Below are 72089 nucleotides of genomic sequence, written 5' to 3'. Positions count from 1 at the left end.
GTCAAATTATTTAAACATTTTACAAAGGAAGCCAAACGGAATTTTGTTTTTCTTCAACAGTAAAATGCCACTTGGTGCCACAACGTTATTTAGAAATGTCCCATATTTAAAATATAATTAAATACACATATAAAGGCAGTTTTTCTGCCCAATGGTTACTTTTTGTACTCTAAGTACATTTAGCTGATAATGCTTTTGTACTTTTACTTAAGTATGATTTTGAGTTCATGACTTTAATTGTAATGAAGTATTTTGAGAATAATGTATTTACTCAAGTAAAGCATCTGAATAATTCTTCCACCTCTGCCTCTGTTTACTGTGACAGTTTATACAACATGAAGGTTGAATGAAAATAATATGCATGGTATGGCTGTTGAGATATTTCAGTCTCGACTAAACGGATGGACTGATCAACATCCCTTGAGTAGAGATCTACTTTCAAATGTTGCGTTGATTTTCATCTAATTTGACTTCTCTGCAAGCCACTGTGTTTCCCTTCTCCCGACAATTTTCCTTCCACCAGCCCTACCGACAACCTCTGGAATACATATAAATAAATATATGAATCATTTACATAATTCACACGGCAAGACCGGGGATGCTATACGTTTAAATAAAACAACCCTAATTGAATGAAAGTAAAAGTGAGACTGCAAAGAGTTTGAAACCATGTTATTTTTGTGGAAGTTAGATGGAAATACCCCTTATCCCAACATGTACTAATTTGGAAACTGGTCGAATTGGACCCGAGGACAACAGGAAGGTTCATTTGTGGGGTGATGAAGGAAAGAACTGAAACAGTGTCTTTAATTTGATGTATTATGTCAACAGATGTCACCGAACTGTATTAGGTTAGATGAAAACAATAACATCAAGTTGAACTTAATGTTTTTTATTTAAACGTAATATTATTGCTTTCAACTAAACTAATAGTTATGTGAAATCTGTTGACATAATACATTTAATAAAAGTCAACGTTGCTGTTTTTTCAGTGCAGAAAGTTCTTCTAGACAGGAGGTCTGTCGGCTTATCACTCCTGTCAAAAACCATCTTTCCTACCTCTCTTCAGCCTGTCGTCTCTCTGCCTGCTGTCAGTCACCAGGGGTCCTGGGGGCCTCAGGCACTTCTCGCTGAACACCTTGTAGCCTCTCCCGGTGATCAGGAAGAAGACGACCACCACCACCAGCAGCACACAGCTCGAAACGCCAAGCAGCCACCACCACATCGCAGAGGGGAGCGGTGTGTTCACTACACAGCAAGATGGAAAAGAGAGGAACGAAGAAGAACACTGGGGTAGAATACCGGATTCCAAATTAGAGGTAGGAGAGCAAAGACTAAGAAAGGATATCCTCCAACAAGCTTTCCCCAGAAAGAGCTCCTAAATTCAGGGGAGGAGATGAGTTACAGTCAGGGGTGGAGAGAAGGAGGATGGGGGAAGACGCTTATTAAAGTTCAGGGATATGTAACACATGACATTTTGGAAATTTCTACGGCACAAAGAGCACAGCAGATAACACATTCGCCACACCAAGGACATGAGACTCAGAGATAAGAGAGGGCTGGTTGTTTATCACTGCAGACTGGAGCACACCCTTGCCACCAATTTGCTGCCCCTCCTAAACTGCCTTAGGATGGTTATTTTTACAAAATCCTCACTGTATATCTGAAATCAGACCGGTTCCACTGCATGATTGGGAACAAAGATGCTTTCAGAGATGCAATGCTGTGAGGAGGAGGTTTGGACCACTTGGCTTTCTTTTTTATCACATACATTAAAATGTTTACGGCTTTTTCTGTTGGGCCTTCCAGAAGTAATTTAAGGGAAACAGATATATATCATTTTGTTGGTTTGATCACTTTCCAAGATTGAGAGCAGTGAAATGCAGCGTGGCATACACTTAGAATATTTAATAGACTTGAGGTAATAATAAGAACAATTTAGACAAATTTGACAATGTGTTTTTGTACTACTTCCAGCATTTCACTATTGACATTTTGACGCTGAAATCTGTCAGAGACCAGAGGAGGAACCAGAACCAGCAGAGCCTCCATCCTGATCCAGCTTGGTCCATTACATTTTAGCAGCGACGTTTCTCCGAACCTGCAATACCTTTGAGTGTGTGTTGGTCATGATGTGGGGAAAAAACAGGAAGTCAAATAATTGTTTTGTTTGTGGTCAAACTAAATTTGTCAAACAAAAAACTAGTTTGTTTTTATTTGTCTACATTTCTTCAACCACTCACATGCACGCACACACACACTCGTCTTACTCTACAAATCAGGGGTCTTCATCGTCATTCAGAACCCCTTTTCAGGAAGCGAGTGTTCACTATCAAGGAACATATAAATATACAAGATTTGATTATTTCTTATCCTTTAAATCTATCAACTGTGTAATAGCAAATACGTTAAATACTTTAACCCTTAATTTACACATGTGGAATGGATTTCACAAAGATTGACAAAATAATCATTGAATAAGCAGTCCCAAAGGATTCTCTGAAATGTAAACATTTTAGATATTTACATTAAATGACATTACATTTGGCTGACACTTTTATCCAAAGCGATTTACGATAAGTGCAAACACCATAAAGATTCAAACTCAGAACAACAACTGGAATTAGTTACAAGGCCTAAATTCATTTTTATTTTATTGCTTAATGGTGGGTTATGTAATTTTGGAGAAACCAGCTCGAGTGCGCTAGAATTTGAAAATACACAGCCGGAACAAATCTGCCACTTCCTTACAGAGCCCTTCCTCCAACACACACGAACGCGCACATGACCAACGAGGGCACGAGATAAGTTTGTGCACAGATTGAAGGCTGACAGGCAGGTAGGCCATCCAGTTATTTTAGCTGGGCCGGCTAAAATGATTGGTCGTGCTTTTCACAGTACTACGGCTTCCACAGATGAATTTTTTTTATGGATTTTTTATCAAAGCACTTAACATATTCATTGCTATCGGGATGTTAAGAGCATTCCATGGAATATAACAAAAAGTGTATCTCGAGCCGGTTTCTCAAACTTACCTACCCCACCTTTAAGTGCTTTTATTTTTTTATTTATTTTCTCAAGGATTTAGTTTCTGCTGTACTGGTGTACTTGATGTTAAAATGTATTATTAAATGTATTAAACATATATTGGTACTCTATCAGGATTACAGTATGTTTGGTTTGCTTCAGATATATTTGTTGAGATATTAGATGTATAAAAGTAGTAAAGATAGGTTCATATAAACACTAACTTTAATGTACATAGAGGCCGGCGTGGACAGTAACTAAGTATTCTATTACTACACTTAAGTATACTTTGAGTTACTTGTACTAAAGTATTTCCTTTTCCTGCTACTTTAAGCTTTTATTGCAGTAAATCTCTGAGCAAATATTGGAACTTTTAACGGCACTACTGTTCTGAAATCACTTTGATGATTCAAATGATTAAAATAAAATAAACTAGGGAAATAGTTTCTTGATGTATAACTTTGGTGACGTTCACAAGCTACACCCAAGTTAAGATAAAGTTCACCTTGAGGTGCTGCGAAATTAAATAGATGAATACATTAATCCATTATTAATTCAAATACAATAAATATGTTATTCGAAAATAGGCAGCCAAATGTACCTTAAGTACATTTTTAGAGTATTTACACTGTAGAGATACTGTTTATATAACCAACCACAAATGACAATGTCTATATTCAAGTCAAGTGTTAACATTTTCCTTACAAGAAATAATACAAAGAAAAAAATACTGAATGCACATGTAATAGATGTTACGACTGAATAAACGGGTTTGAACTGAAATGCATGACTCACACAGGTTTTAACAAAAAAGGGTTTATTCAAACCAATGCTCAACTACAAATGGTAAATGGTAAATGGACTGTACTTATATAGCGCTTTATCCAGTCTTTAAGACCCCTCAAAGCGCGTTACATACTACATGTCATTCACCCATTCACACCCATTCATACAGAGCAGTGTACCTTACTCTAGGACCTAACATTCACACACATTCACACACCGTTGGCCATGCCATCGGGAGCAACTCAGGGTTAAGTATCTTGCCCAAGGATACATCGACATGTTGACTGCATGGGCTGGGATCGAACCCACAACCTTCTGGTTGAAAGACGACCACACTCCCTCGCAGCCACAGTCGCCCCTACTACAATGGTACAAAAAACTAAATCACTCTGGATCTGCCCCGCCAGGTGGTTGATCTGGTTGGTTATGGATGACTCGAACTCCCTCTGGCTGTCCGTCACGTGCGATACTCCCTGCTGGATGGCCGTTAACTGATCCTCCTGTTGAGCGAGGCAGACTCCCTGAGAGCGAATCACTGCTTTCAGCTGTTCAGAGTCGGCTGGGTTCATGTTTAGTCCAGTTCGTACTGTTACGACTGAATAAACGTTAGCTTTTTGAACAGCGGGTCCAGGTCGCTCTGGTAAGCTGAGAGGAGTGTCTCTATGGAGTTGCAGGTTTGATTCCCTCCCAATCTCACCAGGTGAATCAGCATCTGGATGTGGAATGCCGCCCCGTTCAACCCAGGCCTTCAGAGCCTCAGGCGACATGTGCTCCTCGCTCACCATGGAGTTCTTCAGCCTGGTGAGGGCGGCGCTCATCTGGCCTTCACTATGATTAATTTTGCCCCTCAGATCGTCTTTTTCCTTAGCGACAAGAATGCAATACGATCAAATTGGACATCTCCAGCTCCTCAGCAAACACACAACGCAGAGCTTCCTTTGTGCTGTCTTCTGGTGGACTGGAGTAACAGTTGTCGATGTACAGGGCAATGCCCAGCGCTCCAAGGCCTGTCACTTCAGGACCTGACCTCACTTTGACCACCACACTCAGCATGCCGCTGACGTACCATCCCCCATCGTCTGCTTGCATTTTCCGCTTTTCGTAGAGTTGTCTCAGGTGGTCTGAGGAAGTGAGACTAAATAACCTTGCAATGGTCTTTGAGGGTTTCACAAACTGGTTCATTTGTTCTTTCTCCCGCAAGTCTGCTGTGCTCAAGCAACTGGCCATGTTTTAGTTTTTTAGGGTCAGATCAAAGATGGGAGTTGGAGATTTCTTTGTAACTCTGCAACACAAATATTTTAAAATCTTCTTCAGTCAAACAAATCTTGTACTCCATCTTTTTTGTATCCACAAATAGATAATAAAGACAGTTTTTTTTACAGCGAATTACAACAAGCGAGGGATGTCGGGAAACCAGAAAGTATTAAATATCACAATTCTTGAAACCAACTCAATAGCACAGTGTTAAACAAAACCCCACATATACTTCCACCAGACGTGGAGTACTCGAGTTGGACTTAAGTGCCGATTTGCAGGACTCGTGACTTAACTCGGACTCGCGCACTGATGGACTTGGACTCGGACTCGCACATTGACGATTGGACTTGCAAGTTTTAAGTCCGGATGTACCCTTCTCCAGGTGTGAGCAGCTGTGAGGCGAGTTCCCGTATCGCGTGCCGCCGCCATTCTCAGTCTAAGGATTGTTCAGAGACACACACCCTCCGCATCGTGCTGTGTGCTTTTACAGAAAGAGCAGACAAAAGGACGATTCAGGAAAAGGCTGGGACAACTTGGAATTTCATGAGAAAAAAAATACACTGTTTCAACATTGAAATTGCACTATGCCGCTCCACTGTTAAAAAAATTTCAATTACGTTCTCAACAACAATGCATATAAGGAAATGAAACAACCACATTATAAAAGTTGACTTTGATCCCCAATAATTATTTATTTATGTTTATGGCCCATCCCTGATTGAATTGAATTGATTGATTTAAAACATGGGACAGTGTACATTAATCAACATATTAAAAACATGTAAATGTACTCGAATTAGCCGAAAGGCTAGTTTTCCCCGATAGTCCCTTTGCCAGATGGTGATAGGCATCCTAAAAGCAAGAATAAAAATACCACTACATTGTTATACAAAAGAAATGTACATCTTTACAATAGACGACATCACGGAATACAGGTAAGGAGCAAGTCACAATAATAAAGAAAACATTCACAATACGCACTCACACACACACCTACACCCACACATCAGTGCTAACACTGTTGGTTATCAATGAGCCACCTTTTAACACTGTGCTTGAATGAGTAGTAGGATGAAGACTCTCTTATATATTGTGGTATTGAATTCCATTGATGGGATGCGTTGAATGACAGTCTGGCTAAATGCACATGTTTTCCTTCTTGTGTCTTGTCTGATCCTACTCCCTAGCCTCATCTCAATACCCCTCCTCGACTCCTCTCTTCCCCTCCTCCGGGACTTGACCCGGAAATCGATCAAGACACGCCCTTTTGAAGGACGTCCCAATAGCTGAAATGCACACGGAGGAGTCGAGGAGGGGTGAGGGAGGAGGGGTGCGGGGTGCGGGAGGATAGACGAGAGCAGACTATACGGAAGTGTTTTCATTACTTGCGTATAAAAGCCCCGCCCCTACCTTCACAGCTGGTCGATTTCAACAGAGGAAAACCGACAACTGGAAGATGAGTAGAAAAGCGTCACATAAATGTATAAGTGCTCCCAGCTCTGTTGGAATCAGGCCCGGTTCTACGGGGGTGCATAAGGGTGCATTGCACCCTCAGTTGATTCGTTATGCACCCTCATTTGAAAAATGAAAAGTACAAAAAAAGTGAAAAAAAAATCTAAAGTGAAAAATATTACATATTAACAATAATAATAATTGTAGGAATAATAATAATAAGAAGAAGAATATAGTCAATGATGGACATCAGAAAATGGTTAAAACAACCAGCCCTTATCACCAGCAGTAACACTGCATCTACTGCAGGTAATAACAGTTCAGATCATGGGGACATGACGTGGTCACTGTCGTGGACACTAACGTCCTCCCGCCCGACTCGCCGGCTTTGCCCGCCTCGCCGGCTTTGCCTGCCTCGCCCACGGAGGCGGAGCAGCCGTAGCCGTCTTCTTTGCCCCAAACACCGCCAACCCTTGGTAGCCCGCAAGTGCCAGAGGACCTCGGCAAAACAGAGCCTGCCCAGGTATATTTCAAAAAGTACCCAACTCGCCTGGACAGTGGGGTAAGGCGCTCATTTTGCAGCTCATGGTTTAAAAACAGAGATTGGCTAGAATATTCATGTAAAAAAGATGCCATCTTCTGCTATGCATTTCGGTTCAAGTACGTCAGATGCCTTCACCACGACTGTACCAGAGTACCAACCGCTGTCTCCTGGTACTCATCTGAGTAACTCACTCACTAAAAACGAAATACTATATGACAGTAAAACAAGAATAAAGTTTAAAAGGGTGATTTGTAAAATATCCATAAAGAAAAAGTAAATCTGCTTACAGTTCTGTTTCATATGGATGTTGAGAGGTGTATCCATAGATCTCTTCATTTTGCTCTCAAAGTTCACCAGATTGATGCTTTTAACTTCAATATTTTTAAAAATAATCTTCCCGGGGGAGCATGCCCCCGGACCCCCCTAGAGGAGGTGAGGATCCCCCTAGAGGAGGTTAGGTCCAATCCCCACTTATAAAAATAGCACTTTACCACTGCACCCTCTCTAATCTCAGATGCACCCTGAGTGATTTTGTTCTGGAACCGGGCCTGGTGGGAATTATTATGTGCAATTCATTTCTTAAGGTTATACTAACAATTTAAGTCATGTTTAATGATCTTGAACGTCACTAAAACATAGCTATTAAGAAAGCTATTTCATAAATGGCTAGATCTTGATAAATAACAATTATTTGTATTGTTTTGTGTGTTTTAAGATATTCAGGAGTTAAATTATTTAAAATTCATAGTCCTGAATGTGGGTTTGGGGTGAATGTGGGGATCTACAGGACACACATTTTCAGAGTAAAGGTTTTCACATTACTATCATTATATTTTAATTTAAATGTAGGCTACATTTTACACCAAAACGGAACACAAAAGCAGGACCAACCATCATACATTGAATTCCTTGATTAACAAGAGAAAGATTAATTCATTAAAATAAATATTTTACAACAAACGGGCTGGTTCTAAGGGGTTATTCAGTTAAGCCCGATGAGAGGGGATACAGTTGTGCACATTTCATCATTAACAGATGTCGTTTAAAAATGACGTTTGAGTGAACGAGAACATCCCAATTAATACCTGAGGACTCCTCTGTCCTCGCGTCACCTCCTCGTGTCTCTCGCTCGCATCTTACGGAGGCGGAGCTAAGACGCAAAGAAGGGACGCGAGTGAGGGAAAGGAGTAGTCGAGGAGGGGTATTGAGATGAGGCTGCTGTGTTTGCCTTCCTGTCGTTAGTTTCCCTGGTGTGTCTGATTGTGCCTCATTGTGTTCACCTGTTGCCCTTGTGTTTCAACACACTCTCACTCCCTAAACGTCCAGGAGCGACGCTTGGTCAGGGTGACCGTGGCGTGCAGTTGGGACGCGCTGAGGCTCCTTCAGCTTCATAAACGGACGCAAAGAGCTTTCAACTGATTGCAATGTATTCCCATCGGCGGCGGTATTTGACGCTCATGGAAGCACCGCACCCGTTTATGTCGACAGCTCTTAAAGGCAATGTGAGGGTCCATTCCCATTGGATAACGGAGAATTGTACACCCGGAAGTAAGTATTCTCCTTACTGTCGATTGATTTGACAGGGATATCTCCACTACTCAAAAACACCAGATTACCTTTGTTAATTAAACGACATTGACAGGTTTAAATTGTGTACAATGCTTTTGTGTTTTTCCCCTTCAATTCTGAGAAACAACTTGTTTTCTCTGAAATGTGGAGCGCCAAAGAGACTACACTACCCACAATCCCCAGCTATTGTTGTGACGACGCCTGTCCGCTTTGCGACAAACCCTGTGATTAATTTTCAAGCTCTGGGATTGGATGTTGGAGTGGCAGTGCGCCAAGTTACGCCGAGCGTCAAAGCTCTTTGAAATGGAACAAAACCATTGCAGACTATTCAAAACTGTACTTGAACGCCCCCCAAGAACTACACATGCTGGCTATTGTGTTTCGCAACATGTTCTCTATTTTTTTCGTTTTGCCCAAAATTAGAAGTTGACAGTATTAAACTGTGTACAGCCCTGGAGGTTTAGGCGATAGGAAACACATTGGTGTGTACAAATTTAAAACATGTAATTACTAAATGGGTGAAAATCGCTTAATGGGCAGCATTAATATATACCCACATGACAGCTCATTGTTACTTTGTAATTCTACTCCACTACAATTCAGAGGTTAACCTGGTATGTTTACTCCACTACATTTATTTGAGTTACTTTGCAGATTCTGATTAATGATGTGAAATATAAACAACCCTTAAAGTAGACTTCAGTTACACCTGAGTAAAATTCAAGGAAAGGTGATTGTCAAGTGCCAACAATCAGGAGAGATATTTGATTGTTGGTGCTTGAGAAGACTAAGCATTTATCTGCAGATCTCTATAAAGTCATCCCTTTCATGCATGAATTATGAAAACCTCAGTCAGGATTTTTTTTACCAAGTGTTTTTATTGCTCTTGGGGCATGAAAAACAAGATTTGAAGTTTAGTTTTTTTTAATCTAGTTTTTTCAAATAGATTTGTATCTGTCCACTCAGGTGGACAGTATGCGTTCAGGGTTTGAACTGAAGGGATGTACATTTTGAAAAAATTATGAATAAAGATGTGCAAACTTAAAATTACATTATAATAACATAAGTATGTTGATTTACGGCCCAAAAAGATATTGCAGATGAAGTATTTTCAAGAATAACCAGGGCCAGGGGCCAATTTGAGGCTCCACGCACAGTTATTTGATGAGTGCTACTGGAGCCTCGCAGCGGCGAAACCGTGCCGCACCACCCTAATTAAGCCATCCTAATTAAGCACATAAGCACATAGGTGCGCTTCAGATTAGGCCCCCCTCCGCGAGGTGTGGCCCCCTCCACAAGGTGAGGCCCCACACAGTCTGCATGATCTGCCTGTAGGGAGGGACGGCCCTGGGAACAACAGCAGCAGTACCAGTATGAATTGTAGTTTAAATATAGCCAGTGATGCATGACGTCCACTGTAGTGGACAGGTGGTTAACCATGATTTCGTGCAAACATAAAATCAAAACTTTGATCATTTATGAATTATATGATTCCTTAGTTTTTAATTGATGTCACCACATTTTTTATACCTGCAGGGGACGCTTTCCATAAAAGGATTGGCAAGATATAGATGGGTGACTTGGTCCATGTGGCTTTATGTCGTCCATCTTGGTTTAGAGACATGTATCATGCACTTGCAATGACTTGGCACTGAATAGCAGTGTATGCAGTGGCGGCCGGCCCATAGGGGCGCTAGGGGCGCCTCCCCCCCTCTTCCCACATGTTTGATTGTCATTAAAAATTAAAAATTAATTTAAAAATTAATTTAAAAAAGAAAATGTTTTTATTTTTTATTTTTTATGAACAAGGTAAATATTATATAGTTGGTATCAGTAAAATGTATAATCTACAATAAAATCTCGTTTAAAATTGTTTTCACGATGTCTAAAGTTACTGATAAGTCACATGTTTCCTGCCTGGCCGCAGCGTGTATCATTACCCTCTCTCTTCTGGGCGTTAAGAAAGAGCCCTCAGCCAGAGCAGCAGCAGCCAACAAGCTGACTGTTGCTATCTGTAAACTATGCCGCCGAAACATAATTTCAGCCAATCAGCGTCGTGAGATCTGATGCTCAAAGGGCGCCCTGTCAGCGCCCTTGCCTGTGTGTCTGTGAGTTGTTTAGACTCGTATCCAAGGTGATCCTCTAGTAGTTGTTGAGGATGGCTGCGTCTGCAGGTGGAGACTCCGGTGCTAGTGGATCGCCGGAGCCGTAGATTAATTTACATGCTTATTGTAGTTGTAAGGGCAATGCCTGTGGCACCATGGAGCAAGCATATGTGTGGGCTGGACCTGTATTTAACAGGAAAGGGGTGAGCAGAGGGTCGAGTTGTCGATTCTTGTTCAATTTTTATCTTCCTCACCCTCTCAGACTTTGAGTTGCGCACACTGCTAAAGAGACGCGCTACCATGAAAACCAAACAATGGTGTAGCTGTATTAAAGTCCGAGTGGAAACAGTCATGAGGAAATCTGATTTTGTCAGAAATCGGGAGAAATGCGGGAGTATGTGTGTCCCCCCCCTCCCTCTAACATCACCAGAAGTCATAATTTAAGGGGTAATTTCTCAAAAATGTCTTCCGGGGGACGATCCCCCGGACCGCCCTAGTATAGTTTGGTCACCATTTCTATAGCCCAACCAAAAATATTTTCCACCAGCCGCCACTGAGTGTATGGGATGATGCAATAGGGTCCTATCTAGTGGCTGATTGTGCAACTATGCAACAAAAAAACAATGCATATACAAGAAAACACATTTTGAATAGCTGTCCACTGTAGTGACCTCTATGCATGAAAGGGATCATTACTCGTTATTCTCTATTGCTAGTTAATTAAAAACTGTATATAATTGCTATTTTGCACATCCCTTTCAAGATTTCAAGATTTATTGACATATCATATACACAACTACGGTGTATTTATGCAATCAATGAAACACTTGGGTCACAGGTTCCTCAACAGTGCATTACAAGACATCTATCAATATGTATGTACTGTATACCTCCACCGTTAAACTCTCAAATTGTGCACATTTCTTATACTATCTACATACATAAGAGTATAATTAATGTGTATAATATTGGTTAAAATAAGTGCTTCAACATAGTTAATATTGCAGGAAAGCAATATATTAGACGTTAAGTACTTTGTCAGGCTTAATATTTATCTGTAGATAAATACCCCCAAAGTTTTTTCTTATTTGAAAGAAGACATTAACCTAAAGTATTCTTTAATGTGTTAATAGATGTTAATTAGTTTGTCTGTTTTGCACATCCTCATTAATATCCTTGTACATCGTGCACTAAACTGTTTTATTGTCGAGATCACTTACAGTATCTTCTTGATTTTTTATATTCTATATTTCTATCATTGACCTTCTACTTTCCCCCTATGAAAGTATGTACTCTTAATATTTGTTTCATCAAATAACATTATTCAACAAAAATAACATTATTCAACAAAAATAATTCAATAACGTGCTTTAACCACTAGGCGGTGCACACAAGTTACACACAGCATACTAATAATAACTTTGTATTATTAGTGTAGGACACTTATGTATGTATAACATCTGAAGATATGTGGTTTTATTCATGTTTTTACATAATTTTACAGGATATTGCTATACTATTTCTCATGTTTTACTTCTACACATTAATATCTGATATTTAAAACATCACAGACAGAAAGGTATATCCGTCATTTAAAAGCCCCACGGACCCGGTTCGGGGGCCGAAATCGCATCATTTGCAGGAAATAACGTCTAAGGAACCTTAATATTTAATAAACTATGAATATTTTATATCCATATAACGGGAAAAAACTAATTTAACTGATCTTTTTCATTTTTGTTTTTAAAAAAAACACAGAATGCTAACAGTGAGCCTCTGAATTAGCCCCGAGCGAAAAATGCTAACCTATTACTGCACCGAAAATCACTCCTAGCTCCCTTATTACTTATCCTAGCTGCACATCCAACACATCGTTTATGATCGTAAAGACACAGAATCTAATGGTGCCCACCTCAACACTGAAAGATACAAACTCGCGACGTTATCAACAAAAACGTACATCAAAACAAGTGGCGCTAGGTAGCCCACAACGCTAACGTGGCTTACCTTGGTTTTGTCTGGTCAAAACTGGTCTTCAATGGCATTAAAACGATAACAACGGTGATGTAGTTCATCCATAGGTTAATATCCAATGTGGCTGTGTCCCCTTTGAAATGTTCTGATCATCTATAAGCAATAAAACTGCAATTCCGTTTTCAAATAGTAGAGCAGGCCATTCCTACGCTCTGTAGGAAGATTGAAAGCGCAAAAACGCAATCTTTTTTTTTTAACATGAGTGTGTGCGGGACAATTCCCCTTCGATTATATTGGCTCTAACGATCAGAAAGAGATGTCACATGTCAAAATCAAAGAAGGGGGCCAGAGATAAGGAAAATCCACCCAAATGGCCCCAGAAGAAGTTTTTTTTGCTAAATCTGTCTAAAAAGGTCAAATATAACTTGTTTTGCATCAATCTTGATACAGGGTACTTATTATATGTACTTTGGATTCCTAAAGCTTTTTGTCTACTAACCCATCATCCAAGGTTAGTTTTCACCAGTGGTGTAGTGGGCGTTGGACGCGGGGGTACGCCGTACCCCCACTTATTTGAAGGATGATTTCTTTTTTTAATAGTCTAATACACATGTGTCAAACTCAAGGCCCGCGGGCCGAATCCGGCCCGTCTACAATTTTGATCAGGCCCGCATATCAATTTATATCATCAATACAATGTGGCCCGCTTAAATGTATGATACTGTTCTGGCGGCACGAAGAGCCTACGCCGTAAGCTACGCAAATTACGTTGTTGGTACCTGATTGGCACAGGCAGAACGCTCTCAATTCCCTATGGCCAATTGCGGAGCCTACGTAGCAGCCAACACAGAAGCATTAACGGTCTGCTAGCCCGCACCTGTTAGCTAGTAACACAGAGAATGTCAAAAAAAAGGAAGATTGATTTTGAAGGGAGGCTATTTCAAGAGAGGTGGGAGATAGAATACTTCTTTACTGAGTATAAAGAGAGGCCTGTGTGTCTTATTTGCAATGAGACAAAAGCCGTGTTCAAAGAATATAATTTGCGTCGTCATTTTGAGACGGCCCACCAGCAGCAATATGCCACCATGGACAGGGAACAGAGGCTTCAGAAAGTCACGGAGCTCAAAAAAGGCAGGCAACAACAGCAAAATATGTTTCATAGGGCCAAATCTTTAACAGATGGAGCTGTAAAGGCAAGTTTCATCATAGCAGAGGAAATCGCTAAATCAGGGAAGCCATTCACCGAGGGGGACTTTCTAAAAAACTGTATGCTTAAAGTTTGTGACATTGTCTGCCCCGCCAATAAACAAAACTTTGCCAATGTCAGTCTGACAAGAAATACCATAGCCAGCCGTGTGGATGAGCTCTCTGACGATTTGCAATCACAGCTCAAAGATAAAGCAAAAGAATTTGTAAACTACTCAATTGCTGTGGATGAAAGTACGGATATATCAGACACGGCTCAGCTGGCGATTTACATCCGCGGAGTGGATGCACAGTTGTCTGTTACTGAGGAGCTTTTGGACTTAAAACCGATGCACGGAACAACCACCGGCGAGGATATTTTCAAAAAGGTGGATGAGTGCATCAGTGGAACCGGCTTACCATGGAATAAACTTGTGGGGCTGACGACCGATGGGGCGCCTGCTATGTGTGGGCAAAGGAGTGGACTGGTAGCAAAGGTGCGAGAGAAGATGAAGGAGACGGGAGGAGAGCTGACTGCTTACCACTGCATTATTCATCAGGAGGCCCTGTGTGGAAAAGTGCTAGGTATGGAACATGTCATGACAGTGGTTACGAAAACGGTGAATTTCATCCGAGCACGGGGCTTGAACCACCGCCAATTCAGGGCACTTTTGGAGGAGAGAAATTCGGAGTATGAAGATGTGCCATACCACACAGAAGTACGCTGGTTAAGCCGTGGCAAGGTGTTGCACAGATTTTATGAGGTGCGCGAGGATATTGCTAGTTTCATGGCTATGAAGGGGAAAGCTGTCCCCGAGCTGGCCGATGAAAAGTGGATACATGACTTGGCTTTTATGTGTGACATAACGCACCATCTCAACGCACTGAATGTGAAACTGCAGGGACGCAAACAGCTGATCACGGACATGCGCGATGCAGTGAAAGCCTTTCGGACAAAACTGCGATTGTGGGAGAACCAAATGCAGCAGGGAAACTATGTTCACTTCCCGACCTGTCAGTCTGTTGCAGACAACCTCAACACTGCTTTCCCGAATGAGAGATGCGCAGAAAAACTGAAAACACTCAAAGCCGAATTCGAAAGGCGATTTTCCGACTTTGAGACCCAGAAATTCAGGTTTGACCTTTTTACAAATCCATTTTCAGTTGATGTGGAAAGCGCCCCAGATAACTTACAGTTAGAACTAATAGAACTACAATGCAATGGGCCACTAAAGGCCAAGTTTGACTCTGTTGGGGCAGGTGAGTTTGCTACATTCATCCCAAGCACAATGCCACAGCTCCGCCTTCTGTGTGCCCGTGTCCTGAGCATGTTCGGGAGCACATATTTGTGTGAGCAGATGTTCTCTCTGATGAAGATCAACAAGTCTTCTCACAGATCCCGACTCACAGACAAACAACTTGGCTCCATTCTGAAAGTGGCTACAGCTCAGGACTTTCAGCCAAGAATAGATGAACTTGCATCAAAGAAAAGATGTCAGGTGTCTGGTGGCTTAAAATAGCATGCCAATATTGATGTGTCAAATCTGGGAAATTAGCTGCATGTGAGTTTTCCTTGACTGAAAAGTTTATTTGTACGTTTGTTGACATTTATGTGCACCTGGTTGCTAATCAGAAGGCTACAGTTTATATGGGACGTGTTAACAATATGATCAAAGATCTGTTACTGTTACTTTTTTGCTTACTATTTAGTGTCCCACACAACCATATTCAGGACTTTAAAACAAGCCTTTTGAGAGTTGTAGAATGTGGGTAAGATCATTCACTATTCATTATTTAGCTTTTACATCAGGCCATACCTTTTTATATAATGTCCCAAATAACCTTTTTTTAAATAGTCCTATTCAGGCCTGTGAAAGAGGTTGCTCTGAGTTGGCTGCCTACCAGTTCAAATGTATTCAGAAGTTATTGTTTTGCTTGACTAAATGCTATGATGCTAAGAAATTTTGTTTTTTGTCGACTTAGTTTGGGCTTTATGTTGACCAACTAATGTGAAAAGGCTATATATATTTATATATATATAAATGTACATATGGTACTGGTCTGTGAATTAGGTTAAATGTGTGTTTTGCTTGACAGTGAGGTTAGTATGTAAATGTTGGGGGTTTTATTTGCAGCTGATGTTATGCCAATGGGACAGACTGCAAGGGACAACATGTTGAGATGTGTTTTACTTTTATACAATGTTCCACACAACCATTTAATTGTTGTATCAAGGCTTGTGATATCTGTTGAAATGTGGGACAACGTTCAATATTTGTCCTTTTATATTAGGTTGATTTGTGTTTGTTTATTATTCAACACAACAATGTTTTCATATTGTTGTCATATTCAGGCCTGTGCAACAGGTTCTGAGTTGGCTGTATGCTAGCCAGAAAGCATTATTTTGCTTTACCAAATGCTATGATTGCCAAGCAATGTGTTTAAATATATATGGGAAGGCTATATAGTACATACAACAATACATTGAAAGATATGTTTTGATGTTGTTTATTGAATAAAAAAGGCATGTCAGTAAAGCATATGTCCGGCCCTTAATGTGATTCCAATTTCCCAGAGTGGCCCTTTGTGAAAATGAGTTTGACACCCCTGGTCTAATACATCTAAAATGTTATCAGTTGCAAGTGTGTGTTCGTTGTAATAATGACGAAAACATAATAGGCATATTTCACAGTAGGCTAATTATAATAAAAACGTAGCTCAAGCATTTATACAACTTGATTTGAAGCATGTGTGTGTTTGAGGGGCAGCACCGTGTGACAAATAATAAAAATGCTGTGTGTGCAGTCGGGACACCTGGTCACCCTACACACACAGCATTTTTATTATTCGTCACGCGTCCCAAAAATTTAGAGTATGTCCCACATTTGAGTGATAGTTGAGCAGAAAGGCCGGATCGGTTCGCTGACAGCTGGCACCGCCCTTTATTACAACACACTCTCACTCCATAAACGTCCAGGAGCGACGCTTGGTTAGAGCCCGTGGCGTGCAGTTGTGACGCTCCTAGGCTCCTTCAGCTTCATAAAGGGACGCAAATAGCTTTCAACTGATTGCAATGTATTCCCATATGCGGCGGGATTTGACGCTCATGGAAGCACGGCATTCGTTTGTGTCGGCTGCCCTTAAAGGCAATGTAAGCGTCCATTCCCATTGGATAACGGAGAATTTTACACCCGGAAGTAAGTATTCCCCTTACTGTCGATTGATTTTACAGCGATATCTGCACTACTCATCGACTAAAAAATACTAGATTATCCTTGTTAATTACACAACATTGATTTGTTTAAATTGTGTGCAATGCTTTTGTATTTTTCCCCTTCGATTCGGAGAAACAAATATTTTTTCGGAGTAAAGGATGGCAGAAGACACTACACTACCCAGAATCCCCAGCTATCGTTTAGGACTACACCATGTGCTCTGTTTGACAAACCCCGTGATTAGTTCTCAAGCTCTGTGATTGGTTGACCTCCAACTGCATTCCATTCATTCCAACGTCTATGTCACGTGATCTTCAAATTTCTCCCTGCAGAAAAAAAAACATGGCTGAACTTCGTTTTATTCTCGGTGGAAAAATGCCTATTTTAAAGTTAGTTTGGCCATTAAAATGCATTTTGATGTCATTTGATGCGAGAAATATGAGTTGTTATTTCAGATTATGTGTCCAGTGGATGTACATGATCTTTAGTTTGCAAGTTATTACGAAGATTACTTCAGGAAATTGCGTCCATAACATTTTCATTGTTACCAAGGTGGTTGCTAGGGACGCTGCTATCGATATTATTTCTGTTATGTTGTGTAACTGTTTAATGGTGTTATCTTTATTGCTACCCCCTTCCCCGTCAATGTATAGTGTTGGTCCACAGCGCAAACGTATTAGTTTAACAAAATCCGCATCTAAAATTGTGGCATACGTTATTTTCCCCTGTGCAATTCCAGTCTCACATCTCACATCACATCGTCATTAACAAATACCGGAAACAGACCGAAAACATTTAAACAAAAAATAATAATACTTTATTCCGAGTGTGCTTGCTTTTCTCTTTGAAAGTCATCACATAACGGCATTGTAATACACGGTTCGGCTGTATTAAATATTACATATCTGCCGTAGTTCTCTGTTTATAGAGCCCTGATGATAAGGCTTATGAGGAACTGCCGCCAACACTGAAAACGTGACGTGGATCATAAATATATCAGCAATTAAACAACATCTTACATTTCTTTTCACACAACACGTCTCCTTGCAGTATCAACACTAATTCGGCTGACTTTTATATTTGATCCAATTGGTAGATAGGCTGTATTTACGCTGTATTTACACCATAAAGGTGCACAGCTGATATAAAGGGACACCTAGTGGTTAAAGCATGTTATTGAATTTCATTATTTTTATTATTAGATATTAATAGGATCCCTATAAAGTATATTCATTACTCGTTATTCTCTACTAGTTAATTAAAGACTGTATATAATGACTATTTTGTACATCCCTTTCAAGATTTCAAGATTTTCTAAGGTTTATTGACATATCATATTCACAAACGGTGTAGTTATGCAATGAATGAAAAAGTTGGGTCGCAGGTTCCTCAATAGTGCATTACAAGACAGCTATCAATATTTGTGCATACCTCCAGCAATGTTAACTATGTTGAAGCACTTATTTTAACTGATATTATACATATGTATTATACTCTTATAAGATGTATGTAGATATTTCATCTCCGGCATTGTCAGGTATTGAACAATCAACAAATAAAGAACACAGAATTATTAAATATAAAACACAGAATTTGTGTGATTATACTAAATGATTTACAAATAAACACCACTGCATATTTACGACTGTTACACATGCTGATGTAACGCAAATGTTTCCAACTTGGGATCAATAAAGTATATCTTATCTTAAGAGGATTGATGGCTACTGCCATATTTGCAAAATTTGCCTCTGAACCTTGACAAGTGCATGTTTCAGGCTTATCAATTGACAACAGGAGGGGTCACAGACATAAGACCAGCTGTTAAATAAAGCTCTTCTGACCTTAGCTGGCATGTGGGTATATATTAATGCTGCCCATTATGGGCACAAGCAATTTTCACCCATTTATTAATTATATGTTTTAAATTTGAGTGTTTCCTATCCCCTAAACCTCCAGGGATGTACACAGTTTAATACTGGCAACTTCTTATTATGGGAAATACGAAAACGTCTTTTAAAACTATAACTCCCAGTAGAGACATGCCATAGATAGAGAACATGTTGCGAAACACAATAGCCAGCATGTGTAGTTCTGGGGACGGGGGGGAGGGGGGGACGGGGTGGACCCGTTCAAATCCAGTTTTGGACAGTCTGCCGTGGTTCCATCCCATTTCAAGTGCTGTTCGACGCTCGGCGTAACCCTCGGAGCATACTCTCCAATCACAGAGCTTGAGGACTATCATGGGGTTTGTCAAGCGAAGCGGAGAGAATACTTACTTCCGGGTGTAATATTCTCTAAAGCAAATGAGCTGCTCCGACCCTCAGTCCTGACGGACTCCAACTTGTGTTTATTAATCAAAAAAAAAATAATAAACACAACGATAATTATGTGTTATTGTTGAGTAAATGGAGAATTGCACAGGGGAAAATAACGTAGGCTATCTATGCCACAATTTTCGATGCAGATTTTGTTAAACTAATACGTTTGCGCTGTGGACCAACACTATACATTGACGGGGAAGGGGGTAGCAATAAAGATAACACCATTAAACAGTTACACAACATAACAGAAATAATATTGATAGCAGCGTCCCTAGCAACAAGTAACAAGTAGTTAATAATAATAAAAGACATTAAGAAAAAGGCATTTTAAACAGTCATTAACAAATTAACACAATCTACCTGCATTGCATTACTCTAAACGTGTAATAACGTGCTTTAGCCAGTAGGTGGTTTGGGTTAAAAAGCTCGACTCGAACATAGGTAATGATGACTAAGACTCGGACTCGACTTAGACTCTTCCAAGGTGATTAGGACTTGGACTCGGACTCGAAGAGTGGTATTCCTGCACCTTGCATCTGCAACTATGTTGCTTTGATCCTGAATTAAGGGTTTAAGTCATGGATGTTTAAAGTTTAAGTTCTTAATATTCGTCTAACATGATAGTTTATTCTTCATTCATGAAGTATGACGCTGCGCTGTCAATACGCTTCTCCAGGTTTGTGATTGGTCAAATGTTGCTAACCCCGACACTTTCATGTGAATGCGCTTGTAGCCGGACAGAGAAACCCTGGGTTGACTTACCGACTTGATAACCAGCGTCGTAAGACCGCTTAGCGAGATCTCGTTTGTTAGGGTTAGTTAAGCCGGGTGACTCAAAGATATCCAGGGTCTGTTGAACTGGCTTCGTCGTACAGGCCACTGGTCAAGTTTCTCTTTAAAACCAACGTTGAAAAGATTACCTTTTAACACATCATGATAACAGTAAGATTTACATTTGCCCAATACTCAAATGTAATGACTACAGCCTGAATGAACCGTAATGTTACTCTATTGAACCTCACTCCACCGGCTGCTAACAGCTGATTTAACTAACTCGCAGTTCAACACAAATGTGTCATTCCCAGTGTAAGGACAAATCAACAAGTCCTCCAACTAATACGACCAAATAGGTCGATTGTTTTCCTCGTTTTCCGACCCATTAATACGACCCAGAGCAGCGTTTTCAATCAACGGGTGCGTCAGCCTGTATACCTTTACGACCCACGGGCGCGTTTTAAATCAACGGGAGGCGGCGTAATGACGTACAACGTCCTCGACAACTTCTGTTAACAACCATCGTTTTTCAGACACGTACACTCTTCAAAAATCACGGCTTTCTGTCGTAGAACAAAACGTGATCCGCCTCTTAAATTTGTGTCGACCACAGACCTTATTTCGAGCTATTTTCCCAAATCCTATGGAGAAATCTCATTGGTTCTGACGCGAGGGAACCGGAAGTGGTCAAATGCTAACTCACCGGGGTTTTGGACTCGTCACTGCATCAGACAACATCCATTTATTTCCCAGACAATCTAATAAACGTGAGTAGTCAGATATCAAAAGTATATTCATTTTGGGATATGTATTATGTTGTTTTATTTTGTCGTCTAGTACAGTGACTAAGATTACTATGTTTACCTAGGAATAATGATAGCAAAGCTAAATTAGCCAAAAGTAGAATCAGCTAACGTTAACGTGAGCATGGAAGTTATGTGATCCATCGGTTCATGCGGTTGATCCAAATGTTATCAAACGTCACATTCTTTATAACTATATTAAATACTATTTATCTATTAAGTGAAGAGTGACCAGGGGTGTAATACTGCCGGAACACCGCTCCGGCACCTAAAACGGGGATGGTTGTTAGCATCTGGTGCTAGCTAGCTATGATAACGGATAGGCTAAGAGGCTAATGTACCTAATGTAATGTTTACACAGTTAACTTTAGTCTAAGTTATCTCAGTGGGTCTGAAACAGTTTGGTCACCATATATGGAAATACATATTTCCAAGGCACACTTTTATATTATTGTAATGTTCCACAATAGGAGTCGGAAATTCAAGTTCTTAGGTTCAATAGCTCCTTTGGTAGTATACAAATACAGGTTCATAGGTCACAGGTTGCAGGTCGCAGGTTCAACGTCACACAGCACCCTAAAAAAAATCGAATGAATCTAAAACATCGATGAAATCATTACAATTCATACTATTGGACATACAACAAATGCATAAAAAAACAAAACAGTAAATAGTTAAATATGCACAAAGATACATTTTAAAAAAGTATTATTCTTATCATTTTTTTTATTATTGAAATGTATACAGTTAAGTTTCATATGGGTGTTGACAGATGTATCCATAGATTTAGTTAATTTTGCCCTCAAGTGCACAAGATTGATGCATTTAACTTCACGGGGGCCTCCGGACCCCCCTAGAGGACATGAGGTCCACCCCCACTTAAAACATATTCACATGGATAGGATACTAAATACATGTGCACACTTTTTATATAGTAACCTTTGTACCTCAGCAGGAGGGAGTTAGTTTATAAAGGTCCTTCACTGATCACTTAACTATCACGCAGCTGTGTGCAGCATTTACTGTAAGAATCACACATTTATTCAATAATGCAGACTTAATAAATGACCATTCTTTGTTGATTCTGGCTGGAGTGTTAATTGACAGTAGTTACATAAGCTTCAAAACAAGCCACAACTGCGCGTGCACACGTGCAGAACTTATAGAATTAGCAATACACCCCTGCTAATGATGATTTTAGTATTATTTTCTGTGATGATGGAGCATCAACTTTTGGATCAACCAGATATTTACAGATTAGGGTTGTCCATAACAGTCAATTTAAACATGTGACTGACTCTGTATAACATTGTTTTCCTTACTCTTGTGATTTTTGTTCATCCTATCTAAAAGATAAAAAAACATGAGTTCATTGTTTTAACAAGATTTTTCACGATATAATAAAATACATGAATCCTGTAAACATTTGTAGTATAGTATTCTTATTTTTGGTATTCCCTGACATTATCTGTGTTTCTGTTACAGATGCCTACTCAAAAAGTGTGCCAGACATGCAGGCAAAGCATAGGAGTAGCAAGTAAAAAATGCAAACAATGTGGTGCCATCCAACCCTACAAAGAGAAACTCTCCAAGCAAAAAGAAAAGGTTGCACAGGAGTGGAAGGCCACGCAACAGAAAAACCACAGTGTCAACAAAGTGTATGACTCGACACATTTACTGGTAAGCTTTTTTCTCTTGCAGATGTCAGTTATCATAAAAAAGTGTGTAAATAATCCCTGATCTTAATCTTTTTATACAAATTGTTAAATTACTGAATTGATTTATACTTTCCAACAGTCGCCCTCATTTACTTTTTAAAAATAATCCTAATTTCTTAAGTAAGTTTATGTGAGAAGTACAGACTAGTGCACGATTACTGCACTTCATGTAATGTGTTAAGCAAAATTGTTGTCACCGTTGTATTTAAAGCTGTAAAGGCATAACACATTTTTTCGAACTGATGTTAGATAGTGTTTGTACTTGCAAGCACCCAGTTTTAGTAAAACATTATTTCTTAACCAGAAGTAACATAGTTCAGGCCAGTGGTAATTCCTAGAATCAGAGCTTCAATGTACATGTTTTTCTAATTATATCTTACAAAAAAACCTGCATTTTGGTGTTTTATATTTTATTTTGGAACTTCATGGTATGGAAAACACATAATTATGTGACTATGGTTTCCAAAAGTAAAATAAATGAAATATCATATACATTTTTGAATAAATGGTAAAACCAAGAATGTCACAGAATCAAAACCAGCCCATATTAATATAGTGCTTGAAAGACAATCAAGACCTGGAAAGAGTTAGTATTAATAAAGAGGCCCTTAAAAGCACTTTCATTAAGCTTACCAGAGTCTCTGACTTTGAGCCGTGTTCGAACAGTCATTTAAAAATTCCCCTGTAACACCAGCTTTACATCTGAAGTGCTGTTAATGCGGAACTTTGAACCTGAAATGATATAGGTTATAGCTTGCTGACATGTTTCAAAGCTAAATGTAGCTTATTCAGATATCTGAATGTGAGAATTAAATGGACCCATATTAGGGATGCCAGAAACTGACCATGATCAAAATCGGACAGCCCTGGCGAATATTAATTGATTATTCGCCGCCGAATTGAAACTAAGCCAGGAAAAAAAAGAAATACATAAATAATAATAAAAATATATATAAATAAAATCGAATTTTAAAAATAATTTTCGATTATGGAGACTGTAACGAATATTCGAAAAATAGAATAATCGCTGGCATCCCTAACCCATATAAAAATAACTATGCCCATGTAAAAAAAACTCAAAGTGAACCCGAGCTCGATAAACTTCTTTTTTTTTTACAGTTCTTTTTTAGGGGCTCCCCTAAAAGGGGTCTAAAATCACACCTGGTTAATTGTGGGGTGCCTTCCTCAATGTGCACACGTATCACCTCAGTGCATTTTTCACTTATGCAAAATAAATGGAGTTATAATGGCTTTAGGTGTGTGAAAATGTTTAGAACTGTTGTGTACATAATATTTCTTGTTTTTTTGTGTCCATTGTGTTCCAGCTTCACAAATGGAAAATGTTAGATCGGCGTCCCATCCTCCTTCTTGCCAAGAGAGGCACAAATGGTTTTTGCCGATTGCATCTGTCCATGGCAAATCGAGACAGAAGATGGTAACAATGCACTTGTTACCATAAAGAGGATTTACGAAAGCCTAATTAATGGTAAAGTATACAAATCTGCATGCTATATTTCAGCAATTTATCTGTTAACATGTTTTGTAAATGAGTTGCTCAGTTATCTGGTTTTAAATGTAAAAAAATGTGAATCACTGTTTACCAAGTAGTACAAATATGTCGTTATGTCTTGTTTTGTCAGTTAAAGGGCCCATGTCATGCTTTTCTGGTTATTACCCGTCCCCTTGTGTGTTATGAAGCTTTTCCTGCATGTAAACGGTCTGCAGAGTCACAAACCCTCAAAGTACACCCTGTAGCGAGTAAAACTCTAACACAGAAAATACCTGTCTATGCTGCTCTTTTTCAATTTTTTTCTTCCTGAGTATAGTGACGTAACGGGCATAGTGACGTACCGGCTCACACACACACACTCACTCAGCCTTATCTTTTCTCAGCCGAGGCTCCGCGGATCTCCTCACGCACACACGCACACACACTCACAGCCTGGCTGTGAGTGTGTGTGTGTGTGTGTGTGCGCTCAGGCTGAGTTCCTCGCTGTCTCGCAGACCCCACACAGCAACCAGGAAACAACACCAGTAATCCAGCTCACACTGTCTGCTCCTCGAGCCTCAAAGGGCGGAGCAGCGAGCCCCCCAACGTCCCGCCAACACGGCACCCAGACCCCACGCAGCATTCTCATCTGTTTGTCCTTACTGGTGTCATTTCCTGGTTGCTAACAAACGCCATTGTAACACAGAATCACTGATGTTCCGCTGTTTCATTTTTAGCTGTAATTACTCAGATTATAAATGTATATGGCGGATTATACTTGGTCATTTACTCACCATGCGTCTACTTTTTTTTCTTCTCAATAGTGACTTTGGCAGTTGAACCTGAGGGCCCTTGTACCACACAGGCAGAAATGGCCGCAGACCCAGGATCAGACTTGTCTGTACCTCTTACCACCGAGACTGACACTTAGTTCACTCTCTTCCTCACTCCTGTGTCCTCCGGCCTGACTCCTGCTCTCTCCTCCGGGCTCACTCCTGCTCTCTCCTCCGGGCTGACTCCTGCTCTCTCCTCCGGGCTGACTCCTGCTCTCTCCTCCGGGCTGACTCCTGCTCTCTCCTCCGGCCTGACTCCTGCTCTCTCCTCCGGGCTGACTCCTGCTCTCTCCTCCGGGCTGACTCCTGCTCTCTCCTCCGGCCTGACTCCTGCTCTCTCCTCCGGGCTGACTCCTGCTCTCTCCTCCGGGCTGACTCCTGCTCTCTCCTCCGGGCTGACTCCTGCTCTCTCCTCCGGCCTGACTCCTGCGCTCTCCTCCGGGCTGACTCCTGCTCTCTCCTCCGGCCTGACTCCTGCTCTCTCCTCCGGGCTGACTCCTGCTCTCTCCTCCGGCCTGACTCCTGCTCTCTCCTCCGGGCTGACTCCTGCTCTCTCCTCCGGCCTGACTCTTGCTCTCTCCTCCGGGCTGACTCCTGCTCTCTCCTCCGGCCTGACTCCTGCTCTCTCCTCCGGGCTGACTCCTGCTCTCTCCTCCGGCCTGACTCCTGCCCTCTCCTCCGGGCTGACTCCTGCTCTCTCCTCCGGGCTGACTCCTGCTCTCTCCTCAGTGTCTTCCTCACAGAAAAGAAGACCAACGAGGAATAAAGTGGCAATTAATGGTATGTGCGGGTTAATTAGTAATTATCTTATTTACATCGACTGAAACTGTGTTTGATTTTGCACATTGAATTAGTTAAAGAGAGAGAAAACAATCATCGGTACAATTAGAATACACCACCTTTTGTTTTGTTTAAGACTTTGCAGTATCAAAAGTCTCAGTGCCATTTTGAACAGTTTAATTGAGCACAATGTGATGTTAGGCAATGTTTAGGAGGTTATTGCTGAACTTCAACTTATTACCATCTTTTAATTCCTTGCAGAATGTCCCATTCATCAAGGGTCAGACACTTTCCCCTACAAAAAACTACTGAGGGAACGAATCAGGGAGGCTTGTTTAGAAAATATTTTTAAATAAATAAACAATGACAATAATGTTTCCGTGGAACCAAGTCTTATCTTATTGGATTTTCGTATACTTTGTTTAAAAGGAGTGTTTCAGTCTTAAGCATGACTGCTAATGTAAATATTGAAATTACAGTAACAATAATTTATTATTAATTTAAGGTTGAGGTACTTGTGTAATGCTTCATGTCGCATTAATGCATCATGTCCAGCCATTTATTTATATATTACATTTTTTCTTGTAATCCTTTGTAGGTGAATTCCTATTCTTGGCAGTACAAATATTTTTTTAAATAATAATAGTATTCCAAAATATTAAACTGATGGGGAAAATGCTATTGACTATGTTACAGTCCTTCATATGTTTGAGTTAATCGTACCTACTATTATTTCAAATTATCATTTGATTTCACTGGACTTTTTGTATTTACATGTATGACATTTGAAAAAAATGAAGTTTACCTAAAATCTGTGTTTCTTTACTCAGGGCCATACCGAGGTGTTGGTGCAGTGGCAGTCTTGCTCTGGATGGTATGTATCTAATCTGAAGTTTCCTTCAGTGTAGCTGATGGGTCTGGCAGAACACGGGCCACAAAGTAGTCTTACCAACCAACTTCATCAACCCTGAGATCACTAACTTAAACATTTTGGGTTCCTCAGCAGTAAATTGAATTTAGTTGATCACATGGGGGTGGGGAGCCATGTCATCAATGGCTCTATCAGACGTTTGCGCCATAAAGTAAGACATCCAAGTTCTCTGCCCTTCGTCATTCAGACATCGCGCCCTAGAAACGCTGTCTGATTGTAACACATAAGCAGGGAAGTAGCCTACATTGAAATAGAAATTAAAATATACAATAGAGTTTATCATTGATCAATATCACTAAAGGTTAAATGATTGATATGTGAGGCTGGATGGTATTTGATCTCTTTTGTAATTACTGACTTGTTACATTTGTTCTTAACAATTATACTATAAGTATAGTTAGTAGTAATAAGTAGTATTATTTCTGTGTGCAGTCTTGCAGGCAGTTGTCTAAGTTTAGTGCTGTATGTTTGGGCATTGATAAGACAGCAAATTCAAAGAATTGGTCAAATGAAACATTAACTTTGAAATAAAAAATGTACCTTGTATTATATATGATGTACGTGTTATATATAAATATATACATTATACTGCACTTTCATCATGATATTTTTGAGTGACTTAGTATATCTTCTCATTTGAAATAGCATTGTCAACATACTGTAGAACTACATATTCCAAAAAGTAATACTTTTTGCTGTGTCAGTATTGTCATACTGATATTCTGTACAAACTGTGAAGTCCATTGAGACAAATGTAACATTTGTGATATTGGGCTATATAAATAAACATTGATTGATTGATTGATTGACTGTTTCTGTTTTACAGTGGGGCGAAGTGGAAAAATTCCTGGGAGCCAAAGGAAAACTTTTCCAGTTAAATATGGCTGACTTTTTTTTTTCTATTTTGGAGTAATAAAATACATATAAAAAAACATCTATGTAAGTGTTGTGCCTATTTGTGTTCTTATGTTATCAGTGAGCTGAAGCCAAGACAAATACAAATATGTTTTAAGTGTATCCATACAAACTCATTCTCTAAAACTGTCATGATTGGTCTGTTGTGAATGACACCCATGAGGAAAAAGGTCCTATACATTATATCACATCGGCAGGGCTGTGATGTGATGAGGCCCTCGCGAGCGTCGACGGGGGGGTGGTGTGTAAACCCTGGACACACCAAGCCGATTACAGCTAGTGGAGCCTCGCAGCAGAAACTGTGGCGCGCTCAATTGCGCCGCATTTGCGCATCAGATGAGGCTCCCTCCACAAGATGAGGGCGAGAGGCAGACGCAGTCTGTGTGATCGGCGTGTATGGAGGGGCGGGCCTGCACATCGGCATATCACAGACTGGTGCATACATTGTACAGGCGGCAATTTGAAATGGAACGCAGCCCACACACGGCAGACAAACCCAAACACTTTTGGAACACGCCACCTCCAGACACATTAACATGCACTCCCCTAACTTTCCCCTAATCTGACATTGTATTTCATTCCATAACATATAAATATACTGTTCACCCATGTGACACACACACACTGAAACCAAAATAATTTACAAACATGTGAAAATCTTTCATATGCGATGGAAACTTCTGAAGCAATGGAAACAGGAGTCAGAGAGACACGAGGAGAGCAGGAACTTTGATGGCAAACTGATGGTTTATTCACAAGACATGTTGTGTGCCACGAATTGACACAAAAGATGCCAAACCAATTCTGAAGATCTCTACCCCAGACCCATATTTAGCTAGTTCTGAGAGAAGAATCAACATTGTGCATAACAAGATAAAACCAACACCTCTATCAGCTGACGCCAATAGGCAGGAACAGGGAGACAAAACACTGAGAGCACAGTAGCCAAGGCTACAGGTGCCTGTGCTCAGTCAGGACAAGACCTGGGGGGTATACCACGAAACTGGTTCAACCTAACCTGGATATGTTTGAGTTAGCCGGTTGGCCTAATCCAAAACATACGCCCTCTCGCTAAACGGCACTACGACACGGGTTATCAAGTGGATCGCTCAAGCCAGCCGTGCCTATCTAGTTAGGTGCGCGTTCACATAAAAGGGGTAGTATTTGGAGCATTCGACCAATCACAAACATGGAGAAGCGTACTGACAGCGCAGCGCGTATACTTCCTGAATGAAAAGTCAACTATATAATTAGACAAATATGAAGACTTTAAACATCCATGACTCAAACACTTTATCCAGGATAAAAGCCACATAGCTGCACCTGCAAGGTGAACACAGCTGGTAAAAGAAAAAGTGTTTGAATGCGTACATTAACAGGTTTATGATATGCCACGTCTAAGACACGATCTGACTTTAATTACATTTGACTCGAGTGTTTCGTAATGTGTTGCTTAAAATAATACTTCTGCATACAGTATGTGACACTGTAAGTGTTGCACGGCCAGATACGGCTCAGCTGACTCAGATAAGGAGATATATGATACATTATGATGTGATGCCGCGGACTGTACTGTTACTTTGATCCAGTTACTTATGTTGTGGCAGATATTTAATTAAGCTTTCTTAACGCTAATGTTATAATAGTCAGATTGCTCTGAAGATGGGAGGTGATATTCTATTAATGTTCACATTCACACGTGAACACGTTTGGTTCTATGCAAACTCAGTAATATCCATTGTGATACAGTTATAAGGCCTTCACAAGAGACTGTCAGTGGAGATTAAAGGGGATCAGGAGCTCACGTCTTCTCAGAGTCCTTGGTATCTGGCTTGATGATTGTCTCACATTTCTAAACTTCATGTCAATAACCTGCTTAAAAAGCTGAGGGTTAGCCTAGGTTTCTTCTACAGGAACAAGTCCTGTTTCTCTGCTTGAGGCCAGGAAAAGGCTAGTCACTGTGACCTTTTGACCTGTGCTGGACTATGGTGATTTGATCTATATGAATGCACCTGCCAATTGCCTGGTCAAGTTAGATGCTGCGTATCACAGTGCACTGAGATTTGTGACAAACTGTAAAGCATTAACCCATCACTGTACCCTGTATGCAAGGGCTGGTTTGCTTTCACTAACTGTACGGAGGCTCAGTCACTGGTACATTTTTATATACAAAGCCATGTTAGGGAAACTTCCATCTTATATCTGCTCCCTGATCTCACGGAAAATTGTAAGTGGCTACTGCCTGAGATCGAATGCTGTGGTTTTATTAAATGTGCCAACTGCTAGGACTGTCTTAGGGAAGACAGCTTTTAGATGCGCAGCTCCTCTGTCTTGGAATAGTCTGCAAATTAAATGGAAACTGAGCAATCTGGTGCCACTAAATGTTTTTAAAGCTCGATTGGATGCTACTCAATCGGAAGCTATTGGTACCTGTTTATGTGGATAGTTATGTAAATGGTGCTGTATGATGTCCTTTTGTTGTTCTGTTTATGTTTTTATGTTTCGTGTGGAACCTACTTGAGCAGGTCTCCCTTGAAAAAGAAATCAATGATCTCAATGGGATACACCTGTATAAATAAAGGTTTGAAATTAAATGAAATGAGAGTCATCATCATCATGTTCTCTCTGCTGCTGCTGCTGCTGCTGGCAGCTGGAAGTGAGTCAACACTTATTATACTGCTGTTTAACAGGATAATCTGTCATATAACTTTTTTTTGTATTTGTACAGGTGTGAAGTGTGAACAGTTGACACAGCCAGCTTCTGTGACTGTGCAGCCAGGTCAACGTCTGACCATCACCTGTCAGGTCTCTTATTCTGTTAGTTAATAATATTATAAAATTCAATAACATGCTTTAACCACTAGGTGCCCGTTTATCAGCTGTGCACCGTTATGGTGTAAATACTGCCTATCTACCAATTGGATCCAATATAAAAGTCAGCCGAATTACTGTTGATATTGCAAGGAGACATATTGTGTGAAAATAAATCTAAGATGTTGTTAAATGGCTGATATATTTGTGATCCACGTCACGTTTTCAGTTTTGGCGGCAGTTCTTCCTGTTTGTATAGAAGTCTTCTCATCAGGGCTCTATAAATAGATAACTACGGCAGATATGTAATATGTAATGCAGCCGAACCATGTATTACAATGCCGTTATGTGATTAGCTCCAAAGAGAAAAGCAAGCAAACTCGGAATAAAGTATTATTATTTTTTTTTAAATGTTTTCGGATTTCACATCGCATAAACACCATTTCCCAACGTGCATTGCGGCTAAACCATGAATCACCGAGCTGAGGATCTTGGTTATGGCTAGAAAGGATCCGTCTTGTGTAAAACTCTCGCGAGAGTTCGGCTGAATGTCACGTGGCTGAATGTTTACGTTTGGCAGGCAGCCTTTCAGTTAGGATCGTTAACATCAGTTGGCCACAGCAAATGATGGTGAGAAGCTAAACTATCTATTAATTATGTCAATGACAGGGAGTGTGATCGTTGAAAAGCGGTCTTGCTGGTGTTCAAAGAAGAATGACAACACTGTAGATCACCAACACTATGGTTTATTTTTTATTCACAGGCAAGTCAACGTTGTCGCAGTAAAAGTCCCAAGATAGCTCCTGGTGCAATAAAATGTTCCCTTGCAGTGTTTTACTATTATGTCTGATGTTTCTCTATTAATATTGCTGCTGCATTAATGTGTATGTTGCATCATGTTACTGCTGTAGATGTGTTTCCGAGCCGCTCCGATTACAACGAGAGTTACAACGAGAACGTGACGTCATATTTACAATAGAAGGATCCTTTCTAGCCATAACCGAGGATCTTGCCTACGTCGGTTTCCGGTATTGTTTTTGACGGATGTATTTTGTTATACACACATTCCTTCACATTTAAATTAAAATGTACATTAAAATATTTCATGAGGCTTTCTAAAATGTTTTAAAATATAACTACGGTTCGAGTTGAAGAGTTTATAAATTAACATGAACCGAAGCTGTTGCCTGGTAACGCAATCGTGCAACGTCACGTCCGTTAATTCCACATCCACACACATCGATTTAATAAATGAATATAGCCTTTGTATCTGCTAAAAGAGGTGCCGACCAGCTGGGGCAACAGCAAATTGGCGAAATTGAGTGTGACTATTACAAATGAAATCATTATTATATTAATATTGATAATAATAACAACCGACCGTCGGGGTAGCATTTGCTTGGCATTTCCGGGTATATCTCCACTGGTTGGGCCACGTTAACAATACTGTGTAATTGTCACGTTTGAAGGGACGAAATCGTGACAGCTTCACGTCTCCCATCATGGTAAATCGTCACATGTTCACGTCTTGCCGTGATACCGGGTTGTGCTGACCATGTCCATGCCTTTATGACAACAGTGTACCAATCTTCTGATGGCTACTTCCAGCAGGATAACTCACCGTGTCACAAAGCTCAAATATTCTCCAACTGGTTTCTTGAACATGACAATGAATTTTACTCAAATGTCACAGTCCACAGTCATCAGATCCAAATCCTACAGTGCACCATTGGGATATGGTGAACGAGAGATTTGCGTCATGGATGTGCAGCCGACAAATCTGCAGCAACTGTGTGATGCGATCAGGTCAATATTGAGTGAAATCTCTGAGGAATGCTTCCAGTACCTTGTTTAATCTATGCCATGAAGACTTAACGCAGTTCTGAAAGCAGATGGGGGTCCAACCCATCCTAGCAAGGTGTACCTAATTAAGTGGCTCGTGAGTGTATTACTTAGCTCAATTTGTATTGTTAGTGTGTGTCTGTAGGAGTAAAGTCTAGACACATTCTTTGGATGTAAGCATTGGCTAATTAAACAGATCATGATTAAATGACATGATGATAATAAGGGTGATCACCAAAACCTTATACCAGGGGTGGGGAACCTCTGGCCCTCGAGGTAACTCGGATCTGAAGGTGACTGATAACTGCTAATGGCATTTACTTGAATACCAGACATAGTAAATGCAAAGCAGGATCATATAAAAAAAAAGGTAATAAACAAGCCATTCAATCGTAATACTCGTTTTAATACGTTGACATGCATACAACACAATAGACTTGTTAAGTCCTGTTCGTTGTCCTGTTTGTTGTCCTTATCACCGTCCTGTTAGTTTTCCTCATCACCGTCCTCATCACACTCTTGTTCGTTGTCCTCATCACCGTCCTGTTAGTTTTCCTCATCACCGTCCTCATCACCGTCTTGTTCGTTGTCCTCATCACCGTCCTCATCACCGTCTTGTTCGTTGTCCTCATCACCGTCCTGTTCGTCGTCCTCATTACCGTCTTCAATGTCTTCCTCCATCATGAGAAAAGACGAGTCCGAGCCAATACAGCTGTAGGTGCTGGTGACTCTGCTCAGTTTCTGCTCCAGAAGATATTGATGGTGTAAAATACAGCAGTGCAGTCCCCTGTATCCCTCTTCTGTTATATCGCTTGGAGAAACTAAAATAAAAAGACAAAATGACAGTCTATGTAAGGCAACTTTTAGTTAGCATTGATGTTGGTTCCATATAAGCAATTTGAATGTTTAACTCCGAGGCTGTATATTAGCTAAAAAGATTTGTGATTCAGAAAAAATGCAATCATTACAGATGCTATTCAGTGATAGACATTTGACACTGGGAGGGGGGCAGTGGCAAATGTTATAAATCGGTATTTGTGGAACATACTTTGGTTCCTGATGTCGTCTTTTGTCTGATGAAGGAGGCGGTCCAGTTTGTCCAGTGCCTGCCTCAGATTTTGACAATGCTGGGTCATCTCCTTCACAATGATGACTTTCTCCTCTTCCATACGCCTGACCAGCATAACCTGGTCAAAAAGTCGCCTCTTTGTGCGCAGGTTCACCACTATAATGGAAAAAACACAAAATATAACAACCACAATGGAAAGGCTAATAAAACAAATAATATCAGTTTGTATTCAATCTTTTTTAATTAAATTGACCAAAACCTTAAAATCGGGTAAAAAAAAATTCAACCTCGCCGCTTGCTGAATTTTTTCAATTCTGTCTATGTTGGCAGAATTACATTCAGTATGTCTTGAGATTCAACATTAGTATGCAGTTCAGGGTGGTCAGGAAGGGTTTTACTGTTTCCATAGATATGCCTGTCCCAGTGAGACTAGACTATTAAGACTTGATAGGGCAACATCATACAGACCTTTCAATATAATTATTTTAAAATGATTTGTTGTGATCATGATGATTTGTGACACCTATGTTGATAGCTCTGTGTTACATTGGTGATTGTATTCTAGTACTTCAACTGAATTTATGGAATATCTAGGGCAAACAAAAACAAGTTGTTTCTTACCATCTCCTTGCGCCTCCCAGGGCAGAATGACATCCTCAGACAGACCGCATGCTGCTTCTGTGTCAATTTTCTCTGAACAGGCATCAATGGTGTTGTACTGCAGTATCCTCTCTCTGAGTTTCTTCTTGAGCTCTGTCAGTCTTCTCCGTTTGCGTTGCCTTGTTTGGTTGCTGTCTGTAAAGTAAAACAAAATACAAATAAACTAATATTAATAATACAAACAACAACAACAAGAAACAAATATTGTTTCTAGATAACGTAATAATAAATACCATTTTGTCGATAGAGGTCGTGTTTCTTTCTTCGGAGGGAATAAATAATTTCATCTATTTCTCTCTGGAGCTCCTCTTGGCTACTCTGGGCTCCATGTTTCTCTTGAAAACAGAAACAACAAGGTGTAATCATAAAACATGAAGCCAAATGTTTGGAAATATGGAACCAAATCTATACCACAGTGATCATATAACATACCAGTGGCTGCCCATTGCTTGACCTCCAACACCCACTGCTCCGTGTCCTCCAGGGAGATGTTCAGCTCTTGCTTGAGACTCTCAAGATTGTCCACTTCAGTTTGTGCTCTCTGTGTAGTCTGGTTAGAATGTTTAAAAGGAAAAAGTGAATATGCGTTCCAGTTGGTTGAGAAGGTTGTTTTTTACTGAATTCCTTTATGCACATTAACTGACCAGACAACAACATGAAATGCTAAACACCTTCTCTTCAAGGTTGGCAAGTATCACCTTAGTTTCCCTTTTTTTTCAAGATCAAGCAGGATTAACATTATTATTATTATTATTATTATTATTATCCAGAAATTCAGATGAATCAACCTATAGTGCTTTATTAAAAACAAACAGAACAGAGACTCTCTTGGCAGAACAGTGTGCCATGGCAGCACCATCATAATGAAATGATTGCAGAATACATTCAATTCAACAACATGTAGCTAAGGATGGTGTTAAATTACTACAACAACAAACTCGGATAGTCTTAATATACATTTTGAAATGCAGCATGGACGTCTTACTTTGACAAATCTCTTTGAGAGTGTCTTGTGGAGATTCTCCACCTTCCTGTGGTTCCATTGCATAGCCAGCACGGTTATCATATCTGCTCTAGCTGTAAACACAAAAACATGAAAATTCATATGAGCTTTACAATGTGGCACTACTTAAAACTATTTGTTTTCCTCTACCAACCTGATTTGGTCATGTATTTTGTTGTCAGAGCTGCCCTTGAGAGGAAGCTGTTAACCTGTTCCACTTCCTCGCCGACAGTATTTCCAGCACCTTCCTGGCTTCTGCCACCCCACTTCACCTGCTCAGAATCATAAACAATGAGATCTAGCTATTTAGTTCAATATTATAATTTCTTGTACTGTACATCTTTAGTTATCATCAGTGTCAGGAGCAATTTCAGAAAGTTAAAATGTTCTTATATTGAATTATGCTTTGAACTACAATGTCACAACTGCAGTTATTTGAAGCTCTATTCATTCATTATTTCTACAGTGCGGATATATTTACTAAAATAAACATAATGGGTTTTGGAAGCCTATCCTTGTGACAGTCTGTTTTTTAACAATTTTGTCAACATTTGTAACTATTACAATTATTCCACAGGCTTGAATAGAATATACTACATGATATTCTTATGTGCACTACAATTTCTAAAACATTTGAATCTAGTGACACAAATGTTTAACTTGCATACTGTACCTCGCATTTGCCTGTGTGGGCCTTGGCGTGCATTACAGAGAGAAAAGGTTTCATCTCTGTAAGTGGTTGGAGCTCAGGCAACTTTGCTGCCATCTTCTCCAAATAAGGCCAGTACCTGTAATGACAAAATCAATTAGCTTTTCCAGTTGCATGATGGCATAATAGTAAAAAGATAAACCAGGTCCTTAAAATTACCAGTACAATCCTTGTAACCAACATCAGCATTTATCCAAATGAATGTTTTTTTTGCTTTACATCTACTGGATGTGCAAGAATTAAATAGATAACACGTTTCCCACAAACACTTCCAATTTTGCAATAGTTATAACTACCTGCAGGCAACATCCATACAAAAGAATGTTGCATTCGCAACTTCAGCCAGCTCCTTCTGCAGGAACATTGGGTAGGCATATATTTCACCACGGTAGTGATTTAGGCCTTGTAGTAAGATGCCATGTCTGCACACAGCTATTTGCAGTCCTTCCTCATCCACCTTGGCCCTGGACTTGTGTGAGGTTTCTCTGCAAGCTGTGAATGTTGCCGGTCCACAAACATCACGACCACTTTTCTGAAATAGACACAATCTGTTACATTTAACCCTGTGCTAAGAAAAATAAATAAAGGGTTAGGGGATTGAATAGATTCTTACAATCGTCATCTGGCTCCTGATTTTGTCGACAAAGGCAGACACTTTACTGTCCTGGGCAATGAACAGTCCATCAAATAGAGACGGTTCATCTGTCCTGCGAAATTCGAGAAAGACATTGTAAGCAACATTATCATACATACATAAGTTTGATTGTGTCCTCTATTTAATGTGGCCAATTTGCTTTTGCCATAACATTTTCATAAATGTGGAAAAGGTCTTTGTGAATTTGATCTGTAATTCTGTGTAAAGTCTTTTGCCACCATTATTTAACATTAGTGAAAAGTTTACTGACTTCTTGTAAAAAGGTAAAAATAAAAGTACATCCTTTATATTGATGGGCATGGAATAGGGCAGAGGAAGGCATAGAAAAAGGTTCCTGGGCAATTTAATACATTTTTCATGAAGCGATTATATCCAAAACTGGTTCTTAGCTCCAACATATCCAACTAACGTCAACCATTTAACATTTTAAAGTTGAGTTAACTTTACAGGCGTCATATATAATAATTTTTATGAATTGGATTTATATAATTATGTGTAATTTCAAACCAACTATTGTTTTCTGATGGTCTACAAACTTTGGAAAAAGAAATTACAGAGTTGGGGAAAGTTAGACATTTCAGCAAAGACATTCAGCTTAGTCAATAAAACAACAACTAAAATGAGAATATGATTTCACTGACCCTCTGGACTTCTTGAAGCGATAATGCTTTCTATTGCCATCTACAGCAATAGCCAGCATGTCAGGTGTGCATGCTGGGCATTTAAAGGGCTCCACCAGGCATAGATCTTCTTGTCTGTAATTACAGAAGGCAAACTCCCGAAAGACTCTGTGGAAGATATCGCTACAGATTCTGCCTGTCTGGAAACAAGAATGGTATTCATTTGGTTAATTAAAAGTTTGGTATTCAAAAATCTTGAAAACCACATTTTATTCTTACCCTTCCTGTGGAAAACGATCGATGTTCAAGCATTTTTATAAATACTTGCTGGGATAATGCTGAGCTGGCCAATTTCATTTGCTCGAATGATGTGAACACATCAAAGTTAAAAATAATTTTGCAGCTGTCGGTTGCTGGCCAGTATTTGTATCCCAGCAAGTCACCTATGCTCGGGGACCATTTGGCGGAACAAATTGGGCAGCACACAGAAGGCAGACGAACATTGTATGGACCTGAGAAAAAATATAAATGTGCAATTTGACAGCTATCTATGCAATGTAGGACAAAAGTATAATAGTAATCCTGTATTTCTGCTTGATCGTCTTCTGGTGGCAACAAACCATTGATAGTCACCAACACGGTCTGCTTTCCTGGGATGATGGTGAAATCTTGGCTTGGACCACAGAAGCAGATTTGGGATGGCGGAGGAATTGGAAGCAGACACACTGCAGCAAAGACAATTTCAGAGATTCATATGCATGTTAGGACATGTTAGGAAATGTAGTCAATACAAATTGAGAAATTTTAACAGTTAAAGCAAACTTCCGACATGGTGAAAATGATGCCGCTGTATATGTAGTGCACATTAGGAAACCATGGTAAGGGAATATGTAATACCTTATTTGAACCCACCTTGTTCACAGAGTCCATATTGGCCACTTTCATCCACAACCACTAAGGATGTGGGAGGAATAGGTCTGTAAAACCCATCAAACATGGCTTCCCTGTCATGGAAGACATGTTTACCATGGATAATAGGGTCACATGCCGGACAAAGAAAGGGAGTTCCTGGTGGAACACAGTCCAAACACCGGACCACAGCATCAGCAGTTTTGCATTGGAGACAGGAACGTGTAGTGACAATCTCTGCAGCCAATTTCAAATTAAGGAGCTCTGGCATTGCAGCTCTGAATTTTTGTTCACGTTTCAACTGTCTTTGGGTCCATGTTGATGCAGTGGGTGTTTCTTCTGATGATGCAGGGACAGTGAGAGAACCCAACAGGTTTCTCAGTGTCTGAAGATGTTGATCTAAAATAACAAAATATAAAACAAATCATGGAATTTAGTTTAATTTTAAAAAGATATTCCATACATGGCTTTTCACTTTACAATGTATCATGAACAAAGCTATTACATACTACAAACAATTACCTACATTTCAAGTTGAAGGATAATTTAAGAATTCATTGTGCATACCAAGACTTGGGACCTGTAGAGGAATCTCATGTGTCTCCTCGACCTCTGGGGACTTCTGAGAGCTGGAAGGTTTAACTGCATAAAACAAAGTACGAATTTATGGGAAACATTATTGAGGACCGACCAACGACATTAAAACTTAATGAAACACTAGAACTAGATTATATTTTACAGACCAGATCGATTCTTATTCCAATGTTGGGCTATAATGTTCCCATCCAGGTCCCTCTTCCTCCAGGAAACATTTGATCCTTGCGTTATTTTCTTTGGTATCTTCTGTATCTTCGGTTTCTTTGGTTTCTTTGGTATCTTAATATATAAATATATAAAAGAGATTATATATTTCCCTTAATTGTTGCACACACATCTTTGTAATGTGTGTGTCTGTTATCATTTGAGTAAATGTTATAATACATTTTTGGATAATGTTGTACTTGCCTTATTTGCCAACTCATCTGCGAGGGCATTCCCTATCTCTAGCCATTCATTCAGTTGCTTGGAGGCCATTTTTAAGTGAGGATAAAAAGGGCAACAACAAACAAAGGATGAACTGACATACAGGGAGGGAGAAAAACAAAACAAAAGACAAGAAAACGAGAGGGGTGAAAGAGAGTAGGAAGAGGAATATGGCTCTGAAAAGAACCGTTGATTTTTTTATGATAATAGGCTACTTCATATAATTGAATTGATAGATGACCTGAAAAAAACCAAACAGATGAACTCAGATTAGCTGTGCTACCATGTAATTTAATTGTTGCTTCATAAATAAGCATTCGCCAAAATAAAACTACAGGCACCAAAATCAATCAAGTCCCAGGTAAATCAGTAATTACAGGGAAATATATTTCTCTTTTTAACTAGATGTGATGCTTTCACAAAACTTAAGTTGAATTAGCGAATGTTTAAAGTAGTAAAACAACTATGACCTGATGATATTCAAGTGTTGAACTTACCCTAACTATCATTAATGCAACATGTTAGGTGACATTTCGAAGAAAGAAAAAGTGTGTGCATTATAAAAAGCGCCATGTAAATGTCAACTATTATTATTATTATTATTATTAAAGTGCCATTTCCTTTCGCATTGTTTACGTTCATATCATGTCCTGGTCTGGTTAGCTGAATATACATACTTTTGCCATTGTTATGTGTTATGTCACGTGCTACCAAGGGTTTTGTTTTTAGGCAAGATTTTAGCTCCTTTTGTGCGAAGGAGAAAACTCTCCCTACAACTTGTTGTAGACGAACCTTCTTATATTGCAATACATATCCGTTAGTGCATATAAGCTAAGCGCTAAGCGCTAACCTTTACAGCCATGCTATTGCTAACAACATGCATTCGCCTATACTGCCTATGCCACGGGCCAGCCCTAAAACGTAAAACTGAAATATCGTGGTTAAACATGCTTAGTAGAAAAACGACAGGATTAATTAAAAGCGTAAACAAATCAAATGAAATACAGAAATCAGATTTACCACTTGTAAAGCTCTGACGCTCTTTAACAATCCTTCTTCTTCTTCATCTTCATCTTCATCTTCATCTTCTTGGCTCGTCGCACTTTTATTGATGCGCAAGGTTAAAGTTCACGGGATTACGATCGTGACAAAACGTGACAAAAGGTTGTAATAAACTGCTGCTAGAAATGAATAATGGGAAAGCTACGTGGCTATGGGTCGTAATATCGTGATCAACACTGCTTAAACAATCGACCTATTTGGTCGTTTTTTGTAGGAGGACAGGCTGACTTTTGTCTAGTTTCTGAACAGATATGAGGAGCTGTGAGTTTGAGTGCTAACAGCTAACGGCTGATTTTGTTTTTCTGAAGATGACGTCACGGCTCCGCCTACACTCCGTTACTATAGATACTACCAAGCCCCCAGGAAGTGCGCCGGACTCAGATGAAAATATTCGTGGTGGCCAAACGGCGGTACTACACTTCCGTTTGGTTGCCAGGCCCGGAAATACTTTTTCCCATTGACTACTTGGGGAAAGAGTGGTCTGTAAAGCGTTGGATCATTTTTTAAAAACTAAATAAACTACCCAGTATGAACAATTGTATATCCCTTATTAAAAACATTCGTTCCTCAAGTTGTAAAAATGTACTAATAACGTTATTCTGAGAGTTATTTCCCTCTGCATTATGAACGTGCATCGAAACCACGGGACCGCTGCCCGGCACGTTCATGTGATGTGACGTGTTCAGCACTACATGAGTTTTACCTTTACCCATGGATGCACAATAAGAACGGACCATATCGCCTTACTGCCAGCCCACGGAGCTGTAATAATGGATATATTGCACAAGTTTGCTGTAATTCATCATTTGTAAAATACTATACTACATGGGCTGTATGATGTAAATCTTGTATTAAATAAAGTTAATATTACCGACGTAGATTAACGTCCCTGTAGCTTCTTATTGCACTTGCAATATACCATTTAAGGAGTTGAACGTTGCTGTTTGCTATTACTATAATACCACGCAGGGATAAGCCAGAGTTTACAACCTTTGCATGTGGGCACAACACGTTTTGACCCAGATTAATTAGCTATACCATATGATATCGCCCGAGGAAGTCGTTATACATATATAAATAAAGTTATATGTGTCAAAGCTCTAATCTAATTAACAGTTGTATTAATTATACTTGTATATGTATATACAGTGGGGGAAAAAAGTATTTAGTCAGCCACCAATTGTACAAGTTCTCCCACTTAAAAAGATGAGAGAGGTCTGTAATTTTCATCCTAGGTATACCTCAACTATGAGACTCAAAATGAGAAGAAAAAAATCCAGAAAATCACATTGTCTGATTTTTAAAGAATTTATTTGCAAATTATGGTGGAAAATAAGTATTTGGTCACCTACAAACAAACAAGATTTCTGGCTCTCACAGACCTGTAACTTCTTCTTTAAGAGCCTCCTCTGTCCTCCACTTGTTAACTGTATTAATGGCATCTGTTTGAACTCGTTATCAGTATAAAAGACACCTGTCCACAACCTCAAACAGTCACACTCCAAACTCCACTATGGCCAAGACCAAAGAGCTGTCCAAGGACACCAGAAACAAAATTGTAGCCTTGCACCAGGCTGGGAAGACTGAATCTGCAATAGGTAAGCAGCTTGGTGTGAAGAAATCAACCTGTGGGAGCAATTATTAGAAAATGGAAGACATACAAGACCACTTATAATCTCCCTCGATCTGGGGCTCCACGCAAGATCTCACCCCGTGGGGTCAAAATGATCACAAGAACGGTGAGCAAAAATCCCAGAACCACACGGGGGGACCTAGTCAATGACCTGCAGAGAGCTGCGACCAAAGTAACAAAGGCTACCATCAGTAACACACTACGCCGCCAGGGACTCAAATCCTGCAGTGCCAGAACATGTCCAGGCCCGTCTGAAGTTTGCTAGAGAGCATTTAGATGACCCAGAAGAGGATTGGGAGAAAGTCATATGGTCAGATGGAAACCAAAATAGAACTTTTTGGTAAAAACTCAACTAGACGTGTTTGGAGGAGAAAGAACACCATACCTACTGTGAAACATGGGGGTGGAAACATCATGCTTTGGGGCTGTTTTTCTGCAAAGGGACCAGGACGACTGATCTGTGTAAAGAAAAGAATGAATGGGGCCATGTATCGTGAGATTTTGAGTGACAACCTCCTTCCATCAGCAAGGGCATTGAAGATGAAACGTGGCTGGGTCTTTCAGCATGAAAATGATCCCAAACACACCGCCCGGGCAACTAGCCAGTCTCCAGATCTCAACCCCATAGAAATTCTTTGGAGGGAGTTGAAAGTCCGTGTTGCCCAGCGACAGCCCCAAAACATCAGTGCTCTAGAGGAGATCTGCATGGAGGAGTGGGCCAAAATACCAGCAACAGTGTGTGAAAACCTTGTGAAGACTTACAGAAAACGTTTGACCTCTGTCATTGCCAACAAAGGGTATATAACAAAGTATTGAGATGAACTTTTGTTATTGACCAAATACTTATTTTCCACCATAATTTGCAAATAAATTATTTAAAAATCGATTGTTTTTTCTCATTTTGTCTCTCATAGTTGAGGTATACCTAGGATGAAAATTACAGGCCTCTCTCATCTTTTTAAGTGGGAGAACTTGCACAATTGGTGGCTGACTAAATACTTTTTTCCCCCACTGTATATGTATAGCCTGTGTTGTATGTTTATACACACAAATTAACAACCTTGTGTGTGTCAAATAACAAGTTGTATTGTAGTGTTTATTTTAGTGTTGTTTTATGCTTATCCACATTTTGATTTCAGAGCACAGAAGAATGCTGGGCACAACATAAAGTTCAACAGTGAAGCTGGCAATGCTGAACAAAACCATCTATTATTCAGCTGAAAAGGTCAAAGCTCTACGAAAATGTAATTAAAAATACATAAGCATTTCAGTTAGAAATCAGCATTTTATATAGACATTTACAAAGATAAGAAATGAAAATTGATTGATTGATTGATTGATTGATTGATTGATTGCAATTATTAAATAAAAAAATCCACCAAACATGATCAACAGTAAAGCCCAAGGCATTTTATGGTTTGAAAAAAAGTTGAGGATGGGGTCCGGACAGTTCAATCAGGAGAGACTTCATTTTGTTTAAAGAACATTTATTGACACATGTCATATGATAAATGTCAAGTCTTTGGCGATTAGACCCCGATCTTGAAATCTTATATCTAAAGGGGGAAATGCAGCCGTGAGCATATGGGAACCTCCCGGGGTCTAGACACTGGTGATGATGATGAAGATCTGGATTTGATGAGGTGGGATAAAGAGGAGTGATGTGGTCTTTGGATTAGCTCTCCTGGCTCTGGATATGATGAACGGAGGTGGGTGAAGAGGAGGCGGGCGGCAGCATGAACACCTGAAATCACAGCTGACTGCAGGAGAGAGGAGAACCATTTTAAAGTTTGGCTGCAGCTCAGTGATTGGTTGCTGGAGAATGAGGTGAATGTAATAGGTTAAAGACAGCCCCCGTGATGAGCTGATTATAAGCAGCTGGGGAGTGAATGTATACCAGTCTTCCTGAAAGAACTTGTGCTGAGCTTCATATAGTGAGTCAGACTCATGGTCAGAATGCTGGTTTGGAGGCTCAGTTCTTCCTGTTGACAGAAGATGGCACTTTTCTGAGAGGGAGCCAGAGCTAGCAGCAGCTAGCTGCTAGCTGCTAACTGCCGCGGCCGCCTCGTTACTCTATAATATCAAATCCATCATAACAATCTAGAACGCGCGGTGCTGTTACGTGTACGCAAATTGACGTGCTTGATGTGTGAGCGAGCCTTTTGGGGGGCGTGGTTAAAGCAGGGTTGCCAATTTTGGGCACCTGGCTGGAATGAGATTTTGATATCATGTGTTTAATTACACATATGCGCACGAAATGACTGCTATCGTGTCAGCAGCGGGACCTTAGCATATATATAGGATATATATATAATATATAAAAATACACAATATTGGACACAGACTATAAAGGGCACAAAGTTTCATTCACTAATGAAAGTCAAACACATGTTTGTTTCCACTGTTTTATTGTGTGCCTGTCGCGATAAGCAATTAATTGACTTATCGTACGATAAATAAAAATGAACTCGATAAATTGCCATTTACATGAGGATGTGACTAGCAGTTTGAAAGGATGTACTTGAATTATTATTATATATTACCATTATGTCAGTGGTCTAAAATGGTCATACAAAAGTGACGACAATATTATCATTTATCGCAATAATTTCCAACAAAATTAATTATCGTGAGAGGCCTATACATGAAACACACACACACAAACAAATCTACAGACTTACTCCAAACTGCCAAATATATTAATTAACACACTCTCACTCTCATATACTCTTTGACTCTATTTTGGCCTAGTAGAACAATAAGCAGCAGACTTTAACTTTTTTATCATTTCTACTGGATCTTAGATCTGCGCATGCGCAATACGGGGAAGAGTATTTTTGTTGGGTAATCTGTGGTAGGGCTAACCCATACAGTGGTGGGGCTCAAGTCAGTATTTGCAATGTAATTACATACACGTTCCCCTTGACAGTGAAACGCCACGCGTGAGGTTTAGATTATTTCCCTGTCTCAATCCAAATTGATATGTATGAAATAAAAAGGCACATTTGTCTTGTAGTAAATAAAAAGGGCGACCTGGAGCCAATCCTGCAATTTACCCACAAGTGAAAGAGTTGAAATGCTGAAAACCCAACCCCTGTAGGGGGGTCTGGGTGGATTCTCCCCCAGGAGATTTTTTGAAATACTAACATAAAATACACATTCTGGTACTCTCTTGAGAAGAAAATAAATAAATCTATTGCTACACGAACACGTAATGTTGTATCGATGTTGTATATAGTAGAGATGTACTACAGCAAAAGTATTCTCCGTCGGGACTTCCTGCAACAACACCACGCCGTTATCTTGATTCTGATTGGCCAGAAGACATCATTCTACCCAAAAATTCTACCAAAAAAATGTTTTAAACCTGCTATAATTCCCACCCCTACACTCCTCAAAAATTATTTTTCATGAAAAACGTAGGAAAACTTCTCATAGGTGGGAAAATAAAAAATAAAATGAAGAGAAAATATTAAATAAAATGTCTCTTGAGGGCATGAAGAGACAAAAAGTCCACCTAGCTCCCATTAGACTCCTATGTAAAAAAAATCTGGATCTTTCTTCAGAACAGAGAGAAGTACACTTTAGGCAAACTGCTCTCATCTTCACATTTACCACACAAAACCCACAAAAAAACAATATGTCAGTTCATTGGGGTTCCCTGATGCTCACGGTCTGTTAATTTTTTGATAGGAGCCATAGTTTCTGAACAAGTGGCAAAATTGTCAGATATATCCTCAATGCATTCTTAATGGCACTCAGTGCTGCAGTTGGTTGCCATGGTGTTGCTGGGCAGATTGAAACCTTTGATCTCTGGGCTCACACAGGTTTTATGATTATTTGTTATGATTAGGTGCTCAGCACAGAAACAAACACTCACAAACACACTGGACTTTAACAGACTGTCTCAGCCTATTATTTTCTATCTGATGGAGACTTCATACTGACTTCAACATGTTCCAAATATTTGATACATTATTGGTGACATTTGGGTTTAGTCGAAAAGTTTGCAGTCAAAAAATTCTGCTGCTTTCCCAAGCCTTTTTACTTTATTTTCTTTTCTTAATACACATTCATTCACTACTACTTACATCTGATATTTAACTCCTTCAGCCTACTTTCAGCTGCAGAAACCATTCAACTATTGCATTGTTCAACTATTTCAGGACATCAAGGCTATACATGCTGTTGTTTATACCTTTTTTAAAACCTTTTCTTTTAAATATTAAGCTTTTTCAGCGAATAGCATATTCCGCTTTTTCGGCATTTTCAGCTAAATTCAGCCACAAATGTTCACAGTTTAGTCGCACGCATTTTCTGAAGGAAATGCATTTTCTAGTTTCAGCCAATACTTCGGCTCTCCATAACTTCAGCCTACTTTCAGCTACAGAAACCATTCAAATATCAAACTATTCAACCTGTTCAGCAATGGATGGGAAACTTTCAACTTTTTCAAAATATGTCATACTTTTTCAAATATTCAGCTTTTTAAACTCTTTTTTTAACATGGAAGTCAATGGGAGGAACCTTCAAATCCTCTTTTAGCTACACCTTGCGCCAAATGCTTCTCCTTCCACATACTTTCAGCTAGATACTTCATTCCAACTTTAAAATGATCACAAGACCTTCAGCTATAACACTTATTATTCAGATCTTTCATATCTTTTACACTTTTTGAGATATTTAACATAGTTTAGTGCTTGGTAAAGAGGCCTTATTCAGATTTTAACATTGATGTGTATTCCGCAGCTCGTTAAGGCTAGAGTGCGTGATGTCACAGCTAGAGTGAAATTCGCCTTAATATTTTTTTCTAAATCTGCCATAATTCCCAAACCCTACACTCCTGAGACGTCAGTTTTCATGAAAAACGTAGGAAAACCTCTCCTAGGTTGGAAAAGGACAAAAATCAGCAAAATAATTAAACAAAATGCCTCTTGAGGGAATGAAGTGACAAAAACGTTCAACATGTCTCCATTAAGGCCCATTGTAAATACAGCCTCATCTTTCCTCACAGCAGCAACTGCACACCTTTAGTTAATCTGGCAAATAGGCCACATTATTGACTCGAAAGTACATAAAAAGCAGACTCAGACGCTCGTCAGGGTCCTCAGATGCTTCACATGTTGAAATTTCACCGATATCTGCTACGGTTCTTCAACAAAACGTTCACATGTAAGAGGTTTATCTCTCATTCAGATCAATGGAAAGGCTCTTCTCTTTACTGCACATCACCACGGAAACCTTTGATCTCTGGACTCAAGCGCAGGTGTTTCATAACATCGTTACCTCAAACATAAACACCTGTGTCATGGAACACGATGATGTCATAACTCCAACTGACATGCTCAGAACGCCACCAAACATCACATGATGGTTAACACTGTGGCCCTGAACAGCTCTACGTCAAATCTTATGTTACATAATGTGGTGTTACCATGGCAACGCATCCCTCACCATAAAAGAGCAGCAGACTTCAGATAATGGTTAATGGTCCAGCCCTCAACAGCTCTACGTCAATTATGGGGTGTCATCATATGCCGTTTCCATGGCAATGCATCCCTCGCCATAAAACACGATGTCGCTGTAACTCCAATGGACACGGTCCAATCGTCCCCCAATCTTCACTTGTATATAACACTAACATGCTTATTGTATTTGTAAGTGCAATGCCTTGCTGCCCGTAGCACCATCCTTGATGGAGCATATGTGTTGGCTGGATCTGTATTTTACAGGAAAGGAGTGAGCAGAGGGTAGGTTTGTCGATTCTTGTTCAGTTTTTCTGTGACTATCTTCCTCACCCTCTCAGACTTTCACTTGCGTGCGCTACTAAAGCGACGTGCTACCATGGAAACCAAACAATGGTGTAGCTGTATTAAAGTTCGAGTGGAAACAGTCGTGAGTAAATCTGAATTCGTCAGAAATCGGGAGAAATGCGGGAGAAATATGACCCCGGGAGGAAACCGGGAGAGGGCGATGAAATCTGGAGTCTCCCACGAAAATCTGGAGGGTTAGCGAGTATGATCACGGGTCCATGCCTCAACAGCTCTACACCAAATCTGAGATCTCACCATATGCCGTTTCCATGGAAACCATAAAACACGATGTTGTCGTGATACTGATGCAAATGATCTAAAACAGTACCAGACTTCAGATAATGCTTAATGGTCCAGCCCTCAACCTATGTCAATTATGGGGTTTCATCATATGCCATTTCCATGGAAATGCATCCCTCGCCATAAAACACGATGTCACTGTAACTCCAATGGACACAGTCCAATCGTCCCCCAATCTTCACTTGTATAACACCGGTCCATGCCTCAACACCTCTACACCGCCAAATCTGAGATCTCACCATAGGCTGTTTCCATGGAAACGCATCCCTTGCCATAAAACTACACGGACCACTATTGCGGTAAGCATGTTGTAACTTCCGGTTGTTGTTGTCACCTCCGGGTATCCCGTGTGCCTGTTCTGTTGCTGATAGCTTATTATCTTAACTTAATCGATCTTTTTAAAACTCTTGATCACGGCAACTGCCTGACGTTGTAATCACACGTTACTACAGCTTAAGCACTCACAACTCTCCTTCTCTTAGCGACTGTAACTCCACAGTTGCCTACACTCTTTTCGGGTTTGCTAACGGTAGCTACTTTAGCTTGATAGCTAGCCATGGCTCTTTCCCCACCCTCGGATGCTATTTCCTGCTCTACCTGTCTCATGTTTGGTTACTTCCCTACCTCCTTTACTGGTACCGATACATGTGTTAAATGTAGTATAGTTGTTAGGTTGGAGGCGGGAATCATAGCCATAGAAGCCCGGCTCCGCATCTTAGAAAGTAACTCAGCCACAGTTAAGCCCATGTTAGCCGGTGCGGACCGGCAAAAGGTAGCTCCTATTAGCCGTCCCCCGGCAACTCCCGAGCAGCAGGGAGACTGGGTGACTGTTCAGAAGGGGCACAACGCGAAACCCGCAGGTCTCCACCAACTCGTTCACGTATCTAACAGATATTCCCCACTCAGCGAGACACCCGCTGAGAAGCCAACTCTGGTTATTGGTATGAGACACGTGAATTTAGAGACCGAAGCCTCCACAGTCACATGCATTCCGGGGGCCAGAGCGGGCGACGTTGAGGCGCATCTTAAACTGCTGGCTAAAAATAAACGTAAATACAGTAGGATTGTTATTCACGTCGGCGGTAATGATGTTCGTTTACGCCAATCAGAATGCCCCAAACTTAATGTGGAGTCGGTGTGTAGCTATGTTAAAACAATGTCGGACACCGTAATCTTCTCTGGTCCCCTCCCAAATCTGATCAGTGATGGCATGTATAGCCGCATCTCATCATTTCAGCGCTGGTTGTCTTGGTGGTGCCCAGCAAACAATGTGGGCTTTAGGCTTGGGCGGTATGACGGTATTACAGTATACCAGGGTATTTCAAAATCCCGTCGGTATGATTTTCAATACCGTGACGTCACAGACTGTGCGCCAAATCACAGATGCATTTCATTCTATTACACTGACACGGAGTTTTGACAGGGACGACATTGGTTGTAATGCACAGCACGCGCCAGCAGAGGGCAGGGGAGGGCAGTCCGTCTTTCCCGCTCTCAGAGCTCAGTACAGAGCTGAGCTGAGCAAGATGGCGGCAGCATTTGCCGGCCCCGAACTCGGACAACTAGTAAAAAAGAAAAATGCCTCTGCGCCTGTTTGGGGCCATTTTGGGTTTACTCGTCGCCAGTGACTTCATCCAGCACAACGAGAGACAGAGGCACTTCTTTGGGAATGTTTAAGACGGGGTGAATGAGTGTTGACATTTTTTAATCCTATGGAACTGGTTGATGGTTTTGTCGTCGAGGTCGGACGGTTTTAAAAACGAAAGCATTTACGTGCTAAACATTCACGCGAGTAATCCAATGAATCCAATGGAAATAAGGTTTTTAACACATGCACGGAATAATATTGCCAAACTAGTTAGTGAATATAGTCAACTTTATTCAATAAGTCAAGTATTTAGTCCCGGAAGATGTTTATGTATGATGATATATTGTTAACTTAGCTCACAATGGAAACAACGTCGGACATCGACAAACGCGTCCTGTATCCGATCTCAAAATGTGCCATTTGCACAATGTGTCATGTATGCAGCCCTTGTTTTGCACTTGCGCGCACGTCGCGGCACTTTGCGAGCGTCTACCGGCTCAGGCTGCATTTTTTCAACGAACATATAATATACCGTTTGAAACATCTATTTGCCGCCAAACGCCACCTCGCTCAAGTCGACCCAAGTCATACCGTCATATACCGTATACCACGGTATGATGTCAGCAAGGTATGACGGTATGAAAAAAATGATACCGCCCAAGCCTAGTGGGCTTCGTAAATAATTGGACAGCCTTCTGGGGAAAACCTGGTCTGATTAAGAGAGACGGCATTCATCCTACTTTGGAAGGTGCAAATCTCATTTCGGCAAACATTTCAGGGCTTTGTGGACTTAATCCATGACAAACTGGAGTTGAGACCAGGAGGCGGAGTCACATTCTTACACGCTTCTCTGCGCCCTCTCCTAGGCAGTCATCCATAGGAATCCCGAACCCAATAAAACACCCAATATTAACGGTGTGTGTGTCTGCCCAAGGACAATTTAAGGTAAAACCTAATAAAGGTGTCATACATAATAACCTAATAAAAGTAAATGTAACAACTACTACAGTGCAACAAAACAGAAAGATTAAATGTGGTCTCTTAAACATAAGATCTCTAGCATCTAAAGCAATATTGGTAAATGATTGAATATCAGATTATAATATTGATATATGCTGTCTCACTGAAACTTGGTTGAGACATAAATGAGGCCACTCCACCCAGCCATATCAATACTCATATTGCCCGAGGCACGGGCCGAGGAGGTGGAGTTGCAGCAACCTTTGACTCAAGTTTAATTATCAATACTAAACCAAAATTAAATTATACCTCCTTTGAAAGTCTCGTTTTTAGTCTTACGCATCCGACCTGGAAAACTTTGCAGCCAATCTTATTTGTTACAGTGTACCGTGCACCAGGTCCTTATTCAGAATTCTTATCAGAATTCTCTGAGTTTTGATCAACTTTGGTACTTAAAACAGATAAAGTAATTATCGTAGGTGTCACGTTCTGTCTGTGTTATATTTTGTCTTGTCTTTTTCTGTCTTTGGTCTCCTGTTTTAGTTTGAAAAGTGTTCACCTCCTGTCTTGCCTGTTACTTTCTGTCTGTTTCCCTCCCTGATTACCCGATTGTGTTCACTTGGTGCCCCTGTGTTTTCTCCTCCATCCTCACCTGTCTCTTGTTTGTTTGATTAGTCCTGTGTGCATTTAGGTTCTGTGTTTTCTGTTAGTCTTGGTGAGTTCCTTGTTGTTTTTGGACTGTGTCCACAGGGAAGAGTTCTGTCTTTGAGTCTTGAAATAAAGGTATTTTCTGTTGATCTGCGTTTGGGTCCTGCTTGCCTCTCTCAACCTTGACAGTAGGTGACTTTAATATTCATGTTGACGATGATGAAAATAGCCTTACTGTTGCATTTAACTCTATATTAGATTATGTTGGTTTCTGTCAGAGTGTAAATAAACCAACCCACTGCTATAATCACACTCTCGACCTTGTTCTGACTTACTGTATGGTATTGAAATTGAGCAACTATTAGTCGAACCGCATAATCCTGCTTTATCCGACCTTTTCTTAGTAACTTTTGAAGTACTGTTACTAGACTACAAAGCATTAGTCAAAAGCTCCTGCAGCAGAAACCTATCTGTTAGTGCTATAGGCAAATTTAAGGAAGAGATTCCACCAATACTTAACTCGATGGCATGTCTGCATGTAAGGGAAAATTATACAAAATGTACACCACTCCAAATTGATCATGTTGTTGATAGTGCTACAGGTGCGCTGTGAATAAAATTAGACTCTGTTGCTCCTTTGAAAAAGAAGAAAATAAAACAAAATAGATTAGCTCAATGGCATAATGCCGAAACCCGCAAAATAAAGCAAAAGTCGAGACAACTTGAAAGGATATGGAATTCCACTAAACTTGAAGAATTTCGTTTAATTTGGCATATTACTCTCAATTAATATAAGAAAGCACTGCGTAAAGCGAGAGCAGCCTACTACTCTTCATTAATAGATGAGAATAAGAATAATGCAAGATTACTTTTCAGCACTGTAGCCAGGCTGACAGACAGCCATAGCTCGATTGAGCCTTCTATTCCCATAGCGCTCAGTAGTAATGATTTTATGTGCTTTTTTAACGATAAAATTGTTATTCTTAGAAACAAAATTAATGACCTCTTGCCTTTGAGCAGTATAGTGTTATCCACAGCTCCCGGAAACGTAAGTTCTAATATTACACTAGATAGTAAACTAGAATGCTTTTCAGACATAAACCTTGAACAATTAAATTCAATGATTCTCTCTTCTAAACCATCAACTTGTATGTTGGACCCAATTCCAACTAAGCTGTTGAAGGAAGTTTTTCCATTAATTAGCACTTCTTTATTAAATATTATGAATATGTCTTTATTATCAGGCTATGTTCCACAATCATTCAAAGTAGCAGTGATAAAACCACTTCTTAAAAAGCACAACCTCGATCCAGAGGTTTTAGCCAACTATAGACCTATTTCTAATCTTCCGTTCCCCTCAAAAATTCTTGAGAAAGCAGTTGCAAAACAGTTGTGTGATTACTTAAAAAACAATGATTTATTTGAAGATTTTCAGTCTGGCTTTAGAACACATCATAGCACAGAGACAGCTCTAGTTAAAGTCACAAATGACATTCTAATAGCCTCAGACAAGGGACTTGTCTCTCTTCTTGTTTTGCTCGATCTCAGTGCTGCATTTGATACTATCGACCATGATATCTTATTGCAAAGACTAGAGCACTTAGTTGGCATACAGGGAACTGCTTTAGGCTGGTTAGGTCCTATCCATCTGAACGCTCTCAGTTTGTACGTGTCAACGATGAATCTTCCACGCAAACCAAAGTTAGCCATGGAGTGCCACAGGGCTCAGTGCTCGGACCTATTTTGTTCACATTATATATGCTTCCGTTAGGCAATATTATAAGGAATCATTCTGTAAACTTTCCTTGTTATGCGGATGATACTCAACTACATTTATCAATCAAGCCTGATGAAATTAATCATCTAAATACAATTCAAGACTGCCTCAAGGACTTAAAAACGTGGATGACCTTAAACCTTTTGATGTTAAACACGACCAAAACTGAAGTTATTGTACTTGGCACGAAGAATCTACGAAACAAATTATCTAAAGATATACTAACTATGGATGGCATTCATTTGGCCTCCAGTGAGACTGTAAGGAATCTTGGTGTTATATTTGATCAGGATTTATCCTTTAACGCCCACATAAAATCAATTTCAAGGACCGCCTACTTCCATCGACGTAACATAGCAAAAATCAGGCATATCTTGCCTCAAAACGATGCAGAGAAACTAGTCCATGCATTTGTTACTTCAAGGCTGGATTATTGTAACTCCTTATCAGGGTGTACCAAGAAGTCAGTCAAGTCGCTTCAGCTGATTCAAAATGCTTCAGCTCGTGTACTAACCAGAGTTAGGAAAAGGGACCACATTACTCATGTTCTGGCTGCCTTACACTGGCTCCCTATAGAACACAGGATAGAATTTAAAATTATTCTTCTCGCCTACAAAGCCCTTAATGGGCAGGCGCCATCTTACCTTAAATAACTCATTATACCCTATACTGTCCTACTAGGGCATTGCGTTCCAAGAATGCAGGGTTGTTGGTTGTTCCTAGATTCTCTAAAAGTACAATGGGAGCCAGAGCCTTTTCTTATCAAGCTCCACTTTTGTGGAACCAGCTTCCAGTTTGTGTTCGGGCGGCAGACACCCTATCCGTTTTTAAGAGTGCGCTTAAGACCTTCCTTTTTGATAAAGCTTATAGTTAGGGCTGATTAGATTCAGCCCCTAGTTTAGCTGATATAGGCTTAGTTTGTCAGGGGACATCTTACTTCTTCCTTCTCTCTGTCTATACCTGTGTACTCATGTTCCGATTAACCCAGCTTCCCCAAATGTCTTTATTTTTGGTGTCTATATACGCTGGGATCCAGAGTCATGGATGATCCTGCGGTCCTGTGTCCTGGATCGCGAACCCTGGATCTTGAGTTGTGGCTGTGGTCCTGGATCATAGGTCCTGGATGGATATCCTCGCTGATTCATCTTCCTATTATACACACATGCCGTTCCAAACATTTTCAATTTACACACGGCATCTATTGCACGCAGTGGCGAGCCGTGACTTTTATACCTTGGCCCTCTGACCCCCACCCCTTCCCTCGAGTTATTAGCATAGACCAGGGGTACTCAAATACAAATCTTAAAGGTCCAAAGAAATATTTCAATAAGACAAAGGTCCGTTTATTACGGTCATTCAAACTTTTAAACAATTGCAACAAGATTCTTAACACGAGGTTGCAAAAACTAAAATAATCTGTATGCAGCAGTTTTCCTTGTTATTGTCTCTGTGCTTGATCCCTCAGAGTCGCAGTGTAAGAGCTGCACAGTTATGAATAAAGGCAGCTGCCCCCTCTTTTATTCAGCATTCTCTTTATTGCTTTATAAATGTCTTGCCCCCTTGTGTGTCCACTGAGGTCCGTCAGGCCAAACACATCTTCAACAAACTCCCCCTTTGCCTCATCATAAAAACTCACAAACACCAGCAACTGAGCATTGTCAGTGGACTCATCCACAGCTAAGGAAATGCACTGTACATTTTTTATTCCATCACAAAGCTGATAAATCAAATCACCACCCAGTATTTCTGTTCTTCTGGTTGCTGTGGAATCTAAGAAGGGGAATTTGCTTGATTTGACCTGTTATTTCCTCTTTTTGTTTGCATTCAAACATGGCCTCCCTCACTTCAGTCATGCATTATTTTATACTTCAGTTATTATCCAGTGGAAAGTCCTTACCTACTGGCCTAGTTAAATCAAAGTGGTTACTTTCTGTTGGCTGGGTAGTGTAGTTTTACACACCGTCTTATTTGAATTTCTCAGGACTTAAAACTGTTTTTTGGAGGCAGACCCCCACAAAGAAAAATAGCTTCAACAGCTTTAGTGCGTTTTGATTCAATGCTGAGTACAGCCACACTTGACAGTCTATTCTCTTTCATTTTAGACAGCAAATAGCTCATTCCTTCAGTACTTGGGTCCGAATGCTTCTCGTTTTGCACCATCCTTTCCACGCTCGCGCCAGGGCCGGGGGAGGGGTTACAAGACGTGCGTCTTGTGCTGCATTCACTTGCACTCGGACATTAGAGACTTTCTCTCATAAATGCCCGATGAGCCACAACTTTTCTTTCAAAACAAAGCTGCCAACTGGGGTTGCAGCTGGGGTGGCAAGGCCTATTTTTAGGGTGGCAGTTGCCACCCCATGCCATCAGGGCCAGCTCTAGACAATTTGCAGCCCTAGGCAAGATTTTAGCTGGCGCCCCATTTTAAAGTACAATGCTTCAATCTGGTGCACTTTGAGCTCACAATTACTACTAGATCTAGGGGGTACAACTCTAAAACACACATATGAAAAAGATCAGTTAACATTTTAATAATCAAATGAGTATGTGAACATAACCAATAACCTACCATAGCCAATAAATGTAACGTATTTTATTTTTGTTCATTCATATCTTATTTGACCTAGTTAACATTCGTTTATGTATTCATATTTTTATCTCTCCAGTTTTTAAACGATATTTTTGGTTTACTGTCCTATAGTATACATTGAAAACACCAACCCCCCCACCCTACACACAAATACAAAAACCACACTTGCAACAACAAACATCTTTTAATAAACAAGTAGCTTCCACAGAAGGAGTTATAGAACTATTTTAAAGAACACTTAAGAACACACGTATTGTAATAATAAATAAATAAAATAAATGAAAAAATATTAACAAATACATAATGATTTATACAAAAAAAGAACAAATACATTTCTGTTTTTGAACACACATATTGTAATAATAAATAATTACCTTACTGACTTGTTTGACTTAAACACTCAGAATTGCACTCGTCTTGACTTCTTTGCTGCAAAGTCATCGATAACATCCTCATATGACAGCTGACGCCCCAGACGGCTTTTTGTTGGGGTTGCCCCGCTTCATGTTGTGACAGTGAAGTTTTAATTCTCGTTCAAGACGCGAGCGTGCGCGACACGCGAAACACAAATGGACAGAACCAAAGAAAACATAGAGAGGGGTGGTGCAGTGTTGGGGCGCCGCTACGTTTTATTTTTCATATTCTCAAAAAGCGGTGCCTAAAAAATAGGAATCTGGGGGGCGCCTACAAAAATTAAAAAATATACATAGGCCTATTAAAAAAAAAAATCTGGACTGCACCCCTGCGGTCCTCTACAGTTCAGCGCCCTAGGCGAAAATGTATAACGCCAGTGCGGCGGGCCTGCCCTGCATGCCACCCCGGTAGGTGAAACTAGGCTACTAGCTACAGTACAGATGCAACTAACTCTCGCTCTGACTTTTATTTTTTTAAACTCTCGCTCTGACTCAGACAGGTTGAAAGAGACGAGACACACATTTTTCCCACCCGCATTCCGCGAAGACCCGCCCTACTGTGCCTCTGATTCGCAGACTGCTGAATGTGATTGGACCAATGCGTTGAAAGACACACACAGACAGTGGAACAGTCGGACATGCAGAGCACTGTTTGCAGTGGACATAGGTAGCGGAGCATTTTGACTCGTTGCGTTGTGGCGATGTCTCGCAGATAACACATATAATACATATGAAAAATATACTTTGCTCAGAGTCCAGAGACAGTTGTGGTTCGGTCCGGATCCGGACCGGAGTCCGGACTTTGAGGATGCCTGGCATAGACTAGTCCAGGGGTCGGCAACCTTTTTGATATGAAGTGCCATTTAAAAACAAAATTGTTATCAGCGTGCCAACGATAGAGAATTATCAACGGGGGGGGGGGTTGAGGAGCTTGACGCTCGGCGGGGGAGCCTCGCTGCGGGGAAGCAGTGTGTGGACCAGTCAGCGCTGTACATGATGCCAAATTTAACAAACACATTTAAATAATTGGTTTAAACGGCATAATAATAATAAGAACGATCGTCCGTTCTGTGATTCTCCAGAGCACACATGTTATGATATTAGGGTCATGCAGAGTGAGATGAGATCGCTGTCCCTTTGAGAGAGAGAGAGAGAGAGAGAGAGAGAGAGAGAGAGAGAGAGAGAGAGAGAGAGAGAGAGAGAGAGAGAGAGAGAGAGAGAGAGGTGGCTTGTGCATGTGTGTTTGTGGATGGTAGAGTGACAGTGAGGGACCATGTGTATGTTTCTGGAAGCGAAACGAGGAAGCAGAAAAACAGAGGTCTGTGATGTATTTTGTGAAACGGAAGAAAGGCTAAATAAATGCAACGGCCTCCCAAGAAGAGCTCGCCTCTCTCCAGTCATTTAAGCTAAAGTGGGTTATTGAACCTGAAGCTTGTTGCTTCTGCCCTCCTCGATTACGGTCTGGGAGCCGACAGGAAAGTTCAACACACAGATGGCCAGTCCGCCCCTTTGTAGCATATTATTTCGATGAGAGATGAGCAGATCGCCACTGGGCTTTCAACTAAATACACAGCCTCGCAAAAACTGCGGCATTTGTACAGCTCCTTCTGGGTAGCCTACTGCAATTAGTGAAGTGCTTTCCTCCGTGGTGAAACGATCAGCACTGCACCACGGAGGAAATCTATGGAAAGCCAAAAGTGCCATAATACGGGGGTGAAAAAACGCGCGAACATACAGGGAGGTCCGTTTTTTCGCGCGAAAAAACGCGCGAACATACGGGGAGGTCCGTTTTTTCGCGCGAAAAAACGGGCCAATATACGTGCGAATGTTCGCGCGGTTTTTTATATGATAATGAGCCCCTCCTTCTGATTTCCTTAGCCAATAAGTTCAAAGTGTCTGTAACCAATCAGTGAAGGGTAAAGCCAGACCAAAACAATCTGTAGATGAAAAGTTCCTGACATGGTGAGGCTGTGCTGTAAATTGTGCATTATTCCAGATTCAGGGGACTAAGTATTCATTTGCCTTTGAATATAATAAATATATCAATCAATATATCAATATAACCTGCCTTCATTGTTTTTTTTAAATAAAATGGCATTACCCTTTTCCTTAAACCTCTGGAGTGTGAAGTGAAGGTATTTTCTCAATTTTTAGATGTCTCCTTAAATCCACTTTTAAATGTACTTCTTATAACATGGCATGGTGTTACATGTCAAAATGTTCAGTAGTCTCTGGTGTTGCTAGAAATGCAAATTCACTCACCTTAGAGCACTGTCTTATGAGAAACCTAGCTTAGAAATCCGATTTTTGGAAAACTTCAAAACTGTTGTGAAACACATATGTACTCATGTCATCCATTTTTTTTGGTGTTTCAGATTTTGTTCACCAAAGTCTTTGGTTCACAAAAGTGAAATATATCAATTACACTATAAGCCTATATAAAAGTGTTGTTCATGTCTAAAATGAAAATGTGTAAATTATAATTTAGAGTAAAATATTTCCATCCCTCTACTTTCACCACAGAAAAGTTACATCAGGACTGAATAATGACTTCATATTCCATACCAAGGTTTATGTGATGTGTACAAATACAAATTCAGCATTTCAACTTTATTTTTCAACCAACTATTTATGTTAACATATGAAACTGTAAAATCTCAATATTTCCAATATCAGAACTTTTTCAACCAACTATTCATTATAAATGTAAAGACAGGGGGTCTTTGTCCATGGTCTTTGTCTGTCTTCCAAGACAGTGGGTCTGGCTGCTGTGTAGGTGGGGCTGATGGTGCATGGCCTGCTGGTGGCTGTGTCGGAGGGAGGTAGGTGGGATTGTCCCGGGTTGATGCTGGGATTGTCCCGGGTTGATGCTGGTGGCTGGATGGGAGGTACGTGTGCTAGGCGAGACTTCTTTGCTGGCTGGGTTGATCGTGATGGCTGTGGTGGAGACCTTTGTATCGAGGTGTATCTTAATCTTGTGGCAGGCACAGATGGAGGTGGAGGCCGCTGTAGGGATGCTGGTCCTCTGGTCCTCGGGTCCTTGGTGGTGATGGCTGTGGTGGACGCCTTTGTACCGAGGTGTATCTTAATCTTGTGGCAGGCACAGATGGAGGTGGAGGCCGCTGTAGGGATGCTGGTCCTCTGGTCATTGGTGGTGATGGCTGTGGTGGAGGTCTTTGAGCCACGGTAGATTTTGACCTGGGGGCCGGCACAGATGAAGGTTCTGGCTGCTGGATAAACGCCGCCTCTGGGCCACTAGGCCCAGGCAGCTGTGAAATCTGAAGGAAAAAAAACATACCTTTACATTTAGCAAATCAAAATAACTGTATGACGTATTTTTCTCTAATCAAAAATGGAAATAAATCCACATGCCATATTATGACTTTTATGAAGGATTAAAGCCTTCTTCATTTCCAGTATATAATACAGTGATAACACACACAACCCGGTTGACTGTACTCACTTTAACCTGGCTCTGTTGTACACTGATAGGCACAATATTAGCATAGCATTAGCGCGCTATTAGAATTTCAATAATATGAACAATTATGAACTCAGACCAGCATTTCACATATTTATACAAGCAGAATACACTTGAAATGTAAGCCAAACTACTGCACGGGAGTCATACACCTAGTAACATAGAAGAACAAAGAAGCTAGCGGACGCCATTAGCCACTGTAGTGGAGCCGAACTAGCTGACAGAATGACATTAAACTACACATAAAGAACAGTTTCAAACACACTTCTTAGATCGAAATATGACATAATCTTTGTACACACTACTAACCTGTTGAACAGGAGAAATGAATGAAGCAGAGGGAACGTTGTTGCCGTTCCAGCCAGAATGCCAAGTCTGCGGCAGACACATAATAACAACACTTACTTTACGGCATGCGCTCAGCAACACATTCCCTTTTACGGCATGCCCACTGAGGCCTTTCCGTGTCCTATACTGCCCTCTGCTGTTTGTAATGATATACAATATTTAACATAAACATGCCTTCGAGAGTATAACTTAATTTATACAAGACAATATACATTGAAAATGTGCCCACATATTTATGCGGTTATCTGAATCATATTTCTACCCCTTATATTAGAAAATATATGATTAAATATCTAAAATATGCGCACTTCGACGCTGCGTGGGTGGACTCCAGTTATATCTTTCAAACTAAATCTATCCACTATCTGCTTGTAGACTAACGGTCAAAGGGTCTAATATCCGGGAGGGCCGGGCTCGAGTCTCGGAAAGGAAACGTTTTTTTGTGTTATCTCTTTTCATTCACTTACAATCTTTGTATAAATGCAAAGTATTCCAAGGTCTGCTTCACCTTAATTGTCCCAACTGCTTGGCAACAGCTGTCTGTTCTCCAGTTGTTTAAGGTGGTAGCCTGTCGCCTGCGTTCATGTTTCAAATAAATGGGAATTGATCAGCCTCAGATGTATTAATTTATAAAAAAAAAAAAAATTGAATTCGAATGTTTCTCTTCAGTGCAATTGCAATTGCACATTGCATCATTTTTGTGTTCTTTGTTCTGTTTTAGAAAGGAAGGATTGTTTACTTTTTTCGTTGTCTACAAAACCGGAAAAACAACATAATTGTGCTTTTCCAGACACTGAAGAAAGAAAAATACCATGAATTTTCGGTATCAGGGCTGTTAGGGAAAAGATCAGGCAATATATCTTGAGAGAAAACTTATCTTTTGATCCCGTTTGAATTGTGCCACGAATTACACTTATGATGTTTGTCATCTTAAACAATCACTTCCATGTCAAAAAACTCAGTTTGTCGTAAAACTGTTGAAATATAAGACTATGAAAAATACGCAACTAGAAAGAAGTGAAATGTGCCAACGTGACGGCCGTCTTGGTGTGTGGTGCGCGACGGGAGATGTAGGTCATTGACTGGTTTCAGGCAAAAAAAAAGTGTTACTTCACAGTTTTACGACACATTTCAATTTTTTTGACTTGCAAAATTATCTTTTAAATTGACAAAAATCATATGTGTAATTTGTGGTTCAATTCAAACGGGATCGAAAAATAATCTTTCTCTCTCCATTGACTTCAATACATACCTTTTCCGAAATAAGGTCCCATGGAGCTCAACCGGAAAGGGAGGGACTTCGCCTCTCTATAAGCATGCAGCAGCAGTAGCAGCAGCCGGAAAAATGTCCACGAGAAACTTCATCTTGCGTTGCAAAAGGACAATAAATGACTGCACAAGACTTCTCCAAACAGATGATGCCGGTCATGCCGTGTTACAATCCACAGTAACGAGGTAAGGGCCAAGCCTATCGCTACTACCAACACAAAGGAATGTAGTTTGTTTTTGCATGTAACGTAAACTGAGGTTGTGTGAGATCTTTCACACTTACAAATTCTGTCTTCTCCCCTATTTCACCAAACCGTTTACTGGCAGGTTAGAAACCATGGAAAGGAGCCTCGAGTGGTCACGGGGCAGGCTAATTAACGTCCCTACAGCTGATCTTTTACTTCAGGACCTTCGGGAATATATACTTGAAGTCCGGAGATCTTGGCCTACCACACCCGCACAACAAGGTAGGTCGATGTGATAATTGTTCACTTTAGCATAGGCTTTCGTTGATAAACCAGTGCTAGTATTGTTGAGTACTAAGTGTCCAACAGGCCAATACATTTTAAAGTAATTATTTGTTTTAAATATGGGTAATACCAATATAAACACCTTTTTTAATCTGTAGTTGCCAGCTATTAATTACAACATTCTGGTGAGACGCTCTGAGTCTCGAGTTGTCCACTTAAAACTGTACTCCAAATTCCACCTTTATATCCTGCCACAGTAGAGGAGACGCTATTCCCCCTCCCCCGTCGAGGGCAGTCTGGCCATCTGTAGTACACCACGTATCATCAAACGTGTGAATGAGGACATTGAAAGGGTGCCAGAGGGGGAGTCTCTGTCTTCAGGGTTGGAAGACACAGACTGCAACTATGTATCTCTATGCCCATACACATTTATGCTTTTGTTCTTACTGTATACTACAACTATAGTGTATTGCATGTCCACTGGTTTAATGCCAAACTGCATTTCATTTTTTTTTTAAAGTATCTTTAGGCTGGGCAATGACAATAAAATAGACGCATTGTGTGCGTTTCTGGCACAACGGCATAAATGCGTTGCTTTTACAACAATGACAATAAATGTAATCTAATGTTTTGCTGTTGTTGCAGGTCATTCTGGCTACCACGCCCCACTCATTTTGTTGGGTGGTCGAGGTCCCCCACAATTCAGCATTTCCAGAGAGCAAATCTCTTTTTTGAGGAGCTGTGGTTTTACAGCAACAAAGATGGCACAGATATTAAAAGTATCTCTGCGCACAGTGAGACGGCGATTGAGGTATGTAGCAATGTCTTCAACATTGGAAGTGCCATCTTGTCTCAATTTATTGTAAACATCCCAAGGAGGGGTTGTAGCCATGTTACACTATGCATGTTGTAAAGTAAATCTGAATACCGTAGGTCTCATATATTTAAAACATGTTTATTTTTCAGGCAGTTCCACATGCTGCGCTCTGGGACATACTCCACCATCTCAGATGCTACACTAGACGACCTCATCAAGGAGATAGTGGCTGGGAATAACCAGATTGGCCCTGAATCTGTCAGGGCACAGCTGCAGGCCCAGCAGATGTGGATACAGAGATGCAGAGTGCGGGACAGCATGAGGCGGATAGACCCAGAAGCAGCTTCACTGGACATGTCCTCTCAAGCTGCAGAAGACAACTCCAAAACAGTGGAGGATCTGCAGAAGCAACTGCAGGAGTTAAGAGTCCAGCGAGAGTTTTGCTAACAGAGGTTTGCTGGCTCCGACGACAACATCCGATTCTATACAAGGTAATGTTTTGGCTAAATTCTATCCAAGTTTTTGAGATGGGTTAGCTTATAAAGAATCCTGTTTACCTGCCGTGTGACCGCTGACTAGATGCATGCAGTGTTGGAATAAGTACTCAACTTAACTGAAGTATAAGTACAAATACTATGGTTTTAAAATACTCCTGAACTGAACATGTAGAATCATAAATCCTGTGTTTTCATATATAAAAAGTAACTAGAAACTATGAAGGTTAACTAAATGTGGTGGAGTAAAACATATTAATACTAACAACATACTGAGAATATTTTACTACAAGTGGAAATCTTCAAAACCTTACCAAAGTAAAAGTATGTCAATATCCACTGCGTTTCCCCCAGTTGCACACGTAAGAATGAAGAGTAAACGTAGTCATTGTGTGTAAAATGTTCCCTGTATGTTTTAGATTATTATTACTGCTGCTAATGTAGTTGCTACATTTTACTGCTGTAGATTACTATACCTGCACCTAGTGCCTTCTTACTCAGTCTATTTGAATTGTAATGTATTATAGCAAACAAGAGGAAAGCATTAGCCCATGTGTTACAGTTAACACGATTGTATTTACTGTCAATTAATGACTGACATGTGTCTTTTGTGTACAGATTCCCGAGCTATAACCACCTGATGGCCTTCTGGTTTTTAATTGAGCCTTCAATTCATTAAATGGTTTGTGTTACTAGAGCGATATCAACTGCCAAGAGTAATGAAGAAGTGGTTACACACGCACGTCCATCAACGGTAGGTTACGTTTCTTTTAACACACAATCTAAACACAAACTGAAGGGAAAATGTCTCTCTGACATTTCATTGCTTTTGTGTAGGCTAAAAGGCTAAAGTACTCAATCCTTTTTGAATACATCAGAGAACTAAAACAACTTAATGTTTTTCCCATAGTGTGCTACACTCATGACATTAATATAGTAACCTTTTTTTGTTTTTATCTTCCAGAGACAGCTGCTTCAGCCAATTGACGAGTTCTTCCTTTTTCTATGCTTCCTGTCGGTGGGTTTGAAAGAGAGGGACCTTGCAAACCGCTTCAACGTACACCAGTCCTCTGTGAGCCGCATCATTGCAACATGGACAAGTTTTCTTACAACTTTATTGGGGTCACAGTGCATCTGGCTTACACCTGCAGAAGTTCAAGCCCACCTCCCAGAGGCATTCAAAGATTTCCCAGACACACAGGTGATCCTGGATTGCACAGAGCTGAGGTGTCAAACACCATCCTCACTCCTCCTCCAAAGTGAAATGTATTCTACATAGAAATCTCACTGCACCATGAAAGCCCTGGTTGGCATAGCCCCACATGGTGCAGTGACATTTGTTTCCAGTCTGTATGGTGGTTCTGTCAGCGACAAGGAGATTTTCAAACAATCTGGAATAGCTGCGTTGTTGACTGAAAACATAGCAGTGATGGTAGATAAGAGCTTCCTGATCAGCGATTGCTGCAAATGCAAGGTGTACTGCCCACCTTTTCTGTCAAAGCAGAAGCAAATGCCAGCCTATGAGGTGAGGGAGACACAGGCCATTGCCAGACTGAGGGTTCATGTAGAGCGTGTCATTAGGAGGATAAAAGAGAACAAACTTTTTGATGGTGAATCCCACATAGGTATTGTTTGTATTCTTATCGATAGTCATGAACTTTCTCTTGTGACAAAATAGACTCTCCGTTAGTAAACGTTTACTCTGTGTAAAAGTGATTTCTGTGTGTAAAAGGGAGGTAACATGTGTAGATTAATAACATCAACTTGTATTCGTCCCACACATACACACCTATAGATGTAGTTATATTTGTGTCTGTGACTTTATATTGAATGGGAAATAACTGGAAAATACCTGTGTAAGAGAGAGACTCCTGTCCCGCCTCTCCATTTTATTTTTAGTTGTGCATTGTTATTTGTGCTTTAGAAACATTCCACTTGAACTTTATTTGAATGAACTTAGTAGTAATTATTGTCCTATATTTCTTTCAGATTTCACAGCTGCCTGGGCCTAGGAGAAAGAACCTCCATCTGTGCCTGCACCAAGGTCAAGATCTACCGTTGCTCAAGGGCCTTCACCAGAGCCATCACCACCGAGGACCAAAGGACCAGCATCACTACAGCGGCCTCCATCTGTCCCTGCCACAAGATCAAGATACACCTCGGTACAAAGGCCTCCACCACAGCCATCGCGATCAACCCAGCCAGCAAAGAAGTCTCGCCTAGCAGACGTACCTCCAATCCAGCCACCAGCATCAACCCGGGACAATCCCACCTACCTCCCTCCGACACAGCCACCAGCAGGCCATGCACCATCAGCCCCACCTACACAGCAGCCAGACCCACTGTCTTGGAAGACAGACAAAGACCATGGACAAAGACCCCCTGTCTTTACATTTATAATGAATAGTTGGTTGAAAAAGTTCTGATATTGGAAATATTGAGATTTTACAGTTTCATATGTTAACATAAATAGTTGGTTGAAAAATAAAGTTGAAATGCTGAATTTGTATTTGTACACATCACATAAACCTTGGTATGGAATATGAAGTCATTATTCAGTCCTGATGTAACTTTTCTGTGGTGAAAGTAGAGGGATGGAAATATTTTACTCTAAATTATAATTTACACATTTTCATTTTAGACATGAACAACACTTTTATATAGGCTTATAGTGTAATTGATATATTTCACTACTTTTGTGAACCAAAGACTTTGGTGAACAAAATCTGAAACACCAAAAAAAATGGATGACATGAGTACATATGTGTTTCACAACAGTTTTGAAGTTTTCCAAAAATCGGATTTCTAAGCTAGGTTTCTCATAAGACAGTGCTCTAAGGTGAGTGAATTTGCATTTCTAGCAACACCAGAGACTACTGAACATTTTGACATGTAACACCATGCCATGTTATAAGAAGTACATTTAAAAGTGGATTTAAGGAGACATCTAAAAATTGAGAAAATACCTTCACTTCACACTCCAGAGGTTTAAGGAAAAGGGTAATGCCATTTTATTTAAAAAAAAACAATGAAGGCAGGTTATATTGATATATTGATTGATATATTTATTATATTCAAAGGCAAATGAATACTTAGTCCCCTGAATCTGGAATAATGCACAATTTACAGCACAGCCTCACCATGTCAGGAACTTTTCATCTACAGATTGTTTTGGTCTGGCTTTACCCTTCACTGATTGGTTACAGACACTTTGAACTTATTGGCTAAGGAAATCAGAAGGAGGGGCTCATTATCATATAAAAAACCGCGCGAACATTCGCACGTATATTGGCCCGTTTTTTCGCGCGAAAAAACGGACCTCCCCGTATGTTCGCGCGTTTTTTCGCGCGAAAAAACGGACCTCCCCGTATGTTCGCGCGTTTTTTCACCCCCGTATTATGGCACTTTTGGCTTTCCATAGAAGCGGCAGAAAGTCACCTGGAGATAAAGAGAGCAGGGCTGCGTTGCGTGCATGGCTTCCTTCTGCAGGTAACAGGGAGACGCCGCTGGCGGCGGTCTCGTTCAGGATCCGAAAATACAATTTAAATATTTTGCACACTTATTCCACTTATTGCTAGTGTGCTACTGGTTACGGTGCCAATGCTGGCACGCGTGCCAGGGGTTGCCGACCCCTGGACTAGTCACAGCGTATACTTCAGCGGAATATCAAAAAAACGGCCCGGGGTGCAAAACGCATCAATGAAAGCGCTACCACACAAAACAACACCTGTAAATAACCCTATTTGTGTTCTTTGAAATTGAAAAGGATATTGCATTGTGTGTGTTACTTTCGTTGCAGTTGTATGTCTTAAGTGTAATTTGGCATGCTTTTATTTTGAATGTGAGTTAACGCTGTTGACAGGAAGTTGTTTTTGCTATGGAAACAAGAAAAGTTTCACAGCAGGCGGAACTTGTCATAAAGTCCGCGATAATACTGTAACACCCCCCCATTTAGAGGGAAGATATGATTGGTCAATTGTACTGTCATTTGACATTACTCTCTCATTCAACTCTCTGAATTCATAGCTGGACCGCCTGGACGTCCAACAGCTCCTCTCTTCACAGTAACTCGTAGAGACGAGCTTCTTTCATTTAACCCTTCACATTCCAACAGAAACTGAAGAGGCAGATTCAAAGGATTTATTTCTTTGGAAATGTTATTTTAAATACAATTAAATCAAGTTATTTTGGTAAAACTAATGAAAAATATAACTAAAAAAATAACTAAAAAAATATATTAAAAACAATATAAAAAAAATATATATATTTTTTTAATGTTTTTAAATATTATTTTGTAGAATATCTTAGGCCCTCGCAGAGGGCCTAGAGGGCCCTGACGGCTCGCCACTGATTGCACGTCTGTCCTTCCTGGGAGAGGGATCCCTCCTCTGTTGCTCTCCCTGAGGTTTCTCCCATTTTTCCCTTTAAACTGCGGGTTTTCTCCGGAGGTTTTTCCTTGTACGATGTAAGGGTCTAAGGCAGGGAGGGGCAACTTTGATGGTGATCGGGGCCACATAATTGATGTACTGGCCACCAGGAGGCCGCAGATTCACTTGGAACACACACACAAAAATTCCATGTGTTGTATGTAATTATTAACAAATATACTAAGTCTGACATCTTCATTGACATTTTACAATCAAAGGGAACATACCCAAAAAATGGGAACATCCTCCAATAAGCTCAGTAAACAAATATCAGTTCACAGAAATGTTATTTCATTTTTACAAGTGGCATTTTTGTATTGAATAGGTTATTAAACAGTGGAATAAAACGATTTTAAACTATTGGAAAGCACGGAAAATGTCTGTGTATTGAGATTAACCATTAAGATGACACATGTCATGGTCATGATCACTAACCCAGATATTAGTTGTCTAACTTGAACCTAAAACACTTGTAGCCAGTCTCTGCATTCCCCTTATTCCACAATAATACAACAACAAAGTTTCACAAATCAACAGCTCCCTAACTGCCATGACCACTATCTCCTCCAACCCCCACGCCCCCCCTCCTCTCCCAGTCCACCCGCCCTTCCCTCCCCTCACTGCCTTCTCTCCTGTTGACTCCTCCCACATCCTAGCCATCATCACCTCATCCAAAACAACCACCTGCTTTCTTGACCCCCTCCCTACGACCCTAACTAAGGCCTGCCTCCCTGTCCTCATCCCCCACCTCACCACCCTCTTCAACCAATCTCTATCCCTTGGTCTTGTTCCCTCCATCTACAAACTTGCCTCCATCACCCCCATCCTCAAAAAGCCCACCCTTGACCCAGCCAACCTCTCCAACTACCGCCCCATCTCCAACCTGCCATTCCTCTCCAAAACACTGGAGCGTATTGTCGCCACCCAGCTCCACACCCACCTCCAGTCCAACAACCTCTATGAACCCCTCCAGTCTGGTTTTCGCCCACTCCACAGCACTGAAACAGCCCTGGTCAAAGTAATCAACGATCTCCTCTCCTCTGCAGACTCCGGTGCCCTCAACATCCTGCTACTACTAGACCTCAGCGCAGCCTTTGACACTGTGAATCACTCAATCCTCCTACAAAGGCTGCGCCAACAGGGTGTTGAGGGCTCCGCTCTCGACTGGCTCACCTCCTACCTCACCGACAGGCAACAATTCATCTCCCTCTCTGGCCACACATCCGCCCTCTCCCCAGTCACACAGGGGGTCCCCCAGGGCTCAGTCCTCGGCCCCCTCCTCTTCATCTGCTATCTTTTCCCCCTTGGTCACATTATTCGCAACCTCAACCTTGATTTCCACTGTTACGCCGATGACACCCAGATCTACATCACCACCAAATCCCCTCACAACCCTCCCCTCACCCATATCGAAACCTGCATCTCTTCAATAAAAACATGGCTGACTCACAATTTCCTTAAACTCAACAGTGATAAAACAGAGCTACTCATCATAGGCACCAGATCAACCCTCAATAAAACAGGACCCATTTCACTCACCATTGAGAATTCGACCATCACCCCCTCCCCCCTGGCACGCAATCTTGGCGTTATCCTGGACCCCACCCTCTCCTTTGACCCCCATGTCAGCTCCATCATCAAGATCTCCTACTTCCACCTCCGCCGCATTGCCAAAATCAAACACTACCTCCCCCCCCGTGCTGCTGAATCCCTCATCCATGCCTTCATCACCTCCCGCCTCGACTATTGCAACGCCCTCCTCACTGGCATCTCTTCCCATTCCCTCCATAGACTCCAAATGGTACAAAACTCTGCTGCCCGCCTCCTCACCCACACCCGGACCCGTGAACACATCACTCCCGTTCTCCGCTCTCTTCACTGGCTCCCCATCAAACAACGCATCATCTTCAAAACACTCCTCCTCACCTATAAAGCCCTTCACCACCTAGCCCCCCCCTACCTCTCTGACCTCCTCATCCCCTACAACCCCCCCCGAGCCCTCCGATCCTCCTCCACTCTCTCCCTCACAGTACCACCATCAAGACTCAAAACATTTGGCAACAGAGCATTCTCCAGATCAGCACCCCGCCTCTGGAACTCCCTCCCCCAATCTGTCCGCCACTCTCCCACACTGTCTACCTTCAAAACCCAGCTGAAAACATACCTCTTCTCCCAAGCCTTCAACTTACCCTACCCCCCAACCCACTGACTTCACTCACACCCCACGCTGTATCTCTTATTCATACATTCATCAACTTTTTCTTTCCTCTTTTCCATTATGTTGTCTTTTGCTCGTTGTCCTATGCTTGCTCCCCCCCTGTGTTGTCCTTTGCCTGTTCATGTAATGTTCATGTTCAATTTTCTTGTCCAATATGTTGTCTTCTGCCTGTTCACCCCCTTTCTGTACTTTTAATTTTTTTGTAAGCGACTTTGGGTTATTGAAAAGCGCTATATAAATAAAAGTTATTATTATTATTATTATTAATGTCAACAGACACCCGTCAGCCCGCACTCTGCTGTTCCTCACACCACTCCCCCTCCCTCCCGCTGAAATTATGAATGAAAAGCGTAGTAATCATAGATAACACGGCAGGGTCCGTGACAGTTTGTTTTCATCTGATTTCAAATAAACAAAGTCTTGGTTTTAAGAATATAAAAATGTTTCGCCAAATTCAGATGATAAATACAACTTTTAAGCTTGTAAAGGCATAATTACAAGCGGCAACTTAACGTCACAGCATGCATAACAACAGCCGGTGTTTCTTGTGAGGGTTTCCCCGGGAAACAAACACAATACACACAAATGCGTCACAGATTATTTCGTGGTATTTGAAATCATGTACGCAGCTCGCGACGTAACTAGGAGTCTAGTGGACGGTATCAGTACTACAAGTAAAAAAATAAAAAATAAACATTTTAATTATTTAAAAAAAAAAAAGAATTACGTTGTTTATAAATTATTCTGAGGGCCGCAAAAAGAGGAGGTAGGGGCCGCATGCGGCCCGCGGGCCGCCATTTGCCCATCCCTGGTCTAAGGACAGAGGGTGTCGTATTGTCATACTGATATTCTGTACAAACTGTGAAGTCCACTGAGACAAATGTAACATTTGTGATATTGGGCTATATAAATAAACATTGATTGATTGATTGAAAACACGATGTTGTCGATACTCATATGAAAATGGTCAAAACACCACCAGACTTCAGATGACAGTTAATGGTCCAGCCCTCAACATGTCTATGTGCCATTAGTGAGTTTTCCTCAAAAGCTGTTGCCATGGCAACGCATCCCTTGCAATAAAACACGATTTTGCTATAACTCCTATGAAAATTGTCAAAAAGTGCTAAAACTTCACATGTCTGCTAACAGTCCAGCCGTGAAAACATCTACGGGACAGTTTTGAGATATCTTCAAATGGCGTTGCCATGGCAACACAATGCTCGCCATGAAACACGGTTTTCTCATAACTTCACTGAAAATGCTCCAAACAGCCCAAGACTTCACAGGTTTGGTAACGATGCAACCATCAACATATCTGAGCGTATTATGGGGTGTCATCAAATACCATTGCCATGGCGACAGATCATTCACCATCAAGTTAGTTCAATAGTTTGCAGTTCAAATATTGAATCCTCGAAGACGTGCCGGTAAAGATTGTTGATGTGGCGAGGTGTGTGTGCAGGTCGCTGACATATTCTGCCACTAAATCCAGCAACTCTATGTAAATCCCCGTTTGATGAAGTTACTACGGTGGCTGAGAAGTGCAAACGACAATTACAAAGTGTGAAACACTTTAACAAAGCTTGAGACAAATTTACATTTTATAAAACAAATTTACATTTTATAAAACAAATTTACATTAGCAAAACCCTTTTATCAAAGAAAAAACAATTTAACATTAACAAAAACAAATTAACAAGATACGAAACACTTTTACAAAGTTAGAGACAAAATTACATTTTATAAAACAAAATTACATTTTATAAAAAACTAAATTACATTTTATAAAACAAAATTGCATTAGTGAAACACTTTTGCAAGAACTGAGACAAATTGACAAGTCTCTAAACATTTTAACATTTCCCGAAAAACTTTAACATTTGCCGAAAAACTAGAGAATCAAACCGGAAAGGGAATGTCCATCATACCAGAAGTGACGTGCAAGTGATTGACGCAAACTTAAGTTTGTTTTGGCGGATAGACCGCCGGTACCTATGGACGGTACGAGTGTGTTTATGGTCGTTAAACATGTTTTGTCCATTCTGTGGAAACCACCTGGGCCAAGTGACACTGTTTTGCTCATCACAATATACTTTCTCGTGCGCAAGAGATGCCACGTAGGAAGTGGAGCTGTACCTTCACTGTGTTTACCTTCATTAGAACAGCTAAAGAGCGACTGCAGGCTGCTTCGTTTTAACCACACACACACACACACACACACACACACACACACACACACACACACACACACACACACACACACACACACACACACACACACACACACACACACACACACACGCACACACACACGCACACACACACACACACACACACACACACACACACACACACACACACACACACACATCGAACTGCCTGATTATTACGCCTTATTATTAGTTCTATGAAGGAGATGTCCGGTCACCAGGGCATGTGTGTGTGTGATACTCAGCTCTCATGTTTAACAGAGAGCTGAGTCTGAATAATATTAAAAACAGCCTGCAATTTAACAACAGCCTCCTTAATGGAGGGACCTGCACAATACATCACGGTATCGTCCGCATACAAATGTAAAGTTGCTTCATCCAAATTTTGACCTAAACTGTTGATATAGATGGAGAATAATAGTGGACCTAAAACAGAACCCTGTGGTACACCATTTGTAATGTTTAAGCACTCAGAAGTGAGCCCATCAAAATGAACACATTGGGATCTTTCAGAGAGGTAGTTCACAAACCACCCCACTGCATGGCTGGATATGGCAATACTGGCCAGCCTCTGCTTCAGGATATGATG

The 72089-nt window shown here is 40.6% G+C and overlaps 4 protein-coding genes and 2 long non-coding RNA genes across 13 annotated transcripts in view; 4 read left to right on the top strand and 2 right to left on the bottom strand.

Annotated features, from left to right (window-relative positions):
* Nucleotides 1-1395, bottom strand: part of LOC307016419 (all-trans-retinol 13,14-reductase-like) — a 9986-nt gene extending 8591 nt beyond the window's left edge. Inside the window, 1 exon segment of the mRNA XM_079645530.1 lies at nt 1060-1395. Coding sequence (XP_079501656.1) covers nt 1060-1225 — 166 coding nt within the window. The 5' untranslated portion in view covers nt 1226-1395.
* Nucleotides 1396-13799: 12404 nt separating this feature from the next.
* LOC307016171 (general transcription factor II-I repeat domain-containing protein 2-like) lies at nt 13800-15419 on the top strand (the record flags this gene model as incomplete). The annotated part of the gene is made up of 1 exon (XM_079645207.1): nt 13800-15419. The coding sequence occupies one exon, from the start codon at nt 13800-13802 to the stop codon at nt 15417-15419; it is 1620 nt and encodes a 539-aa protein (XP_079501333.1).
* Nucleotides 15420-20562: 5143 nt separating this feature from the next.
* LOC307015554 lies at nt 20563-25361 on the top strand. 2 transcript variants are annotated; one of them, XR_013801576.1, is made up of 4 exons: nt 20563-20979; nt 22501-22695; nt 24059-24219; nt 25047-25358. It is a non-coding gene; the product is annotated as an uncharacterized lncRNA (long non-coding RNA). The 2 variants fall into 2 exon arrangements; XR_013801575.1 differs by lacking the exon at nt 20563-20979 and having other exon boundaries at nt 21542-22695; nt 25047-25361.
* Nucleotides 25362-25679: 318 nt separating this feature from the next.
* On the top strand, nt 25680-27702 carry LOC307017248. The gene is made up of 3 exons (XR_013802085.1): nt 25680-25835; nt 26097-26709; nt 27593-27702. It is a non-coding gene; the product is annotated as an uncharacterized lncRNA (long non-coding RNA).
* Nucleotides 27703-31836: 4134 nt separating this feature from the next.
* Nucleotides 31837-40052, bottom strand: LOC307014442 (uncharacterized protein). Of its 3 annotated transcripts, none has more exons than XM_079642339.1 (17): nt 40003-40052; nt 38965-39223; nt 38703-38835; nt 38527-38601; nt 37963-38358; nt 37330-37775; nt 37072-37250; nt 36389-36482; nt 36072-36307; nt 35740-35854; nt 35221-35338; nt 35049-35140; nt 34496-34613; nt 34297-34398; nt 34025-34198; nt 33383-33559; nt 31837-33155 (listed from the first exon to the last, which is right to left on the bottom strand). In XM_079642339.1, the coding sequence occupies exons 2-17, from the start codon at nt 39031-39033 to the stop codon at nt 32881-32883; spliced, it is 2799 nt and encodes a 932-aa protein (XP_079498465.1). In that variant the 5' UTR covers nt 39034-39223; nt 40003-40052; the 3' UTR covers nt 31837-32880. The 3 variants fall into 3 exon arrangements, with proteins under 3 accessions (XP_079498465.1, XP_079498464.1, XP_079498466.1); XM_079642340.1 differs by lacking the exon at nt 40003-40052 and having other exon boundaries at nt 31838-33155; nt 37330-37562; nt 37671-37775; nt 38965-39750; XM_079642338.1 differs by lacking the exon at nt 40003-40052 and having other exon boundaries at nt 38965-39752.
* Nucleotides 40053-60816: 20764 nt separating this feature from the next.
* On the top strand, nt 60817-65229 carry LOC307015780 (uncharacterized protein). Of its 5 annotated transcripts, none has more exons than XR_013801635.1 (7): nt 60817-61047; nt 61189-61328; nt 61977-62142; nt 62298-62639; nt 63261-63396; nt 63607-63714; nt 64632-65229. XR_013801635.1 is itself a non-coding variant. In XM_079644609.1 (6 exons), the coding sequence occupies exons 4-6, from the start codon at nt 63362-63364 to the stop codon at nt 65047-65049; spliced, it is 507 nt and encodes a 168-aa protein (XP_079500735.1). In that variant the 5' UTR covers nt 60929-61328; nt 61977-62142; nt 62298-62639; nt 63261-63361; the 3' UTR covers nt 65050-65190. The 5 variants fall into 5 exon arrangements, 2 of the variants coding, with proteins under 2 accessions (XP_079500734.1, XP_079500735.1); XR_013801636.1 differs by having other exon boundaries at nt 63607-63660; nt 64632-65226; XR_013801637.1 differs by having other exon boundaries at nt 63607-63843; nt 64632-65219.
* The last annotated feature ends 6860 nt before the right edge of the window (nt 65230-72089 follow it).

This window comes from Notothenia rossii, assembly GCF_949606895.1.
Source record: "Notothenia rossii genome assembly, chromosome: 8".
NCBI classification, from domain to species: Eukaryota; Metazoa; Chordata; class Actinopteri; order Perciformes; family Nototheniidae; genus Notothenia; species Notothenia rossii.
The sequence above is the reverse complement of the archived record's forward strand: the minus strand, read 5'-3'. Positions and strand labels throughout refer to the sequence as shown.

What these genes read in the sequence shown, in the direction of transcription:
- LOC307014442 (XM_079642339.1), bottom strand. Translation starts at nt 39,033, where the DNA reads ATGGCCTCCAAGCAACTGAATGAATGGCTAGAGATAGGGAATGCCCTC. An exon ending in ATATGGACTCTGTGAACAAG is followed by an intron (nt 37,776 to 37,962) that starts GTGGGTTCAAAT and finishes TCTTTGCTGCAG; the next exon opens with TGTGTCTGCTTCCAATTCCT. An exon ending in AAAATACATGACCAAATCAG is followed by an intron (nt 35,141 to 35,220) that starts GTTGGTAGAGGA and finishes TTGTGTTTACAG; the next exon opens with CTAGAGCAGATATGATAACC.
- LOC307015780 (XM_079644608.1), top strand. Translation starts at nt 60,938, where the DNA reads ATGTCCACGAGAAACTTCATCTTGCGTTGCAAAAGGACAATAAATGAC. An exon ending in TTACAATCCACAGTAACGAG is followed by an intron (nt 61,048 to 61,188) that starts GTAAGGGCCAAG and finishes GTTTACTGGCAG; the next exon opens with GTTAGAAACCATGGAAAGGA. An exon ending in TACCACACCCGCACAACAAG is followed by an intron (nt 61,329 to 61,976) that starts GTAGGTCGATGT and finishes CTGTTGTTGCAG; the next exon opens with GTCATTCTGGCTACCACGCC.